This window comes from Camelus dromedarius, chromosome 2 (assembly GCF_036321535.1).
Source record: "Camelus dromedarius isolate mCamDro1 chromosome 2, mCamDro1.pat, whole genome shotgun sequence".
Taxonomy (NCBI): Eukaryota; Metazoa; Chordata; class Mammalia; order Artiodactyla; family Camelidae; genus Camelus; species Camelus dromedarius.
Genome location: NC_087437.1, coordinates 23,641,711 through 23,713,799, shown reverse-complemented (window position 1 = coordinate 23,713,799; position 72,089 = coordinate 23,641,711). Strand labels below are relative to the sequence as shown.

The window sequence follows — 72,089 nt, the reverse complement described above, 5'->3', positions numbered from 1 at the left end:
GGCATGAGCTCTGTTGGGTTTACCTTTATGAAGCTGCAGTGTTCCTGCTTCTGTGGCATCATCAACCTACGTCTCATGAATTAGGTGATATCTCCATTATTTGGCCCAATATAAAAGTATTATCTGCCCTCCAGTGTAAAATAGTTACCTATCAACTCCAAAGGCCTTTTCATACAATTAATGAACAGATCAAATGCCAACTTGAGACTTACTTTCGTGAAACTGAGTTCCATATTTACAACTGAAATGGAAGAATCACCAGAGAGGCTTAACAGCAGATTGAAGTAAAGGTACATAACTTGAAGAGAGGTCCAAAGAAAATATCCAGTTCTAAGAAAAGAGTAAAAGAATGTGAAACAAGCAAAGCCGCAGTGATCTCTGGGACGATACCTAGAGTTCTCACATATATTCAGTTGGATTCCTAGGAATAGGGAAAAAATGGAGCAGAGAAGAAGTTTTTTAAAAATGGCTGAAATGTAACCAGATGTGGGGAAAAATATCCACTGACTTATCCAGGAAGCTCAGGGAACCCCAAGAAGGAAATATTCAAGGAAACCCACATATTATAGACTGACTGCAAGAAAGCCAAAGATATAAAGGTATCTAAAAAGGAATGGTAGCCTACTTGCCTTTAGATAAAAATGGAAGTGAAAAGTATAACATCTTTAAAGTTTTGGGAAATAAAGCACTGCCAACCCACAATTCTATATTTAGTCAAGATGAGTCTTAAAAATGAAAGCAAAATAAACATGTTTTCAGAAGCTCTTGCCAGCAGATCTACACTTCAACATACACAAAAGTAAACTCTTCAGCCTGAGGGGAGGTGATAGTATATAAAATACAAATGTCCAAGAAAGAATGAAGTGCACATGGAATTGTGTATATGTGGGTAAATATAAAAGCTATCTTTTTTACTTCTCTTATATACCTGTAAGAGACAACTGACCCTCTAAACCAAAATTATAACAATGTATATGGAGTTACCTTAGGTATGAGTGAAATACGACAAAAATGACATAAAGGATTGAGAAACCGAAACGTATTGTTGCAAATTTCTTTATTTTGTACTCAGTGATTCAATAATAATTCTAAGCAGACTGTGACAACATAAGAGCAACCAGTTAAAAATAATAACAAACACTAAAAGATGTAGCTAACAAGCATCAAGATTTAAAATAAACACTTAAAAAAAAAAGTTATCACCTGCCTTATTCAAGTTGGAACCAACATCACATCTTGACTTTGAGAAAGACTCGAGTTTGGATTGCCCGTAGTTTTGCTGCCTTTTTGTTTGTTTTATACTTTGACACTATTTCTACATTTGAGAAACATCCTGTGCAAATTCTAATGAAAAACCATTTTTAAAATTTATTCTCACATGCTTACTGACAAACAGCACATATACAAAGGAAAATGGGAAGTTCCAGAACTCCACTCCCATAAGTCTTCTGATTTATCCAAACTTCTCCCATAGTGGGGTACTGCCAAATACCTTGCTCTCTGTGGGTGGCCTGGCAACTTCCTTCACTGTCTCCAGCTGCTAGAGAGCCGGCTTTTTCCAATACATCATTAAAAAACTGGCACCAACGCTCAAAGTATCTACTCCCTAGAGGAAGATCACTGTTATGCTCTCCCTATTAAAAACAGAAAACAGCCGGAGGCAGAGTACCTCTGCCAGCGCTCAGCCCTTTACCCCAAACACATCTCTCCAGGAAGCTGTAAAAACAGGGGACTTGTGCTCCTGCTGACACTCGCCTGTGAGTTCCTGCCTGCACAGTGTGATGCTTGCTGCCACCTGCCCAGAGCCTTTGCAAGATAACCTTTAAGTCATTGTGAGATAACAGGAGCAGGAATTATTCATCTCACTTTACCAGTGAGAAACACAAAGTCAGAAGGATAGAGTGAAATATTCAAGGTCACATATCTTGATTGATGTGGCACTTGACCTTCCTATTCCAGGATAAATCATCAATGATGGAGGCTTCTTAATAATAACAGCTAACATATTACTTTGTACCAGATTGTCTCACAAGCACTTTATATTTATTGACACATTTCATCCTACAACAAATCTCTAGGACAGGAACCAATATTACCCCATTTTTACAGAGGGAGAAACTGAGGCAAAAAAGAGTTTAGTGAGTTCCTTAAGGTCTCACTGATAGCTAAGGTGTGAAGCTGGAGTTCAAATCTAGGTGGTCTGGGTCCAGAGTCTGTGCTCTTATTCTCCAGCTGCACTTAAACTCACCTGCTATCCTAGGAACCCTTTTCCGGAGATGGGAGAGCTGTCCAACCAGCTTCCTGGGTCTCACAACCAGCTTATTCTGAGGAAAAAGGAAAGAAGGAAGTCCCTGTCAGGGGTCATGTTGGGGTTCAGGGCAGCCCCAGGAGAGCACGGCAGGGTTTGCGTCCCAAGTCACTGGTTAGGGCAGGGTGTAAGGCCAAAGGCAGCAGACATATGGAGAGCTGATGAGATAAGTCAGTGGTCCTCTACCTATCAGATTCATTAAATACTTGATGACACCTATTTTTCATGTCCCCCATTAGGCATTCAAAGTCATGTAGGACACTGACAAATACTCTGTGCACAGCTGCCCTATGCACTGCAGGAGGTCCAACATCTTTGGCTCCTGTCCATTCAATGCCAGTAATGCCCCTATCAAAGTGACAACTGCAAATGCTCTCTCTCACACTCTCTCCCATTACCAGTATGAACTCTTGAGAGGTGGGTCATTCTGTGCTGAGAATCACCAGTATATAGCTGTGCAAAGCCTTCAAGGATGATCTAGACTCAGGAACCACAGGCAGCTCATCTGTACCCCACTGGGGTGTACCTCATATCTTTATGTACCTGGCCTAGAAGCAATTCCCAATTCCTGAGGGCATGCCCTAGACGCCTAGGCAAGAGCTCTACTTTTCCTTCACCTCTTGTTTCACAAGCCATGTATAATGAGAGATACTGGGCTCACTCCATGTTACTGTAGCTTCACTGAAGGCTGAGTCCCAAGAAACAAAAATTGGAAGCAAAATGACCCTCTTACAGGAAGCAGGTAGCTGGCTGGAGTGCTGAGGTGGGCTGTATCCATGGACAGATTTCTGAAGAACCACTAAGGCAGGAGCACCCCCAGAGGTAACCCAAGTGAGAGAGCTGGTGAGCAGCTCTACGTCAAAGTTCTTGAAGACTGTCAGAAATCAGAGACAAAACACAAATGCTAAGTCTCCAGGGCAGAAGCAAGTGTAAAATGAGAAAAAGAATCAAAAGTCAGAAAACAGATGGAGATGGAATTTAAGAGTTAGCAGGCCAGGAACATGAGTAGGGATGGTCTGGGATGACAGCCAGACTATGGTCTGTTTGGGGCTCATTATTGCCTGGGAGTGATTACTGCGCAACTCTAAATATATCAAAAACACTAAATAGTACATTTACATTTTGAAAGGGTAAATTTTATGGTATGTGAATTATATCTGAATAAACCTGTTTTTTAGAGTTTATGGTTGAAGAAGATAAAAATAAAGAAGAATGAATGTGACAGGAACCTGTGTATCTAATAATCCTAAGATCCTTAGATGTTAACACACTATCTGTGGATGTATGGAATTGAAAGTGAAATAGCATCTCCAGCCAGGGCTTCTAGCAGCCACAGGTCAGGACATCTCAGATCCAAGCAAGGAGCAGAGGGATTAAGTGCACTAGTTTTCTTAATCTGAAAAGCATAATGTTATCAGCCTTTGGTAGGTGAAAGTAAGTTTATTTTCTAGTCTGAGGTATTCAGAGTTATCAGGAACATCAAAGAAGTATTAAAAATCTTATTTCTATGAATTTAATGATATGACTCATATAAAATGATTTCTTTAAATCATTATCTAAAAGATGTTCTTGTTCTACAATTATTTCTAAACACGTATCGTAGTTGAAGGTATGTCTCCATTTTTTTTTTCTTACCAGTATGATGTTTAGTCATGTCTCAATGTACTGAAGCCAATCATTTAAGCAAATCTCTTAAGACTTGGCTCAGGCCTAGCAGAGCACAAATAAATATTAAAATGTAAAATAAACATATAATGGATATTATTAGATCATGTTTAGCTCATGGCTAATTTTGTGGTAGATGGTATCATATTTGTTTCTGTGTCCAAGAACATTCTAAGTTTGTTGAAAATTTCTGTGGAGTAAAGGAATGGGAATGTGTAAACATAGTTAAATAAAACAGTGACTTTTATCCTCCTCTTTGGATATGTACCAAAGAAATGGAGAAAAAAATTTACACCACCAATTAGTACTGAAGCATTTAACAAATATGTAATCAGTGTACTGTTAGCTTTCAAAATGCATTTTCAAATGTTCTTGAATCTTAATATAATTAAAACGAGCTGAAAATCAGAACAATAGGACAAACAATATGTCTTTGGACACAATGCCTGAGCTATTTTCCATTTCTACTCAAGAATTCTCATAAAAGATACTATGCATTTGTCCATTAAAAATATGTAGTGAATCCAGTCACAAGCCAACCACTAAGAAGTGGCGTTATGCAGGTGCCAACTTGTGTACAGTCTTTGTCCCCACTGGGCTCAGAGTCTGCTGGGAAGATAATACATGAACCTACAAAGCTAATTGTAACACACTGTGTGAGGATGTTAAGGAGCTGCATTGGAGAATCCATAGAAAGAGAATTTAACACAGTGGGGTAAAGAAAGAATAGCCAGAAGGAGTTAGAAAGACTTTGGGAGTAAGGAAGGAGCCACGTCTCATGTAGGAGCTATCCAGGTAAAGCGCCAATATGGGAGCTGGAAGCAGAAAAGGATTCCAGAACAAGGGGATGAAACTAAACAAGGAACAGAAATGACAAACAGCATAGTGATTGGGGAGTTTGCTAGCAACTGAATTCTGATGAACACAGTGCTGGGAAATGATGGGGGAGAGGGTAACAAAGGCAGAGGGGACATGTGTGCATTCTAAGAGGTTGGGCTTTATCCTGCTTGTGTTAATGAGGCCCTGAAGGATTTCAACAATGGACTAATGGACTAAAATTTTTATGACTGTGTATAGAAAGTAGACAGTTTAAATACATTAGTAGTATTAAGGAAGAAAAAGAGGAAAATTATTTGAGAAATATTTGGAATACAAGATCTATACACAGACAACAATTAGGTTGTATGATTGTATGACAATTAGGTTGTGTGATCAGAAGTGGGTCAGTGAAAGAGATTTTTTTATCTGTAAATCATGGGTACATCTTTTTATTTTTTATTTAAATATAATTGATTTACAGTATTATATTAGTTTCAAGTATACAGCATAGTGATTTTGTATTTTTACAGATTACACTCCACTAAAAGTTATTGTAAGATAACGGCTATAATTCTCTGTGCTATACAATAAATCCTTTTTGCTTATCTATTTTATACATAGAAGTTTGTATCTCTTAATCCTATATGGCTAACTTTCCCCTTCCCTTTCCCTCTCCCCATTGGTAGCCACAAGTTTATTTTCTGTTTCTGTGAGTCTGTTCCTCTTTTGCTATACAGATTCTTTGTATTATTTTTTAAATTCCAAATGCAAGTGTTATCATCTAGTATGTGTCTTTCTCTGTCTGTGTTATTTCACTAAGCATAATATTCTCTAGATCCATCCATGTTGCTGCCAATGAGAGAATTTCATTCTATGACCGAGTTATACACACACACACACACCTTGTTAATCCATTCATCTGTTGATGAACACTTGGGTTGCTTCCGTATCGTAGCTATTGTAAATAGTGTGGAAATGAACATAGGAATGCATTTATCTTTTCAAATTAGTGTTTTCATTATTTTTTGAATATATACCAAGGAGTGAAATTGTGGAATCATATGATAGTTCTATTTTTAGTTTTTCGAGAAACCTCCATACTGTTTTCTGTATTAGCCGCACTTATTTACATTTACAAGGGTTTCCTTTTCTTCACATCCTTGCCAGCATTTGATATTTGCAGACTTTTTAATGATAGTCATTCTGACAGATGTGAGGTGATATCTCATGGTTATTTTTATTTACATTTCTCTAATAATTAGTGTTGCTGAGCATCTTGTCATGTGTCTGTCAATCATCTGCATTTTTTTTTTTAATGTCTATTCAGGTCTTCTACCCATTTTATGATTGGGTAGGGTTTTTTTTTTCATATTGAGTTACCTGAGCTGTTTATATATTTTGGATATTAACCCCTTCTTTTTAGTGATATCATTTGCAAATATTTTCTCCCATTCTGGAAGTTGTCTTTTCATTTTATCAATTTGTTTCCTATGCAAAGCAAAAGTGTTTAAGTTTAATCAGGTCTGATTTGCTTATTTTTACTTTTATTTCTTTTGCCTTAGGAGATAGATCCAAAAAATGATTGCCATTATTTATGTCAAAGAGTGTTCTGCCTGTGTCCTCTTCTAAGAGTTTTATGGTTTCAGGTCCTACATTTAAGTCTTTAATCCATTTTGAGCTTATTTTTGTATATGGTATGAAGAAATGTCCTAATCTCATTGTTTTACATGTGGCTGTCCACTTTACCCAGCACCACTTATTTAAGATGTCTCCCCTGCAGCTTTCCTGAATTCATTTATTAGTTCTAATATTTTTTGGTGGAGACTTCAGAATTTTCTATATAAAGTATCATGTCATCTGCAAATAGTGACAGTTTTTCTTCTTCACTTGCAATTTGGTTACCTTCCTTTCTCTTGTCTTACTGTTGTGGCTAGACTTACAATGCTATGTTAAATAGAAGTGGCAAAAGTGGACATCCTTGTCTTGTTCCTGAATTTAGACAAAAGATCTTCAGCTTTTTACGACTGAGTATGATATTAGCTGTGGGTTTGTAATAAATGGCCTTTATTAATTTGAGATACAGTCCATCTATGCCCATTTTGATGACAATTTTTATCATGAATGGATGTTTGAATTTTGTCAAATACTTTTTCAGCATCTATTGAGGTGAATGTGATTTTTATCCGTCTTTTTGTTAATGTGGTGTATCACATTAATTGATTTGCTAATATTGAATCATCTTTCCATTCCTGGAATAAAATCAATTTCATCATGATGTATGATCCTTTTTATATATTGTTGGATTTGGTTTACTAATATTTTGTTGAGGATATTTACATTTATATTCATCAGAGATACTGGCCTATAAGTTTCTTTTTTTTTTTTCTTTTTTTTTTTGTAGTGTCTTTGTTTGGTTTTGGTATGAGGGTAGTGGTGGAATGAATTTGGGATTGTTCCATCCTCTTCAATTTGTTTCAGTTTTGGCAGGTTGCGGGATTGTTCCATCCTCTTCAATTTGTTTCAGTTTTGGCAGGTTGCATGTTTCTAGAAATCTGTCCATTTCTTCAAGTTTGTCTAATTTGTTGGTATATAACTGCTTGTAGTATTCTCTTATGACTTTTTTGTATCTCTGGGTATCAGCTGTTATTTCTTCTCTTTCATTTCTTATTTTATTTATTTGGATCCTCTCTCTTTTCTTCATGATTAGCCTTGCTAAATGTTTATCAATTTTGTTTATCCTTTCAAAAAATCAGCTCTTGGTTCCAGTGATCTTTTCTATTGTTTTTTAAATCTCTATTTATTTCCTCTCTGATCTTTATTATTTCCTTCCTTCTGCTGACTTTGAGCTTTGTTCTTTTTTTAATTCCTTCAGGTGGTAGTGTAGGTTATTTATTTGAGAGTTTTCTTGTTTCTTGAGGAAAATCTGTATCACTGTAAACTTCCCTCTTAGAGCTCATTTTGATGCATCTCATAGCTTTTGGAGTGTTGTGTTTCCATTTTTATTTGTCTCGAGGTATTTTCTGATTCCTCTTTGTTTCATTGCTGACCCACTGATAGCATGTTGTTTAGTCTCCAGGTGACTGGTTTTTTTCCCCCATTATTCTTCCAATAATTGATTTCTAGTTTCATACCATTGTGGTTGGAAAAATGTTTGATATAATTTCCATCCTCTTAAATTTTTGAGGCCCATTTTGTGGCCTAGTATGTGATATATCCCGGATAAGGGTCCATCTGCACTTAAAAAGAATGTCTATTCTGCTGGGTTTGGATAGAATGTCCTACAGATATCTGTTAAGTTCAGCTGGTCTATTGTGCCATTAATACCACTGTTTCCTTATTGATTTTCCATCTGGATGATCCATCCATTGATGTAACTGGGGTGTTAAAAATCCCCTACTATTATTGTAATATTGTCTCCTTTCATGTCTGTTAATATGTGCTTTACATATTTAGCTGCTTCTGTATTGGGTACATACATGTTTACAAATGTTATATACTGTATTTGTATTGATCCCTTTATCATTATATAATACCCTTCTTTGCCTTTTGTTATAGTTTTTTTGTTAAAGTCTATCTCGTCTGATAGAAGTACTGCTACCCCCACTTTCTTCTTGTTTATGTTTGCATGAAATATCTTTTTCCATCCCCTCATTTTCAGTGTGTGTGTGTCTTTAGCTCTAAAGTTAGTATCTTGTAGGCAGCTTATAGGTGGTCTTTTTTTTTTTCTTTTTCTAATCCAATCTGTCATCCTCTGTCTTTTGATTGGAGCATTTAATCATTGACATTTAAAATAATTATTGATAGGCATGTACTTAATGCCATTTTTATTACACATTTTCTGGTTGTTTTTGTAGTTCTTCTCTGTCTATTCTTTTTTTTGTTTGTTTCTTCCTTTGTGGTTTGGTGAGTTTCTTTAGTAGTATGCTTGTGTTCTTTTCTTTTTAGTTTTTGTGTATCTACTGTAGATTTTTTATTTGTATTTACCACAGGGTTCATATATGTTGACCTATAACTATATCTACTTGTTTTAAACTGTTAGTCATTTAAGTTCAAACACACTCTAAAAGATCTACATTTTTTTACTTCTCTCACCCATATTTTGTGTTTTTGATGTTACATTTTCTATCTTCATGCCTATCCCTTAATTGTTTATTGCAGTTATAGTTACTTTTACAAATTTTTGTCTTTTAAATTCATATTGGCTTATTTAAGTAATTGATCATGGTCTTTTGAATTGGGATGCCACTGTCATACTCAGATGGAAAAGTCCTGTAGGCATCTGAGTTTGTGAATCTGCAGCTGAGGAGAGAGCTTTCTGTGGGAAACAGAAGTTGGGGGATTTTGTTTATGTGAGTAATCATTGAAAACATTTTAAAAGATAAGATTATCCATCTCATCTTAGCAAACAAGGGTTTGCTAAGTAATGTGTCCTATGGAACATGGACATGTAAGGGTTATGTGGGAAATACCAGTTGTGAAAGAGACAAACATCTGCAAAAGTATGAAATCCAGAAGGATGTCATGTCAGGCAGCAGAGAGCCACGGAGGATCAGTAAATAAAGACTGAATTGTTTCCACTGAATTTGGAAATACAGAGGTCATTGGTGGACTATGCCAGAATCATTTCCATGGAGAGTTGTCAAGGCAAGCTAGATTGCAACTAATTGAGAAATAAATGGGAAAGAAGACAGTAGAAATGATTTTCAGTTGAGAAGAGGAGAAAAGAGACTATGGTGGATATAGGGGAAAGCAGAGACAACAGATGACTTCTCTGGATGAGAGGGGTAAGCTTAAAGCTTGGCTAACGGAAAGAAAACAAACAAACAAACAGACAAAAACAAAGAAGTTGAAGATATAGGACGTAAACAGGAGGGATTGGAGTGGAAAATTCAGAGCGACTGCCAGGACAGGAGAGAAAGGAGATAAGAGGACAGATGGTGTCTGGTGCATGTTCTCAATCCAAAAAGGAAATATCTGTTTGCTAAGGATCCACAGGTTGGTGCAATGTATTGACAAAGGTTGGTTAGTGAAGGTGGAGTTGGTTAGACCAGACTGCCACACCTGACTTTCCAATATCCCCAGACTTTGTGTATCACCAAGCTGTAGTTGGACTCATCACAGAGCTCTCTATGACTATGAAAACATACTTGCTTGAAACCATGAGCATGAATATAATCAAAACAACTAATATCCTTTCAGCACTTAATATTTGCTATGTATTATGCTAAATCCTTTATATGCATGGTTACCTCAATCTTTCAAACAACTTAGGGTGGTAAGATTTACTAATATTTTACTGTTACAGAGAAAGACATAAATAGGGGCACACACATGTCAAGTGGCAGAGCTGGTCTTGTCTGGGCACCTAAAATTTACTCACTGTTCACAAAACCACCCAAAAAGCTGGAAGTATAGAAATCTAAGGGATACAGAACATTTGCAAAGATGTAAAGCTGTATTACAAAATCCCTAGTTCCAGCTGACCTGTTAAGACAGCAAAGCAGACTTAGTTCAAAGTGTACCCTAATACTCAATTTGAAGATGTGTGGCACACACTCTTAATTCAACCATCAACGCAGAATGAAAGGAAGTTTTCTATGTCTTGAATATTTGTCACAAAGCAAAGATCAGAACTATCAGATAGAGCAATTAATGCTTTGTGTTTGTAAAGTTCATTTAAAAATAGTAACTTCTAAGTATTAAATGCTTATGGTATTCTTTTTCAAATTTTAAGTGACTTTATTTGGCATTTATTTTGTGTTAATGTTCCCTTCTTTTTAATGTTTTCTGTATATAGTGTCTATATCAGGTAGAGATCATTTTTATAAGTTATTGAAATAATCTTGTCATAATATATTGGTTCATAATAATAATAAACTATGAAAATATATTTTTTACTAAAAACATCTGAAAGTTTAGTATCATATTATCACAGAAAATTATTCACTATTACTATGGTCACTTATTATTTAAAAGCATATAAATAAAATGTTATGGAAAATGTAGAATAATTTATTACTTCAGGAATTTCTGAGATTTCTTGGAAATTCCAATTTGTCATTCCTGAGTGATGAATATTAGTATCAGTTGGGGATTAGGAAACATTATTCTGGATCATCAGCTTTCAAATCTTTTTAAGCAGCAGACCCCTTTATCAGACAAAATCCACCCTGGAAATAAGCAATAAAAAAGGAAAAATCAGGCTCTGGCTGAAGGAGACCAGAGAATAAAGAAACATGATTCTGACCTGAACCTTATGACCAAATTGCTGAGCGACTTGAGGGTCATCACTTTAGTGTCTTTAAATCTTGGTTTTCTTGTCAATAAACTGTGGTTGATATAGATGTCCTAGGCCACCAGGCTTGTGGGAGACAATTGAGATGTTGCTGCAGAAGAGCTTTGCAAACCTAGGATGTCTTGTCAACTGTTAGATGCTAGGCAGACAGAGGACTTCTACACACCTGATACAACCCTTGTAATGTGACCCCCATGGGGATAGCAAGGACTGGTACCCCAGACTCCATACCCTATCCTGACAGCTTACCTAGTCCCGCCTCCCTCCCTCCCTGCATCATGCCAGCACCTGTCCCTTTTAAGGGCTGGGGCTTCCAGATGTAAACAAGACCTTAGGTTTAAAGCGGAGTCATGCACTTTAAACATAACTAGTTCTGATCAGGCAGTAAAACACAGAAAATTTTATCCCTCACATAAAAGTTATAGATTATAAGAAGAGGAGTGTGAATTACGAGGAAGTTCAAAGTTTGCTAAAATAGGGGTCAGAAAGTTGTATTTCAGTCTGGAACTGCCATAAAACATGGAGGAACACTTCAGTTCTCGGCTCGACTTCAGAGTGCACATCTATAAAAGGCCAGGAGGGCCTGGATGACTCCACATTTCCACTTGGAGAATTCGTGCTACCTCATTCCCCAGCTGAACTCACACAGAAAAAGGAATCAATTTTGTTCATTTGTGTCTGGAGTGTTCTTGCTAAGTGGAGCTCTGACAATCCTCAGCTCAGGGAGTTCTTTTTGCGAATAACAGCTCTTTACTGAACAGTAATTGTTATTGTGTTTACTTTCCTTAACGTTTGTAGCAGTTTTTTAAAAAAACATTATTACATGTAATAAAAAGCAATAAATGCTTGTTAAAATAAATGTAACTGATACGGAAGCGTATAAAGAGTAAGCTTCTTCCTCCCTCCAATTCTATCCCCCTGTAGTAATCATATCATTCCAGACTTTTCTGTTTACACAAACATGAATGTGTATGTGTAATTTAGATGGGGTTTTTTTGGTTCTTGTTTTTGTTTTCTTAGAAAGAAGGGGTGTTTACTTGCTTCCCCCCTTTTTATGAGACCATTCTGTAATTTGCTGTTTCATCTCTATTTATAGGGGGCAGATTCTAAGTCAGTACATTTTTATAATGGCTGTTTTAGTTTGTGGATGTACCATAATTTGTTTATGTGTTTCTCTATTGATGAACACTTGAATCTTTATTAAACTTCTAGGGGCTGGCTAGGGGTCATGCAGGTCTGGAATTCTGTACAATGTATTTGACAGGCGCCCTTTGTGATTGCTCATAAGGCAGCCCTTTGAAGTTTCTGAAGAGTGGTAATGATTAGAAAGTGATATATTAAATAAAAATATGTTGTTCTCCCCTGAAAATTGTATTTCTTGTTTTCAGCTCTAACACATTGAGATGTAAAGTTACTTCTAAACAGTTTCAATACTTCAAGATAACTGGCCCACTATTTCCTTCCTAAATCTTCCTTTTTTCTGGAATAAATATTCCCTGCTTTTCAAATGAAGCCATATCCAGACACATTCTCACTCTGATGACTCTTCTTATTCTTCTTCTTTTTTTTTTTTCGTGGTATGATAAACTTAATTTTTTCCTTTTGTTTTTTGTTTTATCTTCATTTTACAATTTTTTTGCAATGAACATATATGACATAACAGTTTTTAAAGACTATCATAAAAACAAGTAGAGATACATCCAAGAAATTGTTCTTCTGAAAATGATACTGAACTCATGTTAAAAACAAATTAACAAATATCAGAGGGGATTTTTTTTTTGGAAATGAGATCGTGTGGAATTTTTTTTAATTTCTGGAGCCTCAATTCTTTCTTTTTTCAATGAAGGATTTTTTGTTTTTCATTGAAACATAATTAACATAAATATATTAGTTTCAGGTGTACATAATAGCAATTCAATATTTATATATATTTTTAACTGATCCCCATGATAAGTCTAGTTACTATCTGTCACCATACAAAGTTATTACTATATTCCCTATACTGTACATTATCCTCCATGGTTTATTTATTATATAGCTGGAAATTCATACCTCTTAATCCCCTTCACCTATTTAGCTCCCCCACCCAACTCCCTTCCCCTCTGGAAACCACCAGTTTGTTTTCTGTATCTATTGAGTCAGTTTCTCTTTTGTTTTGTTTGTCCATTTGTTTTGTTTGTTCACTTGTTTTGTTTACAGAGTCCACATGTAAGTGAAATCACATGTAAGTGTCTTTCTTTGACTTATTTCACCCTCTAGGTCCATCCATGTTGTTGCAAATGGCAAGGTTTCATTCTTTTTTATGGCTGAGTAGTAGTCCATTGACCACACACACACACACACACACACACACACACACACTATACATATAAACACATATATATACACACACACATATGTATCACATCTTCTTTAACCATTCATCCATTGAAAGACATTTAGGTTGTTTCCAATCTTGCCTATTGTGAATAATGCTGCAACGAACATGCAAATGCAGATATCTCTTCAATATCCTGTTTTTTATTTCCTTTGGCTATATACCTAGAAGTAGGATTGTTGGATCAGATGGCAGTCCTATTTTTAATTTTTTGAGGACCCTCCGTACCTTTTTCCATGTGGCTGCACCAATTGACATTCCCACCAACAGCACACAAGGGTTCTTTTCTCCATATCCTCACCAACACTTGCTATTATTTGTTGTCTTTTGATTTGCTGCCATTCTGACAGGGGTGAGATGATATCTCATTGTAGTTTTGATTTGCATTTTCCTGAATACAAGATAAGGTGCTCAACATCAGGAAAGGTTTTTAACGTAATCAGAGACCAAATGAGGACAAAATAGTAGGACATATACTTTTTTTCTTTCTTTTTAAATTGAAGTACAGTCGATCTACAATTGGGAGTTTAAGATTTGTAAATACTAACTACTATATATAAAATAGATAAATAACATGGGCCTACTGTATAGCACAGGAAACTATATATTCAATACCTTATAGTGGCCTATAATAAAAAGGAATCTACATATATGTATATAGATATATAGATATATACACATATATAAATGAATCATTATGCTGATGACTCTTCTATAAGACACTTTCAATTCCACAATCCTATTTGAGATGAGGCTCCAAGAACTAAGTGAAACTTCAAACACATTCTGAGTATTGCAAAATACAGTAATACTAAGTGGCCTGCCTTGCTTGGACTAAACATCTCCTAATGTAGGCTGCGTTTGCGTCCAGCCACTTGAGATGGCTAAATCATACTGGGCATGGAGCCTACTGAACCACTTAGATTATTTATTTGGCATGAATGTTGGCAGCTTACTAATTAGGAGTTTGTTTTAAATGGATATCACATAATATAGTAAAAAGAGCTTTGGACTTAAAGTAAGAGTATCTGGATTGAATCCCTGCAAAAACATTCACAAACTCATTCAATAATATACAGTAAATGTATAAATTTATTATTTAACCTCTCACAGTTTAAGTTTTCTCATCTTTAAATCAGGCTTGATAAAGATTAAAGATGAAGTGTATCAAAAGGAGTTTGTAAAGACTTGTGTGATCACTAAGTATTGTTCTTTTCATTTTCATTAATTATTTTTAATTCCATCATGTGAGTTTTGCCCAACTATTTCTTTGCTAAAAGACTTTTGTCAAGTGAAAGAGTTAGCAATTATATTAAAGATACATAAGCCAAAATTGTTGGACTATATTGAGAAGTAACTAGTGTCCCGTTCATGAAGAATTAAAATTGCTTTTCTTCAAACCATAATGATAACATCATTTTTTCGATCTCAGTTGGGGAAGAGAACAATTATCCTGACTCTGGGAGAAAGATGGGTACTTGACTTTCTAAGAAGAAATGCTTCAGATCCACTTAATGCTTCTTAAGCAGTGGTGGGGAGAAGGAATAATGGGTGATGCTCTTAGCTCCTCTCAGTAATTTCAGATTCTGGTAATTAGATGTACTGGTCGGGGAATACAAAACTCCCTTAAGGTCTCAGTGCAGCACAGTTGTTGTCTTCAAAGGGCTCCGGTTCTTATCACCAATGTGTGTTGTTTACCAGACCAAACCCAGTTGTTTTGAGATGTAGAGAGTTGTTGGGGGTGCTAATATCCTGTAACATGATGGCTACTACTATGGCTTGACATAAGATGAAATGAAGCCAAGATCAGCACTTTTCTAATGTTCGTGGAAAGCATGATGTGTCAGGGACACTGCTGAAACACCTCCCTCCTTTGACAGAGCCCATCAGAGGAGTGATGGATATAGACTTGCGGCTAAAGCACCCATGGCAGAAAATAAAACTGATTATGTGTGTGTGCGTGTGTGTGTGTGTTTCTAACAGGTCAAGTTGTAGCTTCAGAAGCTTTGAAAAGCCAAACTTAAATGCTTTTTAAATGGTGGGCAAAATGTAAGGAAGGACTAGTTTCAAGAACATTAGATGGGAAGGGATTATGCTTATAGTCTGATGGACCACAGTTACAAAGATGACAAAACTTTTGCTTAAAGATTAACAGATTTACTCTTACACCTTAGAAAAGCTTCGGGTGTATTTTCACCTAGGTAGTCAAAAGAGAAAAATTATATCCCTTTTTATCACCTAACGCGTCCACATTCCATATCCCCCATTCCTCCACCCTCTCTCACTGCCCCCCTAAAAGGCTATTCACCAAGTAAACTGAGGTCCAGGAACACGACAGCTGCCACTGAGCAGTGGCCATCTCTGCACCACAGAAGAAACAAGTCTATTCACAAAAAGTAATAAAGAGAACTTAACTAAAGGAAACATAATTACTTAATTAGTAAAAATTAAGTTTACCTATGAAATTGAAAATGCTTTTTCAAAAATATTACAAGGAAATGTAGTTACAAAAGTTCTGTTGAAATTTCCTATTTCACATGTCAACATAGGGAGTTAGAGATCCAAGTACCGTTAGGGTACTTGTCTCATAGAAGCTCATGGCCTCGGAAACAAGTCTGGAACTTGTTTTTTCTTTGCTGTCTCAACAGGTCAGTTGGAACTGAGGATTTTGTAATACAGCTTTTCATCTTTGCTAATTACATTAAAATGAATCTAGAACACAACTTCAGGAAAGTAAGTCTATACTTCATAAAAGTAGATCCAACAGACCTCATGACTTCACAGGTGTAAGAGATCACATGTTTCTGAATCAATCAGTTTTGTTATTTCTGGTTTTTTCTACAGGTCCAAAAAAAGTTGTGGGTTTTTTTGTTTTTTCTTAAGTTTGTGCTTTCAAATGGAGGCACTATTTCAAGACTTGCCCCGTATTTTGATTCCCCAGGAATCCAAACAAATGGCTCGAGGTAGATGTGTTAAAAATATGTGATAAATGAAATGATGACAGAACAATGACTGGACGTGTCTTACACCTTCCTTGTTCTATTCAGAGCTCTTAAGGCTAAATTTATTAGCTTTCCAAACAATGTATGAAAACATGTTGATATTTTTTGCTGTATAAATTCAAATTCAAACCTTCTTCAACTTTTCAAATTTTACGCTTTTAGATTCTTCCCCCTTGCCAAACACCCTGCAGACTCAGTTGAAATTATTGGCACCTTTTATAATTCCAACATGCCCTCTGCTTTGTGTAATATGATAACATTTCAGAGCATACCTAGTTGAAATATATACCAAGTATAAAATATTACAGATTCACACTTAATTTAAAATCTAAATAGGTAAGCCATATTTACAAAAGTAATCTGTGGAATGTAACATCATTTTGGGGATTTCCATGCCAACAGTTTGCTCTGTGGGTAAATAGGAATCACAGACTTCAATGTAAACACAAAACTATAAAACTCCTAGAAACACAGGAGAAAACCTAGATGACCTTGGGCGTGGTGATGCCTTTTTAGATGCAACATCAAAGACAAGACCCATGAAAGAAATCGTTGATAAGCTAGACTTCATTAAACTTAAAAATTTCTGCTCTGTAAAAGACAATGTCAAGAGAATGAGAAGACAAGCCACAGATAAGAAAATATTTTCAAAAGATGTATCTGATAAAGAACTGTTATGCAGGATGTACAAAGAACTCTCAAAACTTCACAATAAGAAAACAAATATCCCAATCAAAAAATGGGCCAAAGAGCTTAACGTGTATCTCACCAAAGAAGATATACACACAGCAAATAAGCATATGAAGAGATGCTCCACGTCACATGTCGTCCGGAAAAATGCAAATTAAAACAGCAATGAGGTATCACTACCCACTTACTGGTACGGCCAAAATCTAAACCACCGACAACACCAAATGCTTGGCAAGATTGTGGAACAACAGGAAAATTCATACGTTTCTGGTTGAAATGCAAAATGCTACATCCACATTGGAAGACATTTTGGAGATTTCTTACAGCTTTGTGCTGATCTCAGTCTACCGTCGGTAGCAATGCCAGCAGCTAAAAATACCTGGAGACACTCACCTGGATCCCGGGTGAGCTTCCCATGGACACCTCTTCTTTCCAAACAGTGTAACAACTGGACTGACCCTTGTGATTCTTATTGTTGCAAGATTCCCTTCAGTAATAATCATTAGGATACACTGGGGAAAAAAAAAAAGAATGTATTACTCACAGGCCCTGGAGCGTACAAGGCATACCAGGGGGCACACAACGAGGTCACAGGTAGAGAGAAAGAGACAGGGAGAGTGTGGGCATGGGCCTGGGTTCTGCTTTTATTAGTGTCGTGGGTGGAGGGGTCTAGGGTTTTGATGACTCACTATTTATTGGTGAATTTAAAACATAAAGGTGAGAATTTGAAGCTCAGGAAGAGAGAAAAGGTTTGGGGTGGGGGGGAGCAGCACAAATGGCCAGTTATTTAAATCAACCCGGATCTCTAGAAAAAGGAAACCTCATGGTAGGAATGTGGGGCACATCCTGGCTCTTCATCTAGTCTTGTGGCTGGCAGTGTGATTATTTGAGATAACCTCTTTGAAGTAGATGTCTTGGCAATCAAAGCTTAAGTTAGGAACTTAACTAAGTTATGTTACAGAAAGAAAAGCCAACTCTCAGGGCTTACACTACACTTACAAAACTAAACATAATCTTCCGTACAACTATATGACACTCTGAAAGAGACAAAACTGGAGAAAGTGAAAAAGGCTAGCAGTTCCTGGGACAGGAGTGGACAGCGGGGAGAGAGAAACAGGCAGAGGCACAGAGGATTTTTAGAACAGTGAAAATACTGTATTTGATATAATAACGGATATATGTCATTATATATTTGTCCAAATGTAAGTGAGCCGGACCCCCTGGGGCCTTCCTGGATAGAGCCCTCCCCACCGTGTCCTCTGCTGCAGCTCCTCTCTGAAGTACCTAGACAACAGTATCTGAGGCACACTTCCGGAGTTGTTTTACAGATGCTAAAACCATCACCAAATGGAAGAAGTTAACTACTTGATGACCACGAGCACAGAATCCCCCAGACCTACTGGAGCCTAAGGATTAATGCTAACCCCTGTGACATCGCCCTGTTACCTCACCATCAATCAATCAGAGAACTGTGCACAAGCTGAGCACATACCCTGAGACTCCGCTCCCCCGCCTTGCCTTTAAAAATGCCTCCTGAAACCCATGGGGAATTCTGGTGTTTTGAGCATTAGCTGCCCTGAATTCCTTGCCTTGTGCCTTGCAACAAACCCTGTACTTTCCTTCACAACCTGGTGTCAACAGATTGGCTTTACTTGAGTGGGCAAGTGGACCTAAGTTTGGTCGGTAACACAAACCTGCAGAATATATAATATCAAGAGTGAACACTAAAGTAAACTATGGAATTTGGGTGCTCATGATGTGTCAATATAGGTTCATCCTTCTTAGTGAAAATATGTACCATTCTGGTGAGTGATGTTGGTAATACGGAAGGCTATGCATGTGTAGGGGCAGGAGGTGTATGGGAAATCTCTGTACCTCCCTCTTAATTTTGTTGTAAACCTAAAACTGCTCTAAAAAATAGTTCTATATATATATTTTTTAAAAAGCTCTGCAACTTACCCCCACAAATTCACATTCTTCAATATATTCATAAAATGTCAGTAGCTGAGTCAGCAAAAAAATTAAATTAGCAAATAATTCACTTTGCATACAAACACTAAACAAAAAAGGGCTCCAGTAATAAGTTTTTAAATTTTTATCCACATTTAAGGATAATGATCAACTCTTAGGTCTTTAGCTACAACATTAACACTCATATCATTGAATCTAAAATCTCTTCTTCCCTGGCAAGGACACATAGCCTGTGAAAAGCCGAAGGTTTACCATAGCCCTCCAAATTTCCTTTTTCCCTCTATAAAATATTCTCCTTCCTTTGTTGTGTGGGAACTTGCATGTGGCTCCCCATGGTAGCAGATCCCAAACTGCTGATCCAGAATAAACCCATCTTTGCTGAAGAAATACCTGAGTCTGTTTTAGTTCAACATTTATTAAGCCCACTTAGCTTCTCAGCCTTATGACTGAAATCAGATGTAGCCTATTAGGGTTAATTTTAATCTGTATTCTGTTAACCTATCATGTTACCGTTTTTTCATTGATTTTTGTCATGCAAAATTTGATAATCCTGCTCTTCTATGTCTACCTTCATGTCACTGATACAAATGTTGGGATAAATAAAGAATCCAAGAAGTCACTACCAGAGGCCAATCTCCAGGATGACAGAAATTCAATAATCAATATTTTCAGTAATTGTACCATGACAGAAATTTGGCTACCTTGGTCTCATAAAGGCAGCATTCCCTGCAGAAATATTGGCGACATGGTTACCCATATCTTTCAGAGAGTCAAGTTTAGAATGCCCATAATCTTAATAATGGCTAAAGTGGCAGGTAAAAAAATTGCATCCCAAAATTTCTGAACATATGGGCCATTTTAAATTTTATTTCTGCTGGAAGTATTGAAGCCACATTGCTTCCACAATATCCCAAATGATGAAATACTCCAAAAGCACATCTACTCTCAGTACAAACACTGGTAATTTCACCCTTGGCTAAAGTACAAGCCCCTATAAGAGTGTATAGTTTAGCCTGTTGGGCTGAAGTAGCCATAGATAAAGATGCTGCCTCAACCATATCAAGAGGAGTTGCAATGTCATACCTAGCACAATATTTGCCATTGTCACCTTTTAATAAAGTACCATCAGCAAACCATGAGAAGTCAGCCTTACTCAAAGGAATTTCCTGCAGATCATGATGAGGAGTCAGGAGGTGGTCCATCGGCATTAAGGGACACTGCCAGTGATCGAGGGGGAAATAGTAGCAGGGTTAAGGTTACTGCACCATAAAAGAGTTAAGTGAGGAGCAGCCAACAACAGAATTTTAATGGAGGTGAGGTAGTTGACTGAGAAATGTTGAGTGTAATGAGATTTCAGGAGAGGTTCTACTGCATGAAGTACAAAAATGATTATAGAGGATCTCACAGTGATTTTTCTTGGTGATCTTAACCAAAAGGGCAATGGTACCAAATGTCTCTAAGGCAAGGGGGTATCTGCATGCTACAGGGTCCAGTTGCTGGCTATGAGCTCCTATGGGTCAATGATAGTCCCTATGCTTTTGGGTGAGTACCCCAAGGGTATTCCCTCCTTTTCATATACGAAAAGGAAAAAGGAATCTGATAATTGGGGTGCCCTAGGGCAGGTGGGTTCATGTAATTCTCCTTTAAGGCCTGGAAGGCTAAGCTGTTTGGTTCCTCCCCAAAAATTGGGTCAGGGTTATTATTTTTCACTAAAGCATACAGAGGATTGGCCACAAGGAAAAATTTGGAATCCAATTTTGACAATATCCAACTATCCCAAGAAAACCTCACAGTTGGTATTTCATTTTGGGTTGGGGAATCTTAGGACACCACGAAGTCTACTTGAATCTAGGTGTAACCATTATTCAAGACACCCTAAATATCAAACCTGGGTTTGGGCAAATTGCAATTTTTCTTTGGAAATCTTATGTCCCTTTGGGGCTAAAAGCTTTAGCAAGTGGATGCTGTCTTCTTGTGAAAAGGCTTGAGATGGAGAGCGAAGAAGCAAATCATCCACATATTGCAACAAAGAAGAAACTCTAAGAAACTTTACATCATCCAGATAAGCCTTTGGGATTTGAGAGAAATAACAAGGACTCTCTATATAACCCTGAGGTATTCATGTACAGGTGAACTGTTTTTCTTCCCAAGTAAAGGTAAAATGTAATGGCTAGCTTCATTAACTGAAATATTAAAGAATGCTCTGCATAAATCAATTTCAGTAAAAATTTACTTCAGGGGGGAGGGTATAGCTCAGTGGTAGAGTGTCTGCCTAGAATGCATGAGGTCCTGGGTTCAATTCCCAATACCTCCATTAAAAAAAACACAAAAACTTAATTACCTCCCCCCAAAATAAAAATTTTAAAAATATAAAAAAGAATTAAAACAAACAAACAAACAAAAAAGAATTTACTTCAGGTGGGAATACTAAGGTAACACCTTGGTCCTAGAGAATCCAGGCGAAGGCTTTTCCAGCCACTTTCCAAAGAACAGCCCCTATTCCAAAGGATGGCTGAAGTGGCACAGTTTCAGTGAAGCAGTTCCTGTTCCTGAAGGAATGGGCTGATACCTTCTCAGCCAGCCTTGGTTGAGACAGTTTGATCTCAAAATCAGATCCAAGTGCGAAATACATACAGATGTTTACATACAGAATAGGCCTTAGTGAGAAGGCAAAACCTTAAAATAGATCCTAAATAAAGCCTAAAGAGCTTTAAATGCAAAGAAGGCTTGAGTTCAGATCCAGGATAAAGGCGGACCTTCAAATTTCAGGGTTGGCGAGAACAGCAGCAAGCTCAGTAGGCTTAATGGTGGGTATCACACCTGTTTAATCACAAGACCCAGAGCCTTGGGGTTCTTCTCTGGTCCCCATAGGGACCACCAAAATGTTGACCTAAAAAAGACACACTGCCAGATAGTTCTCTAGCAACTACTGGTTTATTTGGGATCAGCAGGGAATTGCATTTCAGGGTCAGGCAAGCCATGTGCAAGTCCCTGCACAACAAGGGGTGCAGAAAACTTTTACAGAGAGAAAAAGGAAGTGGGGAGGGCTACAGTAAACAAAGTGTCCGTGGCTTTTCATTGGCTTGGTCCTTGCCGGGAAAGAAGGGGAGTCTTTCTTCTTGTTGGGCTTTGCTATAGTCACAGGGCACAAGAGCTCCCTGTTCTTCTCTCCTGACTCTACTTAACTGAGGATTCTGTTTGGTTCCTTTTTTTGTCTGTCTGTCTGTCTTTCTTTCTTTCTTTCTCTCTTTTTTAACATGAAGATGATTAAATTATATAGTCACAATGTGAGTTTGTGTTTCTAAATTCAAAAATCAGTTGCCCGTACAGACACCGTATCTGTAGCTTTAAAGAGCTGGCTTGATGATATTCCTATACATGTCTACTCAGATTGTATTGTAAATTGCCATGGAATGTGTTCCTGGGTGAGGCTCCCCTGAATTAGCCCTACACCAGCCAGGAGCATTCCTAAGAGAGTAAAAGACTTTCATTATAGGGGCTCTAGAAAGAAACAATTTTATTACAAAGATCTTTGTTTTCACTGATGATTCCTGGACAATGTGCCAGAGAAGCTAGTTCAAAATATAATAACACTTGAGTCAAGTCCATCCATAAGGAGAAATATGAGAATGAGAAACTTCACCCTAAAACATATTATTGCTGCCATCCTGTTCATATCTAATGCTGCCCAGAAACAGAAATGTTTCCCACCATCCAAATACTGTCCTCACATTAATTAGCTGGAAGGAAAGTTTATCATCTTGGTCTGTATTAAAATCCATAAACACTGTGGAAGCCATCAAGTTCTTTGACTACAAAAATATTGAAGGGAATCAGCATTTAAAACTGTGGACAATTCACCTTACATTGTTTGCTGGCAAAACTTCAAGCCATTACTTTAGTTGCTTGAAAGAGCCTCTCTCCTACCATCTCATTTCTCTCTACCCCCACCTTCAACCTGCTCTCACTTATTATCTTTGTGTGCTCCTTTGTTAAAATTCTTTGGGTTTCATTTCCCTTAACCTTTAAACATAGACCTTACTGGACTAAAGAATTGAGGTCAGGAAATAAAAGGTCATATACCAAATTCTAACAATTATAATAATTTCCCTAATATACAGTGGAAAAAACTGACTCCATGGTAACTAATTTTGGGGTTTAATTACCACAAATATAAGTGATTGATACGCCAATAAAGCTACTAAAATTGGGCCTCATTAGTAGAGCCCTATGGATTTCACTGTATTGTATAAATATCAGACCAAATACTAGAAGGTAATGAAACATTCTAAGGAAGGTAATCTCAGTGTAAGGAATCTGCAATCACGGCAGACAGAAATAGCAAAGAGAAAGAAGGGTGTTCAGTCTTAGGAATAAAATATGTGAGGAAAAGTGGAGAACTACTTACATGAACTTACAGGATTACTAATTAAAGTAAGAAATATATTCCTCTTTGGAACATAGAATCAAGAAACAACAAAGATATCCTATGGATATATATTTTGTTTAATAAAAAGAGCTTTCTGACAGTTTGGCTTACGTAGCAATGAACTCCTTTAAAATGCTATGAGCGTGTGATAATTAGGCTTTCAATAATGCTAAGGTAGCCTACATTGGAATAACTCTCCCACAGATAACTATGGAAGAAATATGTAAACAACTATTTGAAGACACTAGAGAGCAGTAAAAATCAAACAGAAACTGTAGGGATTTGACCAGTTTAAAGAAATGAATGATAATCACTGAGTGAGATCCACGTTTACAGCCTTGCCCCTGTGGGCATTCCCCAGTCCTCAGGGGCAGGGCAGGTAGAATTCAAGCAAAATACGCTCTCATATTCACTCGCGATGTCAGTTAAGAGATTTCAGGCTGCCAGGTTCGCTGTACATTGAGGGTAATCTCAGAAAGTAGGGTGAAGAACATTAATACCTACCTACAAACAGCCCTCAAATCCCTGACTGACGGGAACTATGCACGTGCTAGGGAGGCTCCAATGACGCCAGCAGAAAGTAGCAGTTGAAAGGACTGAACAGAGATTTCAGTTGCTGTGCACTGCAAGGAAATAGAGGTTGGAATTTGAGTACTGCCAAGGACATACAGCTTTGGTAAAATCTTCAGGCATGTGATAGACTGGCCTTAACAAAGTATCAACCAAAGTTTCCAGAGGTTAAAGATAATCAGCCTTCAACTGCTTGCCAGAAAATAATGAATCTTCTTTCAGAGGAAGACAGAATTTAGAATCTCTACAATGTATTATCCACAATATCTCCAAAGCATAATGTTTCACAAGACATGTTTCACTCTTGAATTACTGGGGATCATTCATGTGACCATTGTGGATGTTTGCATTCATAAACTCAATGTCTGAATCACCTTCATTAATTTAAAACAAAGCTGATATTGTACAGAAACCACAATAAAGGTGTTAAAAAATTAAAAATAAAGTTTGGTGGAATTCAACACACAAAAAAGGTAATAAATAGTATATTTAGCTATAGTTTGGGCGCCACTTTGTTTTATGCTTTCAGTACATTATTTCGGTATTTGGGTAATGTCCTGTGTAATTACTACTGAGAAATACAATATGAATTTTTAAAATTTGTTTCACATGCATACTAGCAAATAGCATACGTACAAAGGAAAATAGAAAGTTCCAGAACTCCACTCCCATAAGCCTTCTGATTTATCCAAACTTCCATAGTGGGGCACTGCCAAATACTCTTCCAATCTTAATGTAATTTACCCCTGTCCAGTTCTTAGTCTTTAAAAGGTAGGTACATCTAGATTCTCCCAGTTCCTGTCAGTGGATTGTGCTCCTCCCCATGGACCACAGACCTGAACCACATTAGTCTGAAAACACCATTAGTGTCTAATAACGGAACCTACCAAATGGCATTTTCTCCTAATGTCAGAAAACACTGGTAACATTGTTCCCGCGCCCCTCTTTCCTGGCGTGCTCCCTCCATCCCCCCAACATCAAATTGGCTCCTCCAATCCTGTGGAAAAGAAAACCGCCTGGGCCCCGCGCCCGAGTGTTTCCAGCCAGCACCGCCTCGCCAAGGCCAGCTCTCCGAGCCAAGGGCCTGGGGGAGGGACAGATGCAAATTATCAGGGCTCTTACGAGAGAGGTTTCTTCGTTTCCTTTCCTCTCCTGAAATCTCCCCAAAGCCCTGCCTCACAGGCTCTAGAACGTGCCTCTCTGATTAGAAGCAACCGCTGGCTTGCTCTCTTTCTTCACCTCACCTGAGAGCTGTGACAACTTGCTTTTCCTCATCTCCGGTCCTCGGAGTTCTTCACCTGGGAGCCGGCTCCAGAGGCGGCCCGCGCCTCCCCCTCAGCTCGACCCGCGGCCTGGAGCTCGGCGCGCGGGGGCGGGGCGAGGCGGGGGCCGGCGTCCCCGGGAGGGTCCGAGCCCTCGGGACCACGCCCCCGACCCCGCGCGCCTCTCCCCCTCGGGCTCTATTTTGTTTTTAATTTCAAAATCCTCCTCTTCCTTTCCTTTCCTCACCCTTCCCTTCCCTTTCCTCTCTCTTCCCCTTTCGGCTTCTCCGCGGATAAAATCAGACCCCAGGCCTGGCGTCGTGGGTGCCGAGCTGACGGCAGGCTGGGCGGTGAGTGGGGCCGGGCGGGGAGGGGTCCCGAGGAGATACCTCGGCCGGCGGGCGAGGGGCGCGCGGCGTCCTGGGCTGGCAGACCCCAGCCCGCCTCGCCCCCCGCGCTGCATCCTCAGGTGGTTGCCGAAGTCCCCGGGCGCCCAGTGCGCGTCTACCCGGGGACGAGGCGGGCCCGGCAGCGAGCGGCCTCCGGGGCTGGGTCGAAGTCGGGGCCTCGTGGATCTGGAGTCGGCGGCCGAGGCCCCGGGACCCAGGCCGTGTTGGTGAGACGGTTCCGCCGGCGCAGAAGCGCGCTCCGCAGCGCTGGCTGCGCTGCCCGGCTGCGCTGCGCCTCTTTCCCGCGTCTCCTGCGCGCGGAACGCGCGTCTCCCGGGGTCGCCCGCCACCCGCGCGTTTCTGCCCCGCAGGCCGGGTCTCTGGCGGGCGCTCCCTCCGCGCTGCTCTCAGGGACCCGGGCCAGGCCGACTCAGGGCCAGGTAAAAGGGTTTGATATCACTGTACGAGTCGGGCGGGGGTAACTGGAGAGAGCCCGTCTCTCACTTGAACCTTCAGCAATCACACCTGGGTGTGATTTATTTCGGGGTGCAGTTGCTTTGTTTTTATAAAATAAAACGTTTATATTTCAAGACTTAGAATTTTCTTTCATTTAATTTTTGGTCTTCCCTTACGGTCTACAGTTTAGTTGAGTTCTAAATGTTATGTTGCACATATAAAATGTAGCCACCCAGACTAGTACGGATGAAGATATGATGCACTAAGGCTGGTTTCCCACCTACTTAAAGGGGTATGGCTTCAATATTTTAAATTGGGTGTTAACTACTTGAGGAGTAGAAAGATAACCTACATCTATCTCGCTATCACGGGCATCATTTCCGTACTCTGACACTGTTGAGTGGTATAGGCCAGAGGCATCAGACAGGAGAACACGTTAACATTCTGATTAGGAAAGAAAACAGCATTTTCACAATTTTGCTCATGGAGTGATTGTGTAACTTGAATACTTAACAGAAAACAACTGAAAATCTCACAGAAGCAGTAAGAGAATTTAGTGAAGTGTCAAATTGCGTCTAACCGTAATTTACAGATATTCATAGATGTTATTTATATAAATACGACTAGAAAATAGAAAATAAACCATTCGATTTAGCATGAAATAATACAAAATTGAAAAACCTATTTTTAAAAAAGACATAAAACATTAGGGACCTATTGAAAATGTATTAAATGTGTGTATGGGAATGTATAGGTAAAAGTATAATAAAACACGTAACATTTTTCTAGACGAAAATTTCTCTAAAAGAACATATAAATTAAATAGTTATATCCGAATTTGTTTTTAAAGCAACTGTTTAGCTCAAGTGGAAAAACACGCTTGCCAGGAAGCTTTCAATTCAAAGAAAAATGTACATATATATGGAGATTTTACTATATAATGAAAGATATTATGAAACTATAGTGATTAAAAGGCCGTATTATAGGGAATAGGGTACTACCAGAATTGAGGAAACTGAAGAGACATTTAAGAATAAAAGGAAAGCAGACATTTGGTAAGCATACATTTTAAATCAGAGAATGGGGAAGAAATAACATTAAATTGATCTTGTTTGGACAATCAGGTATTCATTTGAAAAACCTAATAGTAAAACTTGAACTTTCCCTCACTATTAACATACAAGTGAAATCTAGATGGTTTACTAAGTTAAATCTTAATATATGAAACCTGAAAGTAAAAGAACACTTGAATGAACATTTGTGAGCATGGCATGTGGGAAAGCACTTTTGAGACTGATAAAAAAAAAACCTAGACCCCATTTAGATAGGGACATGATTCTCAATATTTGCATGAAAACAAAACCAAACATACAAATGGAAATTGTTAACAGAAAAAGAGCTAACTATACTAATATGCCTAGAACTCTCATTAAGAACTTCTACAATCAACAATCCAATTTGAGAAAAAAGTCAATTCAAAGTAAGAAAAATGCAAAGTATAAGTAATATGAAGATTGTCAGCCACACAAATTATCAAAAAAATGCAATTAAAGTAAGATTGTTTTGCCTGTTTTACTGATATTGAAAGTCTGTTAATACTCAGTATTGTTGGTAATTGATGAGAGAAATAATACTCTTAACAACCTCTTAGTGGGTATGTATTAGTAAAACATTTTATAGTGATAACTATTAAAATTTTCAAATATTCATTCACTAATTGGAGCATAGAATTCATCACGCTCCTTAGTGTGTAAAGATAGTCACAATAAGATTGTAATATAGAAAACTTGGCACAGTTCTATAACCATTGATTGGAATTTGATTACATAATTGTACATCCAAAGGTGGAATAATAATAGTCTAAAACATATTTCATTATTATATTTGTTACAGACATCAGGGATCTTTGATGTTACACTACAATGTGCTGAAGGCTCAAATGATGGTTAGCATTTTTCAGCACTAAATTATTTTTTAATTAAGGTATGTTCCTTTTTTTAGACATAATGATATTGCACACTTGGTAGACTGCAGTATAATGTAAACATAACTCTTACACTCAGAAGCCAAAAAATTTGTGTGAGTTGCTTTGTTGTGATATTGGCTTTACTTTGATGGTCTGGAACTGAACCTGCAATGTCTCTGAGGTGTGGTATATTATTAGGTATGTTCATATTCCGTTACATGATTCTGTAATGTATGCATGTTTATAAGTAACAAATGATGATGTCATAAGAGGAAAAAGTAAAATAATAAACAGTAAAGCTGCTGAGAGTGTAATTAGTAACATACAGAAGAATCACTTTATGAATAATAGAAGAAATACATGTTCTTTCACAAAGCTTTTCATATTGTTCGCTCCATTTGCTTTCTCTTTCAGGTTCTTTCTTTGAAAATCCCTTTCTTTAGTATTGATTGCTGTTACCTTTCCTATAGGCACACAGTTGAAAAGTTTTGCCTGAGGGTTTTCACAACCTGTTAACTTTTTTATAAACAGAAAATAACAGTAATTTTCACACTCTATGTATTTCAGCAACATTGTACTAAAACCTCTTGCATCCTTCAGGATGGTGGAAATGCTATCTTTTAAAAAGGAAAATATCTGAAATTGGATTATAAAAAATAAAGAATGCATGGCAAAAAATGTAGTAGAAATTAATGACAGATTTTGAGAAAATATTCTTAACAGAAAATAAAATTTTAATACCATTCTTATAAGCAACAGGAAAAGAAAATTTCTTTAAAAACTAGCAAAGAGAAAAATGGGCACATGCCAGACAGGCATTTCACAGGAGATGAAAATAACTTTTAAGCATATAATAAAAACTGGTCAAGATGCGGACAATAAAACTGAAATGTTTTCACCTTTCAGATTGGCAGTGACAAAAATTTTGATTAAACATTGTGTGAGAAATGTAACACCTTTTTGTCTTATGGGTGAATTGATTCAGATTCTTAGTGTATACTTTGACTGTATACATTAAAATAAAATTGCTCAAAACTAGGATCCAGCAATTCAACTTTTAAGAATTTAATACACATACACATGTATACAAAGAAGTAATATATAAGCTTATTTCAGCATTGTTTGTAATAGCATGCGTTTGGGGAACAGTTTAAATTTTCATCAAGCAGCCAGTTGAATTGGTGCAGCCATTAAAAAGAATAAGGTTATATTTATACAATGGAATACTACTCAGCCATAAAAACTGACAACATAATGCCATTTGCAGCAACATGGATGCTCCTGGAGAATGTCATTCTAAGTGAAGTAAGCCAGAAAGAGAAAGAAAAATACCATATGAGATGGCTCATATGTGGAATCTAAAAAACAAAAACAAACAAACAAACAAAAACAAAGCGTAAATAAAGGACAGAAATAGACTCACAGACAGAGAATACAGACTATTGTTACCAGGGGGGCGGAGGGTGGGAAGGGATAGACTGGGATTTCAAAATTGTAGAATAAAAAAAAAAAAAAAAAAAAAAGAATAAGGTTATGGGAACTGAAATGTAATCAACATCAGGACAATTTTAATAAAGAACAAGGTACAGAATGGTATATAGAAGGCTGCCATTTGTGTTAAAAGGCATAAATATATTTTGTGTCTGCTTAGAAAACTTCTTGGAAGACAAAAACTAGTGTCTGGTTGCCTTTGAGATGGGAGAGGGGGATCTGTGTAGAAGGGGTCCTTTTGTGATACAAATCTATGTACTTTTCCAGATAACACATATTTAAAATGACTTTTTATACATGTAAAGCTTCTTATCAAAATGGTTTAATTGTAGGTCACACGACATCCTGTTTTGTTACAGATTTTAATACTGGAAGACTAGTCAGAAAATGACACAATAAAGCATTATCTGGTAATCTTCCAGAAACCATGATCGGCATGGTAATGTTTTCTTAATTGCATTATATAAAGATCATGATATTATTCTTCTGGTATTTTTTGTACTCCAAGTAACAAAAACATGCCCCCTCTGAAAGCTAAAATAGACCTGATATTCTCTATGTTTAATAAAAGTTATCAACTGTGACTATCAGTTTGCTCCCATTTAATCTCATTCTTTTATTTTAAAATAAAGCCAAATAACCAACTTTCAAGATTCTTAACGTGCTAAAAAGGGGAATATCCTACCATAGACATTTTGTTCAGCAAGAATAATGGTGTGACTAAACTAAGAAAAATGTTTGTATAAATTGTAAAAACATAATATAGATTAACTAGAATTTTCCAATATTTTAATTTTTCATAATGAAAATTAATCAGTTTCTTTCAAGTTTCTTGTAGGATTGATTTCATGCAAACGTAATGGAATCTATAAGATATTATATTCAAAGGAAACAAAAATATACCCCGTGATGTGGAGGAATAATTTAAGCTTTATAGGAGAAATTTCCTTAAAGGATGTAGCAGAGGATTTTACAGAGTGAAAAGCTTCATTTAAACAATATTTTTTGGATGCCTACCATGTGCAGCCACTGCTGTATGTACTGAGAGTACAAGAATAATATATTTTTTTAAGTTAAACATCTTTCTTTAGGAAGTTTACCTTCTAGTTGGGGGGGATTCCACCAAATTTAATCCTCTTTAAGGCTCTCATTTCAAACCTGTTTACTGCACCAGCTGCTGATTTCCTCTCTCCCGACTCTCTGTCTCCCTCCCAGGAGCCTCCCTCCACACTGCTCTGCTGACTTTTCTCCACTCTCTGCACTACGTAGCACCACCTCTAGGCCAGAAAGGGGTTTTCTTTTTGCCCCAGTGGCTTATTTGGCCATAATAGGCAGAGACCCCAGTCCTCTCTTTCATAAACATGATCTGCTTTGGGGCCAGCTTCCCAGAGAGAAAGGTTGGGGAAGTCCATGAAAAGCTTCCTCCTGAGCTCTGTTTATATCATGAGAAATCTAGCTGCAGGTATTTTTGTGAAATGCATTCTTCACCTACCTCATTACATTTACTAAAATACATAAACTGACTTAGTTTAAACCTTACAGCTAATGTTTCTGTTATCCATGTTAATGTCACATGTGAATTAGTCTATAATCCACAAAACTTTTGCTGAGCCAAAACCGATTAATGTAAATGTCTCACCATTACTGTAAAAACATTTCAAACAGACCTACCCAATTATTCAGCAAATTCATATTCAAAGAGTAACATATCTGAACTAGTTGTTTCTGTTTTTTTGATTTTACCAAGTCTACGTCAGAATTGCTGTGCCTTACAGAGACAAGAAAAAGTAGCTCATTAAACTGTACATACAGTGGACCCTTGCACAACACAGGTTTGACCTGTGAGGGTCCCCTTATATGTGGATTTTCTTCACTAGATAGGAACTGTAGGACTGCATGATCCTCAGTCAGCTGAACCCTTGGATGCGGAGCTGAGGATAAGAGGACTGACTGTAAAGTTATACGTGGATTTTAGGCTGCGGGGGGTGAGCATCTTGATCCCTGCATTGTTCAAGGTCAACTGTGTTTTTCTATCTTACAGCTCTCCCCTACTTCAAAGGTAAACATTGAAGAGTTCTGGTGTGGCCAAAAGGATAAAAGGAAAGCCCAGGCAAGGTAGCAACGTGAAATAGCCTTGGGGAGCTGGATCGCCCTGGTAAATGCTGCCAGAGTTTCTCACTAACTGCATGCAGCCTTGGAGGCGAGCCTTTTAATAACTTGTCTGTGCCTCAGTTTCCACCTCTATTATAGTGTCTTTTACAAAGCTTCTTATGAAATTAATATTTGTAAACTGCCTAGGAAGATGTTTAGAAAGTGTCTTTGTTGAATACAATTGAAAGATAGGAGATCATCAATCCTGGGAGCTCTGATTTGATACATTAGCCACAAAAATAATAATCAGTTCTTGGACATCCAGCTTTTTTCATCCATCAGTATAAAGCTAAGAAATGTAAAAAGAAAAGGAAGCAAAAGAACACAATTTGTCTAGTAAACTTACTGCAGAAATCTAGTTAGACCCTTAATGTGCAAGATTTGTGTGGGATCAGAGGCCATATTTCTGGATACCACTGTCAAATCTGATCTGAGCTAGTTTGTTCTTCAGCAGTGATTTCAAATAGGTGACCCTTGAACAACCTGACTATTTTAATATTCAATCCAGAATCCACAGGCAAGCTAAATAGAAACATAATGCATCTGTTGCTTGTAAACCTGCAATTTTAGGGTCTATTTCCCTAGGCAGCCATTAAATTTCCATTTGTCTTGATCTTGGTTCCTGTGAAGAAATGAATAAAAGTATCATATATTTTAACTAGCAGTAGGTATTTAAAGTGTCATCCTAAATTAGAAATAAATCCCTGGAAAGAATCAGGGTTATCTTGAAACAAAAGGACAGCTTTATTGTTCAAAACATTTGCAGACTGGGGATACACAGCCTTTGGGTGTAACAAAGTATGTTTTGGGGGGCGAAGTACTTTTAAAAGCAAAAACCTCAGAAGCCACCATTGGGAGACTTGTATGGGAATTGGATGACCCTTGCAGCCTGACCACAAATTTTTGTGATTAACTGGTGTCAGAGCTTCTCCTTAGGAACATTCTAGGAAAGACAGCAAAATCAGAAGTTCTTATAGTTGTCCCTGGTTTTTCTAAGAACTGAGCCCCAAGTCTGTCATGGCTGTATGGGTCCATTTTATTTGGGGTCCCTCTTAGCCACACCCAGTCCGTTTTCTATGTTCTTTCTTCAAACAATTTATCTGATTTTTTACTTTTCCTGAGGGGATTTTATTTTATTTTTACATTTAAACCTCCAATTTTAGGGTCTGTTTCCCTAGGCAGCCATTACATTTCCATTTGCCTTTATCTTCATGTGAAGATATGAATAAAAGTTTTATATGTTTTAATTAGCAAAAGGTATTTAAAGGGTCACTTATAAAAAGAATGAACAGTTCTTTCAAATGTAAGTCCTGAGTATCTACTATTTTGTAACATTTTTGCATTAGTGATTCTCAGAAATCTGTTACATCACCATATCAGCTAACTTCTTTTTCAGAAAATACATGATTATTTTTAATATTTAAGGAATTAAGAATTATATTTGGTGGCATGGTAATACAAGAATACCAATTCCTTGGTATGTGGCAAAATTTAAAGAAAGATAATATTTGATATTGAGATGGTCACAGTCAGATATGATTTAGATTTAAACTGAAAAGCCTTGCTAGAAAAAAAATAACTTGACAAAATGTTCCCTAAACTATAAAACCATTCACTTGTAGAACATGAATCCTTTGTAAATTATTTTCTCATAAGTGAATGGCTAGAAGTATATGCAAATATTTATGTAAATGAAAATTTTATAGCACAGATCATAATATCAAAAAGCTGTAAACAACAAAAATGGAATAGTTCAAATAAGTTAAGGTATAGTCTTTGGTACCTTACATTTAAATATATTTATTTATTGTATGTATTTATTTAGTTTCACAGTATTTCTGTAATAAGAGACAAAGAGATGATGTCTTTAATGTAATTTTAATTGTCTACTCTTTCTAAAGCCTGTTACTAGATAAATCAATTCATCTTAATAATATAACATAATAAATGTCACTATCCTAAATTAGAAGCAAATCCTGTAGACACTTAAGCTGTGCTTACCTCTTTCATTTAGCTACAAGTAGGAAAAAGCCCTCAGCAATGTCTCTGTTTTCTCCTAGCTTTTTCCAATTTGAAACTCAGTACAAACAATGCTCATAAAATCACATCTGCTAGGACCATACTTGCTGATGGTAGGAGATGGAAATTTTTGGTATCAGCTTGGAACCCAGCATTAAGTCTTGCACACTGATGCTCAGTAATACATGTTAAATGGCTAAATGGCAGACAGCTTTTTTTTTTTTAATATACTACGTTTGAATACGGACGTTTATTCTTGGTCTCCTCACCAGTTCGTTTATTTTACCTAGCGAAATTGTAGTAGTAATGTATATTTGTCGAGGATTTGCTATGTACCGGATGCTGTGTTAAGTGCTATCCAGGGGAAACCGTTTTAGTCTTCACAGTAGTTCTGTGAGGTGGATTCAGCTGTCATTGTGCCCATGACACACAAGATAACTGAAGAACAGAATGGTCACTCAAGGTAGCTGTAGGATGCCATTTAAGATATCAGGGCTGCCTTACACAACTAGTAGAGGTAGACCTGGGAGCTACCTGTCTGCACCACTGTCCATACTGTCTGAAATGTGCTGGCATACACCACTTACCATCTACCCAGTCTTCTGCCCTCCACCAAGTGTCCTACCTTGTGTACAAAGGATATCACTTCCTAACAGTTACATATTAAACCCAAATGGGGAACTGTGGTAGATGGACCAGGACTTTGCAAGAACTAGCTGTATTTCCTGCTGCTGCTAAGAAGCTGAAGGAATTGTGCAGACAGGGACCTACTGCTTTCTTTTCTCTCTGCTTAGAGCTGAAGGCAGTGGAGACAGGCAGAGCCCAAGGTTTTAGATTTCATAGGCAGGTTTCCAAGCCCTGTGCCTAGAGAATTGCAAAATTCTCATGTGCCCAGAGGCTCTCTTACCAAGACCAAGACAGATTCCAGTAAATGCTCAGCTGCAAAGAGCTTTGTCATCTTCAGTTTTGCGTTTGAAGTTTCAAATATCCATGGCGTGGCTCTAGAACTTGTGGTTTTATTGGACTTTGCTAGTGTGTCACTGTTTACAGAGGTGAAATTGAAGAGTGAGCATATAACACAGCTGCAGAGTTTGCTGCAGCCAGAGGTATCCAGCTAAATGCTCTCTAGCTTTTACCACCAGTTAAATGGCATCTCTAGGATGCCGTTTAAGATATCAGAGCTGCCTCACAGATCAGCCAACCACAGCTTCGCCTGCCTCATCCTGTGTCGCCTGTGTCTCCTTTCCCTCTTTACTCTTCCATTGGCTTAGATTTCCCTGTATGCAGCCTAAGCCTTGAAAATGCCAAGGCCTCTGCACTTGAGTTCTCTGGGCCGTGTAATGCCAACTTATTATGGAGATGCAGCTCAGTTTTCTGTCTGATTTCTGTTTGCTAAAAAGCCAGAAGTCAGTCTCTCCGTAATGTATGGCACTTGCTGGCCTCGCTGAGTGAGCAGGAAATCTGCGACAATCCCCTGCGTGTTAAGGGAGGGTTACATGCACAACATGTACCAACTGGAAATTATCATTGTACCAAGTGGAAATTACCCCGCCTTATATAACATTTTTGATAAACTATATTGTAAAATTTTAAAGAAAAGGATGAGAATTTAGGGTGGTTAAAAAAAAAAAAAAAGAAACTAGTGGCTCAAAGGAGGGAGGAGATAAATGCTTTGAGCACCTGCAGCTTGTGAAGCAATGCTTAGGTGTATTTTTGTTAAAATTCATTGATACTAGTTTCTAAAACATTTCTATAGATTTAAAATTTTTTCAGAATTGTTTTATGTTTTCAAGGTGTTTTTCAGTAACTTGAATCACATTGGAATTTTAATTTTTGCCTGGCATGGTTGAGAAATGTTGTTTTTCTTTACACTCCGTCAGCCTCAAACATGCCTGATGAAAAGCATCACCTGGGACTGTGTTCAAAGTACAGATTTCCAGACCTGGACCCCAGAGATGCTGCTTCACTTTTGGGGTCCAGAGTGGTGTATTTTTCCTTCAGGTTTCTTTTTGGTAATAAAAATATTCAAATATTTATCAATATTCAAAAATATTCAAATATTCAGCAATCATTAACATTTGCCACCATTGCACTATGCTATATACCATGTGCCACCATAGGTAGTTGGATGGATGGATGGCTGAATAGACAGATGGACAGATAGATGGATAATTTTCCCCTTTTTACTAAGGCACTCAATATTCTGTTCTGATTAGTTTCCATTACAGTTCCTTGACAGTGTGCAATCCCCAGGTTTAGTATAGAAAGGAACAGGAGATGTTTAGTTAGAAAGTTACACTCAACACAGAACTGTCAGATGGTTCTTTTTATTGGGAAACAATGTCATACATATAAATGTGCATATTTAAACATACACGCTGCTCTTTAAAAGCTAGTAACAACCCATTGCCTCTGTTGCCACTGCCCTGTTAGAACATTAGCAGGAACTTCAAGCCCCTTGAAGGCCAGCACTAAAAACTCTTGCCCCAAGTCACTTCTCCATATATGACAATTTTCCTGAATTTTGTGTTATTAATTCCCTGACTTTTCTCCTATACATTTATCAGAAAAGAAAATGTTTTGTTTCATTTTCCTGCTTTTGAACATTCTTAAGGGATTCAAATGTATTCTCCTATGAATTGCTTTTATTTTTTTGTTGTTGTAGTTTTGAGATTTATCTTGGTTGATATGAGTAGCTGTAGTTTTTTCTTTTCACTACAGTATACTATTGTGTTATATGAATGTATCAGAATTTATTTATCCAGTGTACCATTGATGGGCGTGGGAAGTGTTTTCAGTTTCTTTTAATATGAACAGGTTGTCAAAAACATTCTCATCTATAACCTGTGTGTACAAGCGTGGGAGTCCTAGGAATGTTCAGAATTTAAGGTTCTGGAAAGGTGTGGGCATTTTCCTAAACACCAGAGTATCATCATTAAAGGAATAGGATCAAATCCTGGAATTCTTTTGGTTGGCCTGCAGTTGGGTCTGGATTTGGGGTATGCCTCAGGAAACTGTTTTTACTTTTAAGACTCATAGGACACTGTACAATTAACTCCAGCTCCAAAGAGGTTAGTGAAAGTGGTCCAAGACTGGTGGAATTCTGAACCAGGTGTGGTGAGAGCTGGGAATCCTCACGCTGGCTTATGCCATGGTGGCATTCACCGGATCAATTCAGTATCCGTGTTGACCACTCACTCCTATGGCGTTCTAGTGCTACTTCAGTAAGTCTATTCTGTACCTGTGACTTTCTTTCTTTTTAATTTGTACTTTTTATTACAGTATAGGTGATTTACAGTGTTAATTTCAGGTGTACAGTAAAGCAATTCAGTTGTCCATATACACATATGTATATATATTTACTTCCTACTCAAACAGCACAAATGACCACATTCTGTACTCTGACAACCAGGATGACTCATTGGAAAAACGGACTTTGGATTTAGAAGTTCTTGAGTTTAGCAGGGTTGGCTATTTACATATCAGAGAGATCTTATAATTGGAGATAACATGAAAAGTGCTTGGCCATTTCCTGACATTTCATAAGCATTCAGTATATTATAGCATTTGTTAATGTTTTCTTCTTGTTGTTTGTCATTACCCAGAACTCAGAAACCTGAAATACTGAAATTCCTTTCTCTAATAATAATCTTTTTTCCCCTTGATTGGATTAATGAAATTTCTCCCTGGATCCTGCCCCCTTGTTTCGAATATCACCTGAACTTCTAGTTTACTTCTCTGAGTTATTCTCAGGATGTTCACATATACAAAAATTTTCCCCTTTACAGAGGCACTAAGAATTGAACACAGGACCTCTTGCATGCCAGGCACCCACTTTACCACTGAGCTATACCCCATCCCACCCCCACATATTTTTATTTAAATGTTTAACATGTTTTCTTTCAGCTTCTTAAACACAGCAGGTCCCAATTTGAACATCTGATTCCTGCCCTCCCCAGTCTCAACACTCCAGTCCCCAACATTTTCCCCACCATCTTCCTCTTAAGTTCGGTTGGTGGCATCACCATCAATTTAGACACCCTGGCTTTAAAAAGCGAGGCTCATCCTTGATGCTTGTCCTTGCTTAGTCCATCAGCAGCTCTTGTAGGTTCTGCTTCCAAATCTTGTTGTGCATCTGACCCTCTCCCCTGTTACCTCCCAGGTCTAAGCCAGCATCAGCTCTCACCTGGATTACTGCCTCCATCCCTCCCTCATTGCTTCTACTCCTGCCCTCTCAAGATAAAGTTTAAGTCAGATCTGATCACTGATTAGAGACCTCCCCACTGCAATTCCAACAGATTCCAAACATTGTGCCATGAGTTTCAGGCAGACCTCTGTCTCCACCTCTTACCTTGGTTCTCTTCTTCCCCTGTGTCCCAGTCACACCTGACATCTTTCCCTCCCTTGAATATTCCAAGCTCTTTGCCATTTCAGGACTTTGCAATTACTTTCTTGTCTTTCTGAAACTGTCTTCATACTTGTTTTTAGTATAATGCCTCCTTTCATAGCTCAGATAGCTGAAAGGTCACCTCCTGAATGAGGCTTTCCTAGCCCCTGGAACTCCCCAACGTGTTTTTCTTAGATCTTTTACTCTGTTTTCTTCCTAACTCTTCTATCTAAGTTTCCTAACTCTTCTATCTAAGTTTAATCTTAAGTATTCGCTGACATGTTTCACTCCACTAGAATATAATCTCCAGCAGTGTCCATCTGGTTTACTGCTTTATTTTCAACACCTGTAGTAGTGCCTAGTCATAATAGGTGCTCTGTAAATATTTGTTGAATTAAAAGAAAGAATGAAAGAAAGATAACTAGAGGCTGAAAGAATCACAAGACTTGTTACGTGTATCACTAAACAATGATAGTAACTATATATATATATTTTTAAGGTATAAAAATGTTTTGTTTTTCAGGATTCATTGGAATTCTTCAAAATGTCAGGTAAGTCTCTGTGAATAAATTTTAATCTGCTTTATTTTCAAATGTGAATTGTGTGATTCTCTTCCTTTAAAAATTGGAGATTATTTCATTTTGAAGTTACTTGTTTAATATTTGGAGAATATATATAAAATATATTAATTTCTTTATACATGTGAACACTCCTATTTATCTTTGACAGAAAGGGATTAAAAGGAATTTATATTGGCATATATGTACTGAAAAACCTCTAACGTATGTGGGGGGAAATTAGGTAAAGGAAAAATACAAGTAAGAAAATAAGTCTGCAAAGAGAGGTGGTAGTGATAAAAATGATGACAGCTTGCCTTCATAGAAGAAGGCTCAAAAGTAGGCCCTGCTTTTTCAAGCAACGTAGGAGTTGATATAAGGAGAGAAACACCCCATCAATGGGATTTGTGTTTCTTATGAGAGAAAAGTCAACTGGTTAAAAGACTCAGGACTGTTCCTTATAGTGAATCCAGGGAGAAATTTCTCTAATTTCAACAAGAGGCCAAGCTGTCATGAAAGCGACTTCAGTACCTCCCCTGCAGCAATTCGTGACCTCAGTTACCATCAGGCAGAATACGGTAAAAGTATGAGTCACTGGAAATGTGGACTAAACCACCTCTAATTGAGTTGTGTGGTTCTTAAACCAGTAACTATCCATCATGGTATGTTTTGAATTTATTAAGTATTTATCGTGTTATGTTTTGATTTTATTTAAACACAGCCGTTTTCCAAAAAGGATTCTGGGAGAAAACCGTATTCACTCTGTATATGACTGTACACTCTCTAGTATAGAGCAGGTAAAAAGAATTTTTGCTACTGTGCAAGGAATTTGTGTAGGTGGGAATCAGCATCAGGTGCGCTGAGCCACTAGCATGAAAGCTTTTTGCTTTGCTCACAGCACAATGTAATTGTCTACTTTTATTTTTAAATCCATATTCAGGCTAAAAATCCATCAAATATATTAACAGGTTGATGTCTCATGTACATAATAACTTGCTTCTAATATGAAATAAGAGTGTATTTATTTCATATTGGTTATAGTCATTGATTTGTACCAACAAGAAAAAAATGACTATGTTCTGTAATCATATATTATCATTCCCATTGTAAATCGTGACCCCTCTCTCTCCCCCAAAATATAGTTCCCACAGCACCTGAGCAACCTGCAGATGAAGTGGAGAATCAAATAAAACCACCTGATCCAAGGCCCGGTACCCCTCCTGAGTACAGTTCCCATTTTATACCGGGTAGGTTAAGTATTCAGAAAGAATCTCTCCCCTCTCCAGAAAACCATACTAATACTTAAGGTTGCTTTTTTAATTAATTACTTAAGTGATTCAATAAATAAATATTGAATGCCTTCAGGGTGCCAGGTAGTTTACTAGATGTTAATTAGAGTTATATTCTCGTCTCCATAGGATTTACACTGGGGAAAGAAGTTGTACAACATTGATGGCATTCTCTTTGCCTGACTATGAAAAGAATGTTGCAGAAGCACAGAAGGCAGTAACTGACTCTCCCAGGGATTTGAGGGAAGCCCTAACTAAGGAGTCAAGTTTTGCTGGCCCAGTGAGGAATTTCTCAAAGAAAAGGGGGAAGGGGCCATACCTGGCAGAAAGAACAATATGTCCCAAAGCACAAGGTCATGAAGGTCTAGTATAAGTCATGCATGGGACAAGTGGCAGGAAAAGTACAGAAAACTGGAGGTAAATAGCTTTGAATTCTGATCAAGGACCTGGTAATATTCTCTAGTTCTGCAAATATTTTTATAAGTCTGAATACATGCCACACTGTACTCAGGGACTCAGGAAAATGGATATTCATGGGTATTTGGGCAGTATGTCACACTTTTTAAATTGAGAATACACTCACTTTTGACTAAGGAAATAGTTTTATCAGGATTGTATTCAAATACATTTTAATGACTTAGAAAATTATAAAGTATAGTAATATTTCTTTAACTATTAAGTGTGTATGTAGAGGTAGAAACCAGTAAGTTAGGCTGTTAAAAGGGGGAAAGAAACCCCACTATCCACAGGATGATGGCAAGGATGTGGTTTTGGCTCCAGTCATATGACCCATGGAGCACAGGTAGCCTTTGCCTCTGCATTGTTTTCTGAGAAAAGCAGGGCTTCCTTTTCCCCTTTCCCTCACCTGTATGCATGTTGTGTGGATCTGATCCAGTGTAACCCTTCATTATGGCTTAACTCCTGCTAAAATCAAGGTTTTGACAATCCTATTTTATAATCTTGCTATATCTGACCATTTCTCTATGTTTGAATTCATTGACTATCAACATGATCTACATACCGTACCTTATATTCACTAGTCACTCTATATCCAAGAATCTGGGTTCCACTAGAGCAGACTCTCCACCATTTTGAAGAAGTAAACATTCATTATATAATCATGTTCTGCTCATTTGGGAAAGTGTCTGTCCATTCCTTTTTGTATCAAAAAATTAGCAGGTTACAGCCATCAAATTAAATGGCTAGGTACATTGAAAAATAATATGATGCAGAGCATACAGCTAATGAATTTTCAGTTGTGAAATACAGTAACAAAAATTCACTGTGCTCGCCATCTAGTGGCTGAACTATGTACTTCATACTGATGCAAATTCTCTCCCCTTAATTCACATTAAGGAACTTGAAATAACTGTACTTGAAATATTTAGCTTTAATGAATTCCTTTAAATTCAATTATATAATTTCCATTTGCATTATACTGCCAGCTGTTTGTCCCCACTGAACATAATTTTGCCCCAAACATGTTTAAAAGAATAGTTAATACAAACATTTGTTACATGTAGTCAATTTAAAAGAGAAAATGACTTACTGTTTTAAAATAAAAAAGGATAATAATATTCCATATAACTAAGAAAACACAAATCCCTAAAGCAGTATTTCTCACGCTTGTATTGGTAAGACAATACTCCATAATAAAGTTATTTATTTAAATAGATGTGGGATACTATAGTTACACAAAGTTAAACATGTTTTGTTTTGCTGTGTTTGCCTGCAGAACAATCAAAGCCCTTAATGGCAATTTTAAACCTTAAAAGGGAATATAAAAGATACCATTTCCCACAAATAATTAGATTTGTTTTTCTTCACTTCTCTTAACATCTCTGAATAATACATTATTTTAACAAAAGTCATTTGATTACATATATTTGTATTTAATTTTTCCTAGAAATATAATCTCTATACTGAATAGCCCTATAATCTAAACTGTAATTTTACCCCTGATTTATTGAGCTTCAAATTTTATTCCATGAGGTACTTTTAAGTTAAAAATCACACCGTTAATATCACCAGAGTTAATCATCAACTCACCGAAATGATATAACAATATTTTTGAGACAGTTTATATGATTTTTAGACGCATCTTTGTTTTTTTAATAATAGTTCTAAAAAAGAGGGATGGATACTGAATTTCCAGTCCAATTTGGGTACTCTTAAACACAATTATTAAAGGAATTAAAGTATATTCTTCACAACAAACTGAAATATGTAATTTCCTCCATTTTTTCTAAAAACATTAGATCTTTTTTCTCACTTAGCTCTAATTTGACATTGTTTCTAGTTATCATTATTTTTCCTTTAGTCTCTTCTGACTTGCAGTCTCTATCAAGAGCTCAGTGTCTTCTACCCTTAAAAACTGGTCTTCCCCGGAGTTCCTTGGGCCACTCCCCTGTCCTGCCCTGCCCTGCCCTGTCCCCTCTCTCACGTCTTCCATTCATACCTGTCCTTTTACACTCTCCTAAGTAATCTTGATAATGCCCATGGCTTCAGTTGTCTTTAACCACTTATGAATCCCTTATCCCCCACCCCATATCAATCTCCTCTTCTCTGAACTTACTTCCACCTGCCTGTGGACCACTTCCCCTTGGTGACCCAGGATCTCAAACTCAATGATCCTCAATCCAACTTCGACATCCTCCTTCCAAACACATACTCTCTATTCTTTTTCTACACTGAAGGTCTGCAGGAACCCAACTCAGAAAACTGAGAATCTTTTCTCATATCCAGTCTATTACCAAGGCAACGTGTCTCTTTTAAATGTCAATTATTATTTCTCCACTTTCTACTCCTTTCATCACAACTTCCTTGCCTCCCATCTGGACTCCTGCAGGCACTTCCTGCCTAATCTAATCATCTCATGTATAAAGGTTCTAAATGGAAAACTAATCACTCCACTTTCCATTTTATCAGCATAAAGTTCACGCTCTTTGTGCAGATTGTACATAGGTCTTCCATGATCTTCACTTCCTCCTCAGTTCCCTTTCTGCTTTGTCCACTGGGTCTCCATACTTGACCTTTACTCCTGCGGCACTGAGCCTCCCCTGGGCAACTGTGCGATTTGTACCTGCTCTATCTGTAAAACCTCTGCCCCTCGTGGAGGGGCTGGCTGGGTCTGCTGTGTCAGCACTTACGTCACAAGGGATCTCCTCCGCCTAGGTTATTTGCCTCCTCTCTGATCTTTTCACACACTATGTGGCTACCTAGGAGTATGTTACCCAGCCGGGTCCTTGGACCGTTCAATCAGTAGAAATTGATAAGAGGCCAGACGAGAAATTCAGACCAGGCTTTTTTGGGACTCAGGCTGCAGCACGAGGGAGCAGAAACAAGAAACATGTGCCCTTGCTCACTCCCCGTGTCGGGGCAAGCTGATTCCTTAAATGGGGTGAGGGTAGGGACAGATTGGTGATTCATGCAGGAGGCATAGCTTAGGGGGTCTGCCCACCCCCCTTGGGGGTGCTGTGAGCGTAGTACCCTGATTTTGCACACAACTGTTTGTAATATTTCCTTATGATACACTTTAATTTCTTTAAGGTTTTAGTAATGTCCCCATTTTCGTTCCTGATTTTAATAATTGAACTCTATTTTTTGACTTGGTCAGTCTGTCATAAGGTTTTTCAATTTTGTTGATCTTTTAAAAGAACCTACTTTTGGTTTTGCTGATTTGTCTTTTTTCTTTTTTTTAATTTCATTTACTTCTACTTTAATCTTTATTATTTCCTCCTCCTTCCTTTGGATTTGGTTTATTGCTAAGTTGGGAAAGTTAGGTTACTGATTTGAGATATTTCTTTTTTAATGTAGGTGTTTATAGCTATGAATTTCCCTCTAAGCATTGTTTAAGCTGCATCCCATAAGCTTTGGCATACTGTGGTTTTGTTTCATTCATCTCAAAATAGTTTCTGATTTCTCTCATGATTATTTTTTGTCCCTTTGATTATTTAGGAGTATGTCATTAAGTTTCCTCAAATTTGTGATTTCCCAAATTTCCTTCTATTATTATTGATTTCTGATTTTATTCCATTGTACTAGAATATACTCTGTATGATTTCAGTTGTCTTAAATTTATTGAGACTTGTCTTATGGCCTTGTTTTATGGGAGGTCTGTCCTGGAGAATGCTCTCTGTGTGCTTGAGAAGAGCATTTATTCTGTTGTTGCGGGGAGGGTATTCTATACATGCCTGGTTTCATTTACAGTGTTGTTCATGCTTCTCTTTCCTTTTTGACCTTCTGCTTACGTGTTCTGTCCTTCATTGTGAGTGGGGTATTGCAGTTTCCAACTATTTGTTAAATTGCCTGTTTCACTTTTTAGTTCTGTCAGTTTTGCTTCATGTATTTTGAAGCTCTGTTTTTATATCTTCTTGATGAATTGACACTTCTTTTATTACAAAATGTCCTTTACTTCTAGTAACAATTTTTGTCTTAAAGGATATTTTGTCTGACATGAGTGTTGTTATTTTATTAATTTTTATTAAGTACTAATGCATGCTACAACATGCATGAACCTTGAAAACATGCTAAGTAAAGGAAACCATACACAAAGGCTACATGTTACATGATTTTATGTATATGAAATATTCAGATTAGACAAATCTGTAGAGATAGGGGCTGCCTGGAAAGGTGGGGAATGACTGCTAATGGGTATGGGCTTTTTTTCTGGGCTGGAATTAGAGTGGTCATTGGAAGAACCCCTTTGAAGTTAGATAAACCTTACTATCTTTCTGACCTTAAACATTAGTAACAATAAACACAGTAACAAGTGTTTATGGTGCTAGTTACATGCTAGGGCTTGTGCTAATCCTACCACAACCTAATGAAGTAGGTATGTTACTATCCTCAAAGAAGGAACCTAATGCATAGAGGCTAACATATTGCTTGATATTTAAACTTCATTTTTATACCTCTGAAATGGAAATAATTATCTCATAAGGTTTAACTGGATTAGATGAGTTAATGTGTAAATCCCCTGAGTGCATTTTTGTACATTCTACACCCTTGTAAAATGGAACATCTTGTTTTTAAGTGGAGGTCATGTGATCCATATCATCTTCGTGTGAAAAGTCATGCTAACTTCCAATATATTGTAGTGTTAACAATGTATAACACTTGCATTTATTTTTGAACTCAGGGCCTCCTGGACCAGCCCTCCCTCCACCTGTAGGCTACCCAGGAGGCTTGCCTGTGGGATACTACGGTCCACAGCAGCCTGGTACCTTCCCCTTGTACCTGCCAAGTAGTGGTACCCATCCTATCCAGTACCAGCCTGGAAAATATCCTGTGCCACAATCTTCTGCTCCAGTAGCATGGATGCCAGTGCCAACTCCCATGCCAAACTGTCCTCCAGGTCTAGAGTACTTAGCCCAGGTACTGTATACAAATCCAAATTACTTTTTTACAAAGCATGATTGGAGATCCAATAAGAAGAGAGAAAAGGCTAGATACAATAGATAAAGGCGATGGGTCATTGATGACAGATGTCTAGTTTGTGAGACTATAGGTGTGGTGGTACTAATTTCATAAAAGTGAAGGGATTTTTTTGGTGGGATGAATATGGTTTTTGTGAAGGATTGTATGTTGAATTTTGAGACATTCAAGATGTCCTGTTGAAGGCTATTTAAAAATAAAATTAGGAATAGAAGAAAAAAACTATCAAAGATGGTATTTGGGTATTGTTTGCTTAGAAATAAAGAGTTAACATCAAGAAAAGCAACATTATAAAGAGCAGGGTGGTAGACAGTGAGTGAATCACTTACTGCCGCAGCCCATTGGCTTTTCTAACCACGTATAGTTTTCATTAACCAGCTCTGCCACCTCCCTGCCACCAAAAAAAATTTTTTTTAAATACAATGTAAATAAAAAGAGAGGACCTACCAAATACATTGTTTCAGGCCAAGTTCCAGAGAACCCCTTTCCACAACAGAGTGACTTCCTGGTTTCCTTCTATATAGGCGTCCGAAGCCCAGGACACCCATTTCAGAAACTGGGACAATATGCCAAGTTTATGTAGCAAATGGTACTGTTTAAAAACCCATGTCAGAAACAAACAAAAAAAGTTGCTTAATGAAAACAAGATCAACCTAGTGTTGAAAATCGCTTAGAAACTACTAAATCATGTTTTGTTTTTAGGTAAAAGGAAGTGTTGAAATACATTACAAGCAAGGGACTTGTCAATTCAATACATGTCACGCCACATAGTCAATCAGATGTTCCTCGAAATTGATGTGTTTCTCTTCTCAATTTTACATGCTGACTGTTAATCCTATGCGTTGAAAACCATTGGTATGATATTATAGTGTTGATCTTTGGACATAAATACAGGTGGATCAGGACATTTTGGATTTTACATGAACCAAAAATTTTATTAAATTGTTGTTTGGCAAAATATTGACAAAATACACCACCAGTCATTCAGATAAAGTGCTAGAATACATCTTCACATTATTTTGGAAGCTTATAAAATGTTTATAAGGTAATCAGGTTTAGAAAGTTTCTTTTTGATACTTAATGATAAATACAGAAATTGTCCTTGGAAATCCAATATCTGGAGTCATTTCTTTTTAAAAAATGTGTAGCTTTAATATTGTTCATTTAACAATTTAAAAATTCTTCACTTCTTCTATTACTCTGAAAGAAGTTGAATGAAGATATTTTATAAATTCTGTTTTCCCTCTTAGGGATGTTTTTAGTTAAAAAAAATGAAAAAGAAACAAATAAACAGGTTTAGAACCAGACAAACCTGGCTTTGAATTCTGGTTCTACTTCCTCTTCACTCCACCACCTTGAGTAACTTTTCTAACCTTTTGGTCCTTGAATTTCATCATCTATAAAGTAGTACGAGTGATACCTATCCTACTGGGTTGTTAGGAGAATTATTAATGAGAAAGTTTGTAATGTGCCTAATATTTTTGGCACGCAGGACCAACCCAATGAATGATAGCTGTGTGGATGTTATTAGTCGAAATACCTTGTGTGTGAGTGGAGAACACAGAGCCAGGCATTTTCTTTCTCTTAGTCTTTTTGCCATCTTGTGTGCAAGTTACATGAATCCTTATCAGGACTATCCTGACACTTCAGTATATAGAATAGCAGGTTTGTATTATTTCTAGAGTGTTGGCTTGGCAGTGACTCTACACTTTGTTAGAACTGCCTCTTAACAACCGTAGTATCTTATTGGACAAAATTCTTTCACATTAACGGGCATCAGTACTTAGGATATTTTGTTCAACAGTGGAAGCTTTTACCAAGCAATGAATATTTTTGCTTTTTAGTTATAGATTTTAACACCTTAAATTTTTAAAACGGACTGTAATAAACCCTAGTGGACACTTCTTTTTAATTGAAGTATAGTCAGTTTATAATATTGTGTCAATTTCTGGTGTACAGCATAATGTTTCAATCATACATATATCATTTACATATTCTTTTTCACTATAGGTTACTACAAGGTATTGAATATAGTTCCCTGTGCTGTACAGTGGAAACTTGTTGTTTAGGGGCCACTTTTGATATTTTATTCTAAGACATGTTTAGACCCTCTCTCCTGATTGTGTTCTCATACGAGAAAAAAATTTTAATGAAGGAAGGAATGTATCCTTTCTATAAATCTCCTGTAGTCAGTCAAACCACAGAACATTCATGTCCAGTTACATTATTGTAAATTTTATTTATTATCACATTCATGTATCATACATTAATTAATTTATTCAAATATTTGGTAAAATATGGTATTTCAGGCAGTGTTCTGGGCTCAGGGATTAGGAGTGATCTAATGATCTAAATTATCTAAAATTATATTGATATGATTAATCTGTCCCTCAGGAGGCTTCTTTTCTGCTAGAATGTTCTCAAGTATAACAGATAATTACTATCCAACTGTCTATCTTTGCAGTGATTCCTAAGTAAAATTAAGGTAGAAGTTACTCTGATGGTATTCCCAGCCTCTCTTTTCGAGGGATCCCATCCCTGAATGTTGCCTCGCCTTTGCTCTAATCCTTTTCACATGCTTCCAGCTTCTTGGACCCTCCCCTATTAAAGCACACACTGAGGGAAGACCCAGGTATTAGCAGCTCAAGTGAATGGCAGTCAGTGTGTTAACCTCTTTCAGAAGCACCTGTAAGATAATGTAAGACTGGACTGTCCTGTGTAGGGGCCACCCTAGCTGATTCATTCTCCCTAAGCCACTGAGACAGTTGCTTTCTCTGTGGCTGGTCGACATTAAACTGTCTTGAACTTCCTGACAACTGCAGTCAGGAGGTGACACAGCAGAGACACCAATGAGTAGGAATCGAGATGGGAGCCATCTTTGTCAACGTAGCTTCTTCTAGACGCTGTGACTGTCATGGGAAGGTGCTTTCCTTGTATTTTAGACAAATGTCTCAATAGTTTACAGTGAAACTGGACGAAAGTGTTCTATCTGGACAGCTCTGCGAATAGCCCTCTGATTGGGTGCAGATAGGCTGATTTTGCTTGATTAAAAAAAATGGTTTTGATTCCATTCAGCTTCAGAAAAGATCTTTGTGTAAATGGATACAGTTTAATATCTGTCTCATCAGTCTCTTTTCTAATGCTGGTCTGATTTAATTCTGTTGTTTTTATCTCCTAATTGTTTTGTTCTGTCCCAACAGTTGGACAACATACACGTTCTTCAGCACTTTGAACCCCTGGAAAGTATGTATAATTTTGTAGTGTCCAGCAATATTTGAATCAGGTGGAAATATGCATTATCCAATATCTAGTTCCTTATTTATATTGGTTATTTTTTAGTGGTTCCAAGAGAAAAGACTGTCCTCTACTATGCTGTCTTCAAGAAAGTAATAAAGGGACCTACTTTGTATTATTTTATCTATTTACACAACATTAATAAGCTTTTGGACTTGAACAGGACTTACGTTTTATCTGGTCGACTCCCCTACCCTTTACCCATCTCAACTCCTCCATATTAGCTTTTCATGGGCAAGAAAAAGAAGGAGCCAAGAGGCTAGATGAGTTAGCCAAGGGCATCCTTGTCAGCTAATCAGTGGCAGAACTGGAAATAGAATCTCAGTTTCCTGAATTCTAAGCCCAATGCTATGGAAGTAAGAAGAAACATGATGCCTGTTCACAGTTCATCCTCACAAGATCCCTCTCTGTAGCAGACCTACACCTTCCTTTCCTTCATTTGACCACCACATAGAGCCTTTGACTCTGCTTGGTTCTTTTTCTTATTTGTAATTACTAATGACACTGATCATCTTGGTATATTCCATGAACCAATTAATTTATGATCTAATGCATAATTGCATTTAAATGGTTTTATAATTTAAGTTTTGTTTTGTTTTGTTTTTTAACCTCACCCAAGATACATCTAAAAAGCAATGGAGTCAGGATTTGAACTCATGTCTGTCTGACTCCAGCCAGGCTCTTAACCACTGTGCTGGGATCATTAGTGCCTTAATTAAAGTTTTCTGAATTCAGGTACTCTAGGAATATTGTTTCAATCTTGGCTTTTATGTGGAAAAGTTTTAAAAATCATTTTGTACTGAACTTCTTAAAAGAAATGTTTTAAATTTTGAGTTACGTAAATTTTTATAGGACATACGAATTATCTTCATGTTCTAATAATTGCGTATTTTCCACCTGAAATTTTTTTAAAAAGCCATTTTGCTTTAAGCCCCTGTGAAATTACTACAGAAGGACTTCTTGAGGCCCATTTTACCTGCCTCTTAAATAAGACAGTTCTCTCATTTTACTTTTAGTGATAACACATTTTGAAACTAATAACAGATATGATATTAAAAACAACCTGGGCCAGATGGTTTACTTTGTGGCTGAAGACACAGATGACTACACCAGGAATGCTTATCGGACACTGAGGCCCTTCGTGCTGCGGGTCACTGACTGCCTGGGCCAAGAGATCATGACACTGCAGAGACCTTTCAGATGCACCTGCTGCTGCTTCTGTTGTCCCTCCGCCAGGCAAGAGGTCAGAGAACGGCAGCCCTATCCATTGCTTCTTCCTGGTCCAACTCTGCACTGCACGGTTGTGCTCCTGCCAGCACCGCACAGGAGGGGACTTGCACTGGCTCTGCCAGTCGGAATGGAAGAGGCAGTGGGGAGTGGGGAGTCAAATAGCCTCACGATGGAAAATCACGAAGGCATTTTTCTTGGGGGTCCGTGTCTTCAGGTGCTAGTTGGTGGATCAACACAAATTAGGGTTATTTCGTCAGTGATCACAATCTGTCAGTTGTGTCCATGGACTTAGAAATTAGCCTGTTACCTAGAACAGCAGCCACACACATTTGTCTCCGTGTTCCTCCATAGCCCCAAGTAAGGTAACACTAAACATAAACGTGCTTTTAGAGTCGGAAGGAGCTTCAGATAACTTTTTCTCTGTCCATCATCATCATCTACGTCTTCTACAGATAAAGAAAGGGTGGCTCAAAGAGATTGTCTGAGGGTGATGTCATACTTGGTAGATGCTGGAAGTGGAAAGCAGATGTGCCAAGTTACAGTTCAGTTACGCTTCTATAACTTGAGTAGCCAGAGGAAAAGTTTTCGCTAAGGAAAAGAAAAGCAGTTTTAGGGAGAGATTCCAAAAGAATTTGAATTTCAGATATGCCACCAACTTAAACTTGGGCAATTTATTTTACTTAACCTCTTTGAGCCTCAGTGTTCTTAATACACAAACGGGACAGAATAATACCCCATAGGATTCCTGGGATATTTAAATTGTATGTTAAGTACCAGCATTTACAGTAGTGATTTATTTACAGTCCTCTCTGGGCCTTGATGTATTCATCTGTAAAATGGAGATATTAATAGGACCTGTCTTACAGGATGGTTGTTTTGAGGACTACATAGTAAATAAACATCAATTGTGTTAGCACAGTGTCTGGAAAACAGTATAGTGCTCAGTGGACATTAGCAGTTGTCAGGTAGCTTTCTGCTTTGTCAGTATTGTCTTTGTAATCACAGTCTTATACCTGAGGTCAATCTCCACCTCATCCTATGCTTATCCATGCATTCTCTTGTTTTCACAACATACAATTTTCAGAATGCCTCTTGTCTCTTGTTTTCTATTATAAATGTCGTGACTGAGATGTAAATCAAAGAAGCTAGCTTGTTACTTTCTGGTGGATTGTGCCAGGAGACATGAGACACCTAGGTCAGGGTCAGAGAACTTCATTACAGCCCAGTAAACAGCGAGAGCGCCAGCCTGTGTGTGTGGGTCCCCTTGTTCTACAGGCATGACTTGGAGGATCCCAAAGAGATGCCGTATCTACAGCTGAGGAACACTGAGCTTGCAGAACTGACCATTTTATAACAAGCAGTCATTTTGTCCCAAAGGGGATATGACCTCATCTCAAAGCTGTTCACTGAATTGTAACCCTAAGAAATAACCCAGGGGAAACGGACGACTTTCTCCCAGCAGCAGCTTCCCTGGTCCTTGAATGCATTGAGAACCCATCTAGGCAGTGTGTACATGTATATGTATAAATGCAGCATCTTTGCCTCTGTCACTGCTTCACTTCTAGCTGGAGGTGCAGTGTCCTCCTGGCGTCACCATTGGCTTTGTTGCCGAACACTGGAACCTGTGCAGGGCAGTTTACAGCATCCAGAACGAGAAGAAAGAAGATATGATGGGAGTGCGTGGACCGTGCTCAACCTATGGCTGTGGTTCTGATTCTGTTTTTGAGGTAACCTAATGTTAAAGTGATGTCTCCACTGTTTTTTTTACGTGTCATAATAGACCTCAGGATGATCTGATTTTAGATGATTTTTGTTGGTGAATGAATAAAGCAGTGTGCGGAAAGAGTTAACTAACCAGCTGACAATAAAAAGTTTTTCAGATTAATCTTAGGTGATTGCTGAAGGTTTTCCAAAATGTGAGCTCCTTTTTTATGATTTCAGTGTTTGATAAAGATAAGAGGAAACCATTTCAAACACTAAACCTGAGAGTAAATAGGCTGACCTAATCCATTTACTTTATTCTTGGCTGTATTTCGTTTACCGCTTTTACCAAAGATGTCCAGGATCAGAATATAGGTCCTGAGTAACAGAAGTCCCCAACACATCAGGAAACAAATGGAGCACCCTGAGGTTGCACAAATTGCTTATTTGCAAAATGGAAGCCTGTCTGCATCCTCAAGAAACAGGACAACACTGATAACATGGATAAAACTCATAGCAGGCTATAACATTTTCTGGAAAAAGGAAAATCCTTTTGTTTTACCTTTATCCCAATGGCTACAAGATGATTCTTTATTACCTTAACAATTCTGACATAGGGGATTCCTGGGCTTCTTAAAGCATTCTTTCTAAATGACTTGAAATTCAACAAGACTCAATTGCTCATTCAGATATTTTCTGTGACACCCAATAAACTTTCTTTAGTTCTCGTTTTATGTAACCATATCACCAAGTATGACTTATTTATTAAAAGACCATTGTAGATACATAGAAAATGTAGATAAGCCAGACTTCGGGGTCAGGGTGTGTAGAGATTATTATTTTCCTTGTGGCAGGTGTCAAGGTCCCTCTTTTAGAAGCTGAAGCCCTTTGGGATCCTGACACACTTTAAGAAGACAGGGTTCATTTGGCCCACAGAAGCCTGAGTGGTTGTGTGGAATTTGTGAAGTGCAAAGAACCTTGTCCCTGTACTTTTGTTCACATGTTTCCCTAGACTGGAAAAACACTCCCTCCCTGACCCCAGTTCTCTCCTTTTGTGATATGGAAAAGAATTTCAAAGTAAATTCTAATCATACGTCCTCTGACAGGCTTTCCTAGTAACTCATTTGAGGGTGAAGAAAGAACCCTGGCCTGAGAATTGTGAGATACACCCCAGCTCAGTTATTAATCAGTTGCAAGGCGCTTAACCCTACTTGGCCATCATTTCTTGTCTGAAATTGCACGATTACTGTATTCATTCCCTGCACTCTATTTATGCGACCTCAGTGTAAACTGCTTATAAACAGAAGAACAAAGCATGAATTTTAATACTTTCAGTCATCATAAAGTCACACTCTGGTCTGGTCCTTCCAGGTCAAATCCCTCGACGGTGTATCCAGTATCGGCAGTATTACTAGGAAGTGGAATGGTATGTTATCAACCATGAGTGATGCTGACCACTTTGAAATTCACTTCCCATTAGACCTGGATGTGAAGATGAAAGCCATGATTTTTGGAGCTTGCTTCCTTATTGTAAGTCTTTTGCTTTTGAGTTATCTTGAGAAAATTATTTTCCCCGATGAGAAGCAGTGTCATGTAATAGAAAGGCAGTAAGGTTGGAAACTATCTGTCACTTACTAGTTACATGTGTTGCAGTGTGTAGCATTTGCAAGCCTCAGTCTCCTCATCTGTAAAATGAAAATAAAAATACTTATATTTTTTTTCTTAGGGTTATGAATAGTAGGCTATCATATGAGTAAACGGGCCAGAAGAGTGCTTGAAAGATGGTAGGCATCCACTGGGTGTAATTGTCATTATTGCGTGTTACTTACTGTGCTCACCAGTTAAAGACGCCTGTCCTATGATTTCTTAGTGAAATAAAATAACTCTAAAGCTGATGTTCTTTCCCTTTACCTACTGCCTCTCATCAGTGTCCTCCTCGGCGTTGGACCCTCCTAACTGACTGGGTACAATCCCCTTGCTGTGCTCATAATTCATCGTTAAGATTCATGAGAAAAACATAGAAATAAAATTGATAGCATTTACCTTAAAAACCTGATTAACGTATTGCAATTGGTATATTTAACATGTTTAATGTTGATTATCAAGCTTTTCTACCTCCCAGCAGTGAAAATTTACTTAACTGGTCCCCCAAATGGAAAGCTTACTGCCTTCCCACAATTTGCAATCACTGTTCTTCATCTTAGGTTCTCTTCATGCAGATGTCATTACACTGATATGTTCCTAAACTGGAATGAGAGGATCACCTGATAAAGGATAACACGTTGTGCATTGCACCTAATTATTGACCTATTCACTTTCTTTATTTATATAATTATCTATCTATCTAATTTTATAACTAACTATACATATAATTCTTTTTCCAATTTCAGGACTTCATGTATTTTGAAAGCTCTCCACCACAGCGTTCATCCCCTCATCATGATTGATGGACACCGCAAATCAGCAATTATGATTAATTAAAAAAATTTGGAAAAGTTGATTGGGTTTACAGTCAGCCCTCAATTATTTGCAAATATATTTATCGGCTTTTGCAGATTATTGTTATTGGGTGTAGCTTTGTTTGACAGGCAGGCTGAGAGCGTAAGTTTAAGAACACAATCCAAATATGTGTTTTGATTGAGTATCTCCCTGTCTCCTTGGTAGACTTGGAGTTTACCCTGAAAAAGCTATGACTCAGTAACCAAGTAAACATCTGTGCAGTGAGCTTGAAACACTTCAGCATGAACCAAGGGCAAGTGAATCCCAAAGCGCTCACGCTGACTCATAGTGAAATGACAGGCTTTCGACAGCAGTCTTTGTTGAGATAGAGAAATACAGCTTCTGTCTCTAACCCTCCCCTCTCCATCATCATGTCCAGTTACTGTGGACAAATTGGATTCCAGGTTGGAAGAACGATACACTTCATTGTTAAAAATGAAAAGAAAGTATTATGTTTTATTGCACAAGGAAAATTTTACTTGTGCGTGTGTGCTAAAACCTCATTATGCAAAGTTCATAAAAGTTTCAATGGAAAATTTTATTTTACTACGTGATAAAACGTGTTTTTTATATCGTAAGGTTATATTTTCCTTGCCTGTTCCCTCACTTACTGGCACGGACAATCTGGAGCTGCCTCTATTTGAAAGTAAGGTTAGACTGTCAGGAAAAGAGGTGACCAGTGCATAACCCATCTAGATCTCTGAGCAGTTTAGACACATCAGTGTCCTTAGGAGCTTGCCTTTAATGTGTCTAACCTCTCTTGGTCATAGATGCCTTATGTATAAAATATGTTTGGCCAAATCACTGAGATTGCCTACTGAACCTTAGTTATCTATTTAATGGGGCACAGAGGAGATGATTGTTGGGTTGTTTTTTTTTTCTTACAAGAAGATTCCTGATGATTACCATGCTGTTCTGATTGCAAGAGTTGTTGTTTCATTCTTAAATTTTGAAATGTGACATTCTGTTACCCTGTAAAATTGTGTAAAAGCAAAACTACAAACACAGATGTGGCTTAGTATGGCTTTGCGTTTTTTACTTAAATGATAGACAAATCTGTATCCATGCCAAGAGAATGATAAAACACAGCAAACATGCTACCTATCTGGGATCTGCTAGCTTATCAGTAAAGATAATTTGGATCAACATAGGTAAAGTATAAATTGGACTTGTCTGTGTTAACTGGTTCAAAGCACAGAGTATTTTAGTGCATACACTCTGATAAATCAGCTTGCCTCTACTGCACTTCCGCTTTTTATCTGGATATGAACTGTGTTCTTTCAACACAGCCAGTACGTAGAATGGAATGTATCCTTCTGCTGCTCCTTATTAAATAAAGCAAGTGTTATTAGGTATAAGGTAAAGGCCTTCACCCTCAGTTCTTATTGAAGTGAAAGGTGCCTCATTTTTAAATTACATTCATCTTTTCATGGTAAATGTTGTTTTACTCAGTTTCTTGTAATGTTCATTTTTATGTGCCACTACTAGCTTTTTTTAAAAAATGGTAAAAGCTGCTGCTTTCTGAAATAATAATTACCCTACATTTGAAAAGGCAATTGTAGCCTTAAATGGACAGCTATATTGTTTCTTATAATGAAGTCTGACATTTTATATAGGAAATCAGACAATAGTATTCAGAAAGTTTATCTATATAAACGTTACATTTTATCTTGCCTACATCCCTCCATTCTAATGCCAAATGCATACTACTAAGAAAAAATTATTTTTAGCATATGACATTTTAAATTTCTGTTCAAAGTTTTTGTGGTATTAACATGTCTTTTGCAGTTACAGTTTCTTTAAAAATACCATGTTTCTTATATTTTTATATTTACAGCACATATTGTTTTTATATTTCTTAACATTTCATCCTTTAGAAGTGATCAGATTGATTAAAAAAACAAGCATTCTCTGAAACCTGTATGTTTTCTTGCTTCATCATACTGTTTTTGGCTTTTAAATAAATATGATATGACTTGTAGTAAAATACTGTTCTATTTTTGATTTGTGGGTTGAGTCTTTGCTATAGACCGAATGCTTGTATCTCTCCCCTGCCAAAGCTTGTGAATTACCCAGCATGGTGGATTTGGAGTGGGGCCTTTGCGGGGTGATAGGTCAGGTGGGACCCTCATGAGTGGAATTAGTGCCCTTAGCATCTGCCAGTGTTGATCATGGACTTCTCAGCCTCCAAAGCTATCAGAAATAAGTGTTTGTTAAAAGAAAGGAAGGAAGGAAGAATGGAAGGAAGAAAAGAAAAAGGAAGGAAGGAAGAAAAGAAAAGGAAAAGAAAAGGAAGAAAGAAAGAAAAAGAAATAAGTGTTTGTTGTTTAAGCCACTCAGTCTACAGTATTTTTGTTATAGCAGCCAAAACAGACAAGGACAAAAGTTGGTACAGAGAAGTGAGGATGCTGCATAACAAACACGTAAACATGTAGCAGTGACTTTGGCACTGGGTCAGGAGTGGAGGCTGGAAGTTTTAAGGTTCATGCTAGAAAACACCTTGAGTGCCGTGAGCAGAATTGTAAAGATGATTCTACTGAGACCTCAGAAAAGAGGAGAGCTGTAGAGGAAGCCTCGGTCTTCTTAGAGAGTACCTAAGTAGCCATGAACAGAAAGTTGGTAGAAATATGGACAAAAAGGCCATTTTGATGAGAGATCTCAGGCAGAAATGAGGAACATGTTATTGAAAACCGTAGGAGAGGCTAGCCTTATTATAAAGTGGCAAACAACTTGGCTGAGTTGTATTCATGTTCTAGTGTTTGGTGGAAGATAGAGCTTGCAGGTGGTGAACTGGGATACTTAGCCGAAGCAATTGCTAAGAAAAGCGCTGAAGGCACAGCTTGGCTTCTCCAGACTGCTTCTAGTAAAATTCAAGCCGAGAGAATTGACTTAAAGATAGAATTGTTAAGCAAAAAGGAAGAAAAATGTAAAGATTAGGAAAATTCTCAGCCTATCCAGATTGCAAAAAGTTAGAACACTGAGGGTGTGTTCAAGTGACCGCAGGGAATAGTGGGTCTGGGCCATCTGAACAGAAACCAGACGCTACTCTCGAAGACAATGAAGCATGACCCCCAAAGGGGACTCAGAGATCAGCAGAGCTGCCACTCGCATCACAAGCCCCAAGTACAAGGGCCTGGGGAGCAAAGGGGTTCAAAGAAGGGACCCCAGCAGCCGTGGGACCTATGTGCCAGCTGTCTGGTGCCACCTCACTCCTTGGGCTCCGACCTCTGCACTCTGGTGCCACGCTCCTCTGCCACCAGGCACAGCGGCTCTGGTGGATCCTGGTGTGGCGCAGGCCTCAGTGGCTGCCCCTCCAAGGGCCGTAGGCACCAAATTTTGATACTGTTCCTGTGACCCTGTCTCCCCCGGCACAGGCCTAGGAGGCTGCCTCCACCTAGAATTCAAAGGACTTAGCTACCTGGGAGAGTCATGGGCTGAGGACCCCAGACCCAGAGAGCCACGGAGCCCAGGCAGCTTCTGCAGGCCTTCCTGCTGTGCCCTGGGCTGACACTGCCACTCCAGTGAGTCTAGAAGGTAGAGTTTTGAGGCAAAGGTCATTCTTGAGCCTTAAGATTTAGTGTTGTTTGTCCTGTTTGGTCTTAGACTTACCTGGGACCTGTCCCTCCTTTCTTCTTCCCTGTTTTATCCTCTTGGAATGGAAATGACCGCCTGCTGTGATTTGCAAACACTTAACTTGCTTGGCTTCACAGGTTCCCAGCGGAGAGCACTTTCCCTCAGGATGAGTCACACTTTGAGTCTCACCCGTATCTGACTTGGGTGACTTTGACTTGGACTTTGCAGTAGTGATGAGAAGCAGTAGCTATCTGATATAATGAAGTCATTTATAAATGCTTACTTCTAATTCACTTATTTAGGACGCATTTAAACTTCCAAGTATGATTCGAATGCCAATATGTCATGCAGAAAACTGCTAGAATTTGTCACTGTCAGAGAAGGATGCATTTTAAAACATTTTTTTCTTAATGACCAGATGTCCCAGAAATTTTACAAAAAGCTAATTACCAGACTAATTTACTAGCTGGATTTTCCAATTAACTAGATGTTAAATTAAGTTCAAGTATAGGATAAGCCATGATTTCAGGGAATGGCATTTTGCCTCTGTTGGGACAGCTGGTCCCTTTTCTGTCTTTTCCCCTCAGTGTTCAACATTTAATGTAATTTATATTGAAAGATGCAAGCTTGGGAAACCCGTAGGTCTGGATTTAATAAACTCTAATACCAAATTCAGCTTTCTGGCTGGTGATAGCTAATATTTAAAATGGATCTATTCCCCTAATTTGGTTGACCTTCACAGAAAGCATTTCCCATTTGACTTCAGGCCTCCTAAATCATAAATCCCAGAAAAGAGAAAGAATGATACATTCCAAATGTAGTCAGAGTGATGTAGCCCAGAGCGCTACTTTATACGTAATGCGGTTAATAATAGTGCACGGTAGGCATTCACCTCTGCCTAACAAAGAACAATAAACTCAGTGGATGTATTTTTGAAATACTTGTTACAGTAGCCAGTAAAAAGTTTTAACATCCTCTCTACTATTTCACTCTATCAATAATTACTTCATTCTAAATTCACAGACGCTGAGCTATTTGTAAAGGCAGAGGGAACTGCAAAAGAACACAGTTAGTATTCTCGGGCTCACAGGCTAGTGGATGAGACAGATTTTTAAACAAAACACACACCTTTGAGGATCACAATGGATACATGTTCAACGGAATGTGGGCACATTCCGTAGAGGCCATGTGGCTGGCATGATCTCAGGTGTTGTCTGATGTATTTCTGTGGCATTTAATCAGACAGTTCAGGCAGGCTGGTTGTGTCATATGCCCCGGTCTACTTCCTGGCACTGCTAGAGGTGAGTAAGATGCATTTTACAGCATATTGGCAAGCTGAATACATGGTAGACGTAACTAAGAAGTCAACTTAGCAAATTTTCATCAAGCAAAGCAGGGGTTGATGGTTTATTACAGTAAATACAGAGCCCAGGACAGTGGTACATCCTACTTGTTCAATGAACATTCGTTATTTTTTTTAATTATTGAGATATAATTGCCATATAACATTATATTGGTTTCGGGTGGACACATAATAATTTGTTATTTGTATACATTGCAAAATGACCACCACAGTAAGTCTATAGGCATACCTTGGAGGTATGGCAGGTTCCAGACCACTACAATAAACCAAATACTGCAATAAAGTGGGTCACACAAATTTTTTAGTTTCCCAGTGCACATAAACGTTATGTTTATGCTTACTGTAGTCTATTAAGTGTGAAATAGCATTATGTCTAAAAAAAACAAAGGACAGACTTCATTTTTAAAAGTTTTCTGCTAAAAAGTGCAAACCATCATTTAAGCTTTTAACAAGTTGTAGTAACATCAAAGATCACTGATCACAGATCATAATAAAAAGTGTAATAGTGATGAAAAAGTTTTAAATATTGCAAGAATTACCAAAATGGAACACAGAGACATGAAGTGAGCAAATGCTGTTGGAAAAAAAACGGTGCTGATAGATTCACTCTACACAAGGTTGCCATAAAACTTCAATTTGTAAAAAATGCAGTGTCTGCAAAGCGTAATAAAGTGAAGTGAAATGAAAGGAGGGAGGCCTGTAGTTACCATCTGTCACCACACAAAATTAACTTTCAGGATTTACTCCCTTGGCAACTTTGAAGTATGCTCTACAACGTTACTGACTATAGGTACCGTGCGGCGCACCACATCCCCATGACTTACTTATTTTATGACTGGAAGTCTGTACCCCTTGACCCCTTTCACCCATCTTGCCCACCCCAAACACAATGTTCCAAGTGTAGGGATCTCACTTAATACCTAGTTTCAGGCTGAGGGGAAGCCAGACCCTCATGTGGCAGTACTGTGAATGTACACAGTCTCGCGAGGCTGCAGTCGTAAACCCTGCTGGCCTCCAGACCAGGAGATCTGGAAGCGATCTCTGGGCAACAGTTGCAAAAATCAGTGCTCCAGACAAGAGTATAGGCGCTTTTCATGAGGTATCGTCAAGCTATAGCACGCGCCCTAGGAACAAAGTTGGTGTTGCACTGCTTGTGCTCCCGGAGAGCACACCCATAGCTCCTAGATGTGTGGCAGACTTGAAGCCTGCCCCTCAGGCTGAAGCTCCAGCGTGAGTAAATAGGCCTTTTTCGCAGAAGACTGGGATGTGTTTCAGTCGGCTGTCTGTGAGGTGCCCTGGGGGTGGCAGCCTGCCAAGAACTGTTTTTCCGATTCTTACAGTCCCATGGAGCCCGGGAATGCAGGCCCCCTTGGCCACAAGGGCCAGATGATGAAGAAGCATTCTCTGGCTGGGTTGAGTGCACCTGCTGGGCTTTAGCAAGGCAGGGGAGATTCCTGGACTTTGCGTGCCAGCTGGCTTCAGTGATGCAGCAGGAGAGGGCCTTTTGTGTGCCTGCCTACCGGATTTAGCAAGAGAGTGGAAGCATGATGTGACAAATTGTGCTCACTGGCCTGAGCCAGGGATCAGGGGAGTGCTCCGCCTTGCCCCTGCCGTCCTGAGCAAGGCTAGTGAGGGCCTTCTGCATGTCACACCTGCATAGGCCCACCTGTACTCTCGGGAGAGAGAAGGCAAAAATGGTGTCAGCCATCACCTTTGTGTCTGGAGAGAGTCCCAGCTGCGCCCTCCCCTCCAGATGATGCTTAAAGGTTAGCAAGTGAGTCTCTTTCACTCCTCCTGGCACTCTTCAAACTGCTGCTTTTGCTCTGGGTCCTGGGGCCAGTGAGACCACATGCAAGCCCTTTAAAAGGAGAATCTCAGTTCCCTATGGCCCTTTGGGTTCCTTGGACAGAAGCCCCATTAGTTTTCTCAGCCAGACCTTTGGGGTCTTATATCTCGGGTGTGGGTCCCATGTTTTGGGGTCTTTGATGTGGGGACAAAGCCCTCTCTCCCCCAGGAGAAGCTCCAAACTTGTGAGACCTCCGGATTGTGGGTTTCCACACCAGGGTGGGGTTTTTGATGACAGAGAAGATCTCTGCTCCTACCAGTCTTGATGTGTTCCTTTTCTCTTTTGTGGAGGAACAGTTCAGCTAGTTTCCAGGTTCTTTCCAGATGGACTGTTTCCATATGTAGCTGTAGATCTGGTGTGTCCGTGGGAGGAGATGAGTTCAGGATCTTTCTACACTCAGCAAATACTTGTGGAATGAGTGAATAAAAGTCCTAATATGTGTATGACACTGTGCTAGGTTTTCAAAGAGACAGAAATAAAAGGTCGTTCTCTGTCAGCAAGCATAAAGCAAGTAAATACATAACTGCTGACAAAGCTGAAGAATTATTGCAGAAAATCGAAATCATTTTTGTTTGAAAATGTGTATCATTCGATTCTCACAATGATGTAAATGTCAAAACCGTTTTTCAGAGGAAGAAACAAGCTGCATCAAGAGGCAATAGAAGACGGTGGAGTGCTAGGCAGTTATCTCCTCGTGTTATAACTGTAATGAAGGAAAGCTGAAGAGGTGGATAAAAGGTGAGAAACATGAAAGCTCCTAGGAGAGAGGCGGAGGAACACGTGGAGTTTAGCTAATGCACAAGCTTGTAGAGCTGCTTAGTCTCAAGGTTCCACCTGGAAATCTAGTCAGGCAGCCTACCGTCCTAACCGCGTTTTCCCGGTTTCTAGAGTGTGTGTGTGGTAAGTGTTCCCTGGTGTGTGTTGGGGGGGGGGATGTGCTAAGGCTGGAGTGAGGGTGGGGCCTCTGCACATAATATCTGAACAAAAAGTAAATAGCAAATTCTAAAAACATATTGTGTACTTGGCTGGCTTCGTGGTTGCCTATTTGATTTTCCTGCCGTTAGTTCTTCTGCTTCTCAACAAAGGAGCCAGTCATGTGAAATCACATAATTTTGAGATGTGGAGTTGCTAGGTTTACTTAAGATGTAATTTCAGTCCAAATGACTATGCATCTGGGCACCCACGGAGGAAAAGCAACCTAATTATGCGATAAGCAGTGTCATGTGACCAACTACCTTTAATAACAGTAATGGTGGTGGTGATACCAGCTAACTGTTTTTGGTGCTTTCTGTAAGCCAAGCAGGGTTCTGCTGCTGAGGACTTTCCATATATGAACTCATCTAATTCCCTTAACCTTAGGAAACAGATCACTGTAATAGTTCCCATTTTACAGATGAAGAAATGGAGATTTACGAAGCTTGCACAAGGTTACCCAGCTAGTTAAATGTCCATAAAGCCATGATTTGAAGCTAGCTGCAGAAGCTACACCCTCAGTCACTATGCCCTGTGCTCCCTTCATCTCTATGTGATACGTGATTTCTTTGTGTGATACACAGAAATACAGGGAAACAGAGAGAGAGAGGAATGGTGGCATGTTACCTCGTGTGTCCTCAAGTTTAGGACTATGACTGGAGAACCCATGAGGCTCCGAGGAGGTCTTGTCTGAGGGTTTTGCTCTCTGAGAGGTTTGTTTTCCTTTCTGCTGATACCCCGGCATTTGTAACCACTGAAGACCGCTCTTTATGTTATTCTGTCAGTTTGGTGTTTCCCGTGTCATCTGTGTATTTTAAATATCAACCTCTCCACAATGAACACAGATCTTGATTATGAATTCTCAGCAAACAGTTTTTTCTCTACCTCAAGTACAGCCCGGAACAGTCAAGGTGAGTGAAGTTTCTTCCAACTTATTCTTTACAGCTGAGTGTGTCTCTTGGAGGGTTCCTATCTTATTGGGAGTGTCTGTTTCAATACCACACCTTGCTTAAGCCCTGGGGGCCTCATCTCCTGCCCCATCTTGGTAGGTGGACCCTTAGTCCCTTGTTAATGAAGCCTGGTGACTCCTTCCCTCTGGGATGCCAAAGAGAGAGTCAGCCTGTGCTTCACAGTCAGATATTTCAGATTGTTCCCAACTTTAATCTCTACAAAATTCTCTTACTCTCCTAATGCCTACACTTTACATTTCAGTGGCTTTTGGTTTTGCTTTAGCCCAACTTTCTAGGTGTTAGCAAGAGGGTTTTAAGATGATCTAACTTGCGATCCTGCCAAGAATGGCAGTGATCCAGGTTTTTTGAAACAGCACATAATTTTTTTATGAAATATTAAGGGGATAACTTTAACACAAATATAACAATTATAAAGCATTTTTGAACTTGAAAAATATTACTAGTTGTTAGATCTAATTCACAACTAAATAGTTCCTGTTGGAGATGACATATATTGTCTTTCTATCATCACATTATTGCAGATTCTCTTAAAATATGTTTAATGTTTCTAATATTGTTGTTAAGTAAAAAGACATTCATTTAAAATGGCACCAGGCTGTAATCCAGGCTCAGATAAGTTTATTTCAGGAAATTACAGGAACATTCTTTTCCTTTAACAGTTTAAAAAAAAAAAGTTTGTTCAAACTGTTTTAGCTAATAGCCACTAAACATAATTTGATTTTTTTTCATTATAACAGATAAAAACAGAGCTAGAAATTAGATAGTTTTCAAAATTCTTGATTTTGCAGCAATAGGCACACAGAGGGTGCCAGAGAGAAGCAATTAGAGTGACTAAATATTTATCTGGTTTTGCAGCATCTCCTCTGCCTTGTCAGTCTGCTATAGGGGGCAGCACCAGCTCATAGATTTCCTTAAGTAAACTGTTTCAGCCAAGAATATATTGGTGCTAATCTATAACTTTCAATGAATAGAATAAAAAGATTTTAGAGTTAGAGGGGCATTAAGGACGATCTGCTCTACATTCTAATATACAAACAAAGAGACTGAGAGAGGACCAGGTCATATGTCCAGTTATAGTTAGTAGTAGTTCTACCACTACTAACTCCAGCCAGGAGTTAGTAGTGGTAGAACCAGAAGTAAAAGTACAGATCATCGTCCTTTGCTCCAGCTTCCTTCCACTGTACCAAAAATGTAGCAGCGATTTAAAACATTTTTTTAATGCAACATCTTTCATATCACTGGAATTTTAAGCAATGAAAAAATTAAAACCCATTTTTAAATTGTTCTAATATTCTAAATCATTCTTAAGCCCATGCTTATAGAGCCTACCTCAATACACCAGCCTAATTTCACAGAGGTCTAACTACAAAGGGGAAAGTCAATTACAATGTTGCAACAACAAAAACACTTAAAATGGCTATGCCATGGGTAACATAAAGGTTTACTTTGTATATCCATGCATCCACTGAGGCAATATCTTCTGTAGTCATCACTCACATCTGAGTTCAATTTCTTTATTAAAAAATGTATATGTATATTTAGGTTTATTTCTGTAGAATTCTATTATTCGTTGTTTCATAGAGTTTCTTGCTTTAAAGAAATATAATTATTGGCTCAAATGGAGTATCAGCTGTGCAAAGACAATCGCATCATTACCGTGAGAAGAGAAAGGGAAACTCAGACAAATGGCTGTTGAACACAACTCTTACTTAGATGTGCCCTAGTCTGCCTGCTGGCCCGACATGACGTGGAAGAGCTGACGTGGCTGGGGATGTGGGAACACTTTATTCAGGGATTTGGTGGATGGAGTGACAGTGATGATGATTATTCCTGGCAATGCTCAGTGTCTATTTTATCCCCTTGAGTTGCTTTGCTCTCACGATTTTTTCTACTAGTTTGGCCATTTCTATTTTTCTCTGTGTTTCCTGTGTTTGTCTTTCTCTCCCCATTCCATATGGCTGTGTGTATTTATTCTGTTTACAACATGTTCATGACACTTGTTTGAAATATGGCCACAGGACTTGCCTGTACACGGAAATCTGGGAGTACTTATGCCATTTTTTTTTTAACCGATAACTTTGTAATTTTCAAAGGGAAACTCTATTTCTCTTGCTGGTAATTTGAGAGATTTACCGTGTGAATGAAATCAGCTGCATGTGGGATTGCAAAGAGATGGGAGCACAAATTATTTTTATCCTCACAGGCTGTTTCAAGGATAGGCAGTGTTTTCTGGCAACAGAAAGTTTACAGAGTGCTGTAGAATCAGTTATCCTCCCTGTCTCAGGCAGAGCTGGAAAACCCAAGGGTCCCTGGTGGACACTTGTCCCTATAAAGCTTAGCCCAGGGAAGAGCTGGGCATGTGTGCTTCCTGCAGACAGGCTGCCTCCCTGAAGGGAGACAAAAAGAAGGAACTCCTCATGTCCAGTTCCTTCTTTCAAACTCACCAGCAGGATACCATCTCTGCTCCCTGAGGCTAGTAAATGAGGGGATGGAGGATGGCCAGGTGTGCTCTCTAGAGCCACTGCCATCACATGGAACTTCAGGACTGGAGAATGATCATGGTCGAGCTGGTTCTGTCCCCTCAAGTCTCTTCTCACTTTCTTCTCTTATGTTTTAGCTTCTGATTTCACTGATTCACAGTGAAGCTTGGAATACGTACAATATTTCCTGGACATGGTGATGTGGCAAAGTTCTGGTCCTTTAAATGTGAAGTCTGGCAACTTCTTTAAAAGATAACTGACACATGTCATTTGCCTCTCCTTGATTCCTTCTCCCCATGTGCTCGGCATATGAACACAGATCAAGGTTTTGATAGTGGATACCTCGAGGAAGTAGAATTGGGAAAGTTCATCTTTATTTTAGATGCTCTTTTATTGCTTGGATTTATTATAATGAATATTAATTTCATAATTTAAAAATTAGCATAACAGCACTGTTTACAATAGTCCATACAAGGAAGAAACCTGAATGTACATCAACAGATGACTGGAATATTACTCAGCCATAAAAAGAATAAAATAATGCAATTTGCATGCAGTTTGCTGTAACATGGATGACCTGGAGACTGTCTTACTAAGTGAAGTAAGCTAGAGAGAGAGAAAAATACCACTTGTTATCCCTTATATGTGAAATCCAAAATAATGACACAAATGAATTTATTTACAAAACAGAAACAGACTCACAGACATAGAAAACAAACATGATTACCGGGGAAAAGAGGGTGGGGCAGGACAAATTGGGAGTTCAGGATTTGCAGATACTAACTGCTGTATATAAAATGGATAAGCAACAAGATCCTACTGTATAGCACAGGGAACTTATATTCAATACTTTGTAATAGCCTATAATAAAAAAATAATAGGAAAAGAAATATATATATGTATATAAAACTAAATCACTATGCTGCACACCAGAAATTAACACATTATAAATTGACTACACTTTGATTAAAAAAGGTGAAGATAAACTTCTAGAATTTTCCTATAGCTGGCTCTCCATAGGATGCCATATTTTAGGCTATAATTCAGGGCTTCCTAATCCTGGAGGAACATTGAAATTTACTGGAGCTTTTCCTTAATTGCAGTGTAAGGGGCCTGCCTCCCAGACACCGATTTAATTGCTCTGGGGTAGGATCTGGGCATGGCTGCTTTAAAAAAGTAGTCCTAGTCCCTTAGGTCTCTGTTTTGTATAGCAAAACAGAGAACCACTGGGCATCAGTCACCAGCTCCTTGCTGTTCCAGTGTCACCCGGAATGCTTTGAAAAATCCCACACCCTGACTGAATCGCAGAGAAACAGCACCAGAATCTGCAGTTCCTTGAGCAATTCTGCCAAGCTTGGAAACAGCTGTTACTGCCTGAGAGCCTCTGGGAAACTTCTCTTCAATTTGCATGGAAGCTGACAAAGTAAACTTTCTTGCTTGTATCCAGGCCTTAGTGAAATGAATAGTGTTGCTAGATAAAATACAGGATGCTCAATAAAATGTGAATTGCAAATACCAATTTTTAGTAAAAGATTATCCCATGCAATATTTGAGACTTGAACACACACACACAAATTATTCAGTGGTTCTGTGAAAGTCACATTTAACTGGGCTTTCTGTATTTTCACTTGCGAAATCTGGCAATCCTACAAACAAAACAAACACCACTCCAAAAATCACAGAAGAGTAACGTTGATCTTCTCTGTACGTAAAGGAGCTTTAAGGAGACTGAATCCTTGAGGAGGAAGCAAAGAGAGATCATATTGCTAATACCCAGTAAAACAACCCCAAAATCCTTTTTATTCACCCCGCTTCCCCAATAGTCCTAGGTTTTGTAACAACTGGCTTGATTCCCCACCCAACTCAATAAACAAATCACTCTGAAACTCTCCTCCTTATCACCCCCACCCTCAATCCTTCCTCCTCTTAACTGACTAAATCAATCTACTTTCAGATTTTTTTCTCTAAATTTTTTTCTGAACCACCCAGAAAAGATCCTAAACCAAGAAAACATCTGATGAGTTGGCCAATGTGTGTGTTTGTGTGTGTGTGTGTGTGTGTGTGTGTGTGTATGTGTAGAACTATTAGAAACCTCTCTTCAGGTAGCATCCTGCTTTTATTCGCGCAGAAATGTAAGCTTCAGGGTATAGCCTGTCAGTGTTAAACTAGGAATTTAGGTAAATTTATCCCCTAACTGCAGCTTTCAGTGTCACTTTCAAATGTAAACCACAGAGTCACCTTAAGTAAATGGTCTGTTGAGGGAAAAGAAAGGCTATTGTCTTTGCCAACTTGTAAATGTCATCGTCTAGCATTCTCCATTAACCACACAAATCCCTACTCTAAGTCACAAATATTCGGTAAAAGAACAAGAGTGTTTAAATTGTACACGGTGCCTAATACTCCATGGGGGGTGGGGGAGTATGTGCCAGGTAAGTTTCGGATGCTTTCTGCGGAGATATGTGATGTACCAGAAAGAATGTTCTAGACTCAGTGGGGCCCAGGCTTTGTTCTGAGCCCAGCAGCCATCTTTGCTAAGAGACCCTAGGCTAGAAATGAAGCTCTTGGCCCCTCCACTTCTGCATCTGTAAAATTAAAACCAACAATGTCTGACTCGTTTTGATAACAGTGTCTTTGTGAGAATTCCAGTGAGATAATTTATGTGCATAAGATTGGACTAGTTCAAACATCAGCATTTTTACTAGGTACATGAAAAGAAGGAAAAGCAGGACCAGGGTTTGTTTTGCTGTTAGGTTGTTTATGAGGAAACTTAGCCAGCCTCTTGTATAGTCTTTGATGAGATACCAAAGCAAACCGGTCCAGAAATACCCTCAAGGGATGAAAGAAATGCCAATTAGCAGGCCAAATGTAAGTGCCGATCTTTTTTTTTTAAGAGAAAAGAGAAGATGGAATGTGCCAAGCCACAAGATGAGTTTCCTGAGAGTCTCCTGGCATCCTAGCTGGGGATCGTGGATTTGTTAAATGATCATGTTCCCTTCCCTTGGTCAGATGGAAGCATTAAGTCATCTAACCCAAGGGTGAGTCACAAACTTACGGGAAGATCCCCAAAGTCTGAGTGGTAAAGTAAGTGAAATGGAAAAAATGTGTATGGATGCCATGTTTCTATATGTCTAGATAGATTAGCTAGTTTAAATTTCCCTTATGAACCAGGAACATTTCTGTTTTTACAGTTCAAGGAAACTGCACTACATCTGGCTTCTCTGTGTTTGAATATGTGATCATCGGGACAAGCTCTAGACTCCAGTATACTATTACAGTTTTCATGAAGAATCAAAAAAAAAAAAAAAAAAAAAACCCAGCATATTTCAACCCTCCCCAAAAGCAAAGCAAAGCAATGTAAGTAACCACATTACCTACCTACATATAATTTATATGTTTGATTCTTCACACTAAATTCTTTATAAACTTTTCTGCCTTCATTATATATTACATATTTGTATGTCTCATTAACAATGGCATATACTTCCACTGTATACACACAATGTATGTAACTGTGAAGGAAAAGCTGGGCTGGTCTAACAAGATAACTCACAGGTCTAAGTATTGGAATACTGATCTGAGTTCTGCTGGACTAACTTGCAAATCTAAGTTAATTAGTGTTGGTTTGCTGTTTATGTTTTTTTGCTAGCCAGCTGGATGTTCGAAGATACATGTTGGTTTGCTGCCTCCCCACCTCCACTTTTGTGATGATAATGCTGCTAAAGCTGTTCCATGCCTATTGGCCGAATCCCCCAAGCTTATACTTTACCCTATAAAACCTCATGTGCACGTCTTGGAGGTGCTCAGAGCTTCGGAACCGAAGCCCCTCTGAGCCCGCCGGCGTAATACATCTGAGTACTCCAACCCTCCGAGTGGTGCTTGTTTCTTGACTGGCCTGTCGTTTCCGTAACATAACAATAAACATACTTCCCTTGTTAATGAGATCATTACTCAGGGCGAGGCTGGTGTGGGAAGCCTCTGTTGCTAACACAGTTTTGAAAATCATCTTTTAAAAATGACTTCCCTGGGGGAGGTATAGCTCAGTGGTAGAGCACATGCTTAGCATGCACAAGGTCCTGGGTTCGATCCTCAGTAGCTCCATTAAATTTTTTTTAGATAAATAAATACCTAAAAATGACTTCCCAAACTGTAAAACTCAGTTTGTACCATAAACTCAATGACTCTGTTGAATCACTCATTACAGTCACTCATTTATCTCAAATCTACTCTCAAAGATTATCCAAGTTGAGTTACTCCCCTCTGAAAACCCTGCAGCAGTTTTCCACCTTACCCTGATGTCCTAAAGCAAACTGCGTTTCCTCTCGGGGTCCTGGATTATTCCTCCCAGATCTTAAATTCCCTTCCTCCTCCTTTTCACAGTTTTCCTCAGAAAGGCATTCCCTAAGCCTACTGTCTAAAATATTTCCAGTCTGCCCAATCAGTCACTCCTTGCCAGGACCTAATACCATCAGAAATATTTCTTTGTTGATAGTAATTTCTGAGAAGGCAGAGCTTTTCTGTGTCATGTTTACCACTATATCCCCACTGCCTACAACAGTGACTAACAAGAAGTAGAGACTAAATAAATGTTAAATAAATGCCATTGAATGTAGGTAAAATAATCTGATAGCCTCTGTAAAGATAATTTCAAAAACTGAATTTAAAAGAGTTACATCTGGATGGTTGGATTATGAGTGATTTTATTTCTACTTTATTTTCCTATTTTCCTTGCCAAGCTTTCTCATTCAATCTCCTTACATTCAGCTCTGCTTAAAAAACTTTGATCCTTCTCAGGCCCAAATTAGCCAAGTTCCAAACTGTCCAAGTCTACCTCTCACTCACTGGGCTCTGACGCTTTTTGTTGCTTCTCATGTTCATTCTTCATCCCTGGGTCCAGGCTCACAGGTTTAGACTGTTGTTTCCCTTAAGCTCCAGAAAATAATTTCCACTGTCTGGAACTCAGGCAGTTTTAAAACATTGTCACAAAATTCTTTGACGCTACTCCTATTGAGTGGTGGGGTCTATGTCCTCTCCCCTTGAATACAGGCAGGCTTGTGATGGACAATTTCAACCCATCAAGTATGGTGGGAGCGATGCCACGTGACTTATGAAGCTGGATCATGAAAGGCAGCGCTGTTTCTAACTTGTTTTCTGAAATACTCACACTTGGAGCCCTAGGCTCCTGTATAAAGCTTGACTACCTTGAGGCTGCCATGTTGGAGTTAGCCTCAGCCCCCTGGAAGCACCATGTGTGGGTGCTGAGCCCAACAGTGAGAATGAATGAGACGTCAGCTGATTCTAGCTCTGTTAGGCTTCCCCACTGCCTTCAAATCTTCCCAGCTGGAGTCCAGATATGGAGAAGCAGAGTCAAGCTGTTCATACTGTGCCTTGTTTGAATTCCTGACAAAAGATTCTTTGAGCTTAATAAAATGGTTGCTTGAAAGTGCACTGCCAAATTTGGGGGTAATTTGTTACACAGCAATAACAACCAAAATAGGAAACTTGAGCCTAATCTGAGTCAGACTTCTGACAAAGAGCTGAAGTCAGCTATTTTTTAAAAATTTTAATCTTAATTTTAATTAATAATTAATTAATTAATTTTTACTGCACAGGAGCCAAATGCAACTGTCCTCCTCAGGTTGACATAATGTTTTTCCCAAGTGTTTCATCAACTCAAGGAGTCTGAAGGAGAGAGAAACTCTGCTTCCTATTACAGAGATGCCCAAGGAGGCCCTAGGAATAGAGACTCCTCTTAATATGTTCTATCCTTTCCTTAATAAGGAACTATCCTTTAAAAGTCATTCCCTTCCTCTGTGAAACTTTGGATCCTTGGAATTTGAGGGCTCATTTTCTTTGCCTCCCAAATTCTAGACATCTTCTCACTTCCTAAAAAACATGTATTAGTCTGTCTCCTGGGCCTCCAAAGGAGATTTGGCTGAAGATTTTAGTTTCTGAAAATTTTCTTCAGGCTTGACCTAAGGTCACATATATCCTGAACGTTAGAGGTCAGAAGAGGAGACAAGGTGAAAAAAAGCAAAGAACATGAGTATAAATTGAAAGTACAGGAGAAATTTAGGAACCAAAAGAAATACAAAAAGAATTGTCATTCCTGATTATTTGCCATGTGCCAGTATGTTATGTGTGCTATTTCATTTCAACATAGCAGCAGTCTTAGTGATGCAGGTATTTTTATTAACCCCATAATAAATGGATGCTCGGATTTTCCTCGGGGTGGCAGAGTTGATAGTCACATTCAGGAGTCTGACACCAGATCCTGCCCTCTTCGACACTAGACCCTACTGCCTAGAAATAGCCAAAACTATTTGCATAATAATATTAAAGTTTATTTGACTTTTTTCACTCTTATTATCTAATAAGCGTGTGGTGGAGTTTTCCACTGCATATTTGGAACAGATGCATAACTCAAAGGGCCAATATATTTCAAATTTCCAATGCACAATATTACAACATCATATGTAGGTAAAAGATCCATTCAAAGTGCAAAATGGACCTAAGGATTGTCATGTAACAGAGTACCAAACGTTCATTGACATGGCTTCAGATTTCATTTCACAACTGATCTTCCAGAAACTACCACCTTTCAAATTCTGGTGTGGCATCAAGGAATAATATC

The 72,089-nt window shown here is 38.4% G+C and overlaps 1 protein-coding gene and 1 non-coding gene across 3 annotated transcripts; both read left to right on the top strand.

The window, feature by feature from the left end:
* The first annotated feature begins 21,368 nt into the window (after positions 1-21,368).
* TRNAS-AGA (transfer RNA serine (anticodon AGA)) lies at positions 21,369-21,441 on the top strand. Its single transcript has one exon. It is a non-coding gene; the product is annotated as a tRNA-Ser (tRNA).
* Positions 21,442-25,486: 4,045 nt separating this feature from the next.
* On the top strand, positions 25,487-56,201 carry PLSCR4 (phospholipid scramblase 4). 2 transcript variants are annotated; one of them, XM_031448822.2, is made up of 10 exons: positions 25,509-25,738; positions 31,732-31,845; positions 38,771-38,798; positions 39,947-40,051; positions 45,234-45,469; positions 48,730-48,772; positions 49,840-50,066; positions 51,619-51,780; positions 53,126-53,284; positions 54,145-56,199. In XM_031448822.2, the coding sequence occupies exons 3-10, from the start codon at positions 38,792-38,794 to the stop codon at positions 54,199-54,201; spliced, it is 996 nt and encodes a 331-aa protein (XP_031304682.1). In that variant the 5' UTR covers positions 25,509-25,738; positions 31,732-31,845; positions 38,771-38,791; the 3' UTR covers positions 54,202-56,199. The 2 variants fall into 2 exon arrangements, with proteins under 2 accessions (XP_031304692.1, XP_031304682.1); XM_031448832.2 differs by lacking the exon at positions 31,732-31,845 and having other exon boundaries at positions 25,487-25,738; positions 54,145-56,201.
* Positions 56,202-72,089: the final 15,888 nt, after the last annotated feature.

Excerpts from the sequence above, each read along its gene's own strand:
- PLSCR4 (XM_031448832.2), top strand. Across the intron at positions 50,067-51,618 it reads GTCCCTCCGCCAGGCAAGAG|CTGGAGGTGCAGTGTCCTCC; the intron begins GTCAGAGAACGG and ends CTTCACTTCTAG. Across the intron at positions 53,285-54,144 it reads TTGGAGCTTGCTTCCTTATT|GACTTCATGTATTTTGAAAG; the intron begins GTAAGTCTTTTG and ends TTCCAATTTCAG.